We start from the raw sequence: 72,089 nt of genomic DNA on the forward strand, positions 1-72,089 counted from the left end.
AACGAGTCAGCGACCGACCTCATATGCTGCCCCTGATTGAATGTATAGAAATTCTACACTTTAAAGTGATGTTCCCTTTGACAAGTTCAATCAAATGCACTTGCATATAGAATGGAATTTGAGGGAGTGCTGTGAAGATGAAACTTGTGATAACAGTTGACTGAAACATATGGTTAGTAGTGAGCAGACACATATGGTTAGTAGTGAGCAGACACATATGGTTAGTAGTGGTTAGTAATGAGCAGAAACATATGGTTAGTAATGAGCAGAAACATATGGTTAGTAATGAGCAGACACGTATGGTTAGTAATGAGCAGAAACATATGGTTAGTAATGAGCAGAAACATATGGTTAGTAATTAGTAGAACATAAAATAATCATGTCCTTTCAATTGTCAAGGGCATGGTTGTTCTCTTTCTCTCTCTCCATCTCCCCCTCTCTCAGAGAAAATTTGTTAGAGGACCGAGAGGGGGGCAGAGTTATACGATAACAGAAACTGGCTTTATAATTCTTCACTAGCTTATACTGTATGCTCACCCAATGAATAAGTTAACATGCTACCATCCCACTGGGCACACACACGTCATTTCAACATGGACAATTGGGTAATATTTGGTTGAGACGTTGATCAATGAGATTCCAACCTATTATCACCCACTCAAAAAGACAGCCAGAAGTTTGTTGAATTTCCAATGTGTTATCACTATGCTTTCAACCATCTAAAAGCTATATGTTATTACTGCGCTTTATGTAATAGCACAATCAAATGACCCGGATTGCAGTTAGTTGAGATAACTGGGCTCCTGAGTGGCGCAGTGGTCTAAGACACTGCATCTCAGTGCAAGAGGCATCACTGCAGTACCTGGTTCAAATCCAGGCTGCATCACATCTGGCTGTGATTGAGAGTTCCATAGGGTGCCGTGTAATTGGCCGGAGTAGGCCGTCATTGTAAATAATAATTTGTTCTGAACTGACTTGCCTCGGTAAATAAAGGTAAAAACTAAAAAATGTGGTACTCAGAGCTCAGGAATATCACTGTAACCTATAATTACACCTGCAACGCTGTACATGTGACTATTAAACTATCTAATCTGTTACGTTTCATATGGTATGTATTAATTTGGGGATGTCCATCATTCACCTCATGTGATATATTAAAGACTACAATTCGTATGATATGTTACGAACCAAGATGGCGCCGATAGAAATGTCAGCTTCGCCTCAAGTCCTTAGGAAACTGTAGTATTTTAATTTTAAAAATGTTTCTTACATTGTTAGCCCAAAAAACCTTGTGTTTTTTGTATACATACAGCCGGGAAGAACTGTTGGATATCAGAGAGACGTCAATTTACCAGCAATACAACCAGGAATACAACTTTCCCAAAGCGGATCCTTTGTCTGCACCTCCCAGGGCATTTGAACTGATTCCAGAAGCCGACCCAAAACAGCGCCGTCATGGGAGAGGGTGCCGGAGCGGTCTTCTAGTGAGGCTTCGGATGCTCGCACACCACCCAACACTTGAGTGTATTACTCGCTAATATCCAGTCCCTAGTTAACGAAGTCCATGAAATTAGGTCAAGAGTTGCATTCCAAAGAGATATCCGGGAATGTAACATACTCTGTTTCACATAGACATGGCTAGCTGGGGACATGCTGGCTGTACGGACTCCAACAAAGGGCTTTTCAGACAGGAACAAACATCTCTCTGGTAAGAAGAAGGGCGGGGGTGTACGTTTCATGATTAACAACTCATGGTGTAATTGTAACAACATACAATAACTCAAGTCCTTTTGTTCACCTGACCTAGAATTCCTCACAATCAAATGCCGACCTTATTATCTCCCAAGAGAACTCTCCTCCGTTATTGTCACAGCTGTGTATATCCCCCCACAAGCGGATACCAAGATGGCCATCAAGAAACCATATATCCTGAGGCTGCATTTATTGTAGCTGGGAATTTTAACAAAGCTAATCTGATAACAAGGCTACCTAAATTCTATCAGCATGTCAATTGCAGTACTTGAGTGAGTAACACACTCGACCACCACTACTCTAACTTCGGCAATGCATACAAGGCCCTCCCCTGTACCTGAGTCTTAACCCGCCCTGTGCAACTGGGTTCTGGACCTCCTGACGGGCCGCACCCAGGTGGTGAATGTAGGAAACAACATCTCCACTCCACTGATCCTCAACACTGGGGCCCCACAAGATGCGTTCTCAGCCCTCTCCTGTACTCCCTGTTCACCCACGACTGCGTGGCCATGCACGCCTCCAGCTCAATCATCAAGTTTGCAGACGACACGACAGTGGTAGGCTTGATTACCAACAACGACAAGACAGCTTACAGGGAGTAGGTGAGGGTCCTCGGAGTGGTGTGTCAGGAAAATAACCTCTCACTCAATGTCAGCAAAACAAAAGATGATCGACTTCAGGAAACAGAGACGGGAGCACCCCCCTATCCACATCGACGGGACAGCAGAGGAGAAGGTGGAAAGTTAAGTTCCTCGGAGTACATATCACTGACAAACTGAAATGGTCCAGGCACTCACAGTGTGGTGAAGGGGAAACAGCGCCTCTTCAACTTCAGGAGGCTGAAGAAATTTGGCTTGTCACCTAAAACCCTCACTAACTGTTACAGGTGCACAATTGAGAGCATCCTGTTGGGCTGTATCACCACCTGGTACGGCAACTGCACCGCCCACAACTGCAGGGCTCTCCAGAGGGTGGTGTGGTCTGCACAACGCATCACTGGTGGCAAACTACCTGCCCTCCAAGACACCTACAACACCCGTCACAGGAAGGCAAGAAACCCAAGCCATTACCTGTTCACCCCGCTTCCATCCAGAATGAGAGGTCAGTACAGGTGCATCAAAGCTAGGACACAGAAATTGAAAAACAGCTTCTATCTCAAGGCCATCAGATTGTTAAAAAGCCACCACTACCACAGAGAGGCGGCTGCCTACCTACAAACTTAATATCATCGGCCACTTTAATAAATGGAACACTATTCACTTTAATAATGCCACTTTAAGAATGTTTACATATCTCGCATTACTCATCTCATATGTATAGACTGTATCCTTCATTATCTATTCTTTACTATCTATTGCATCTTAGCCGCTCTGTCACTGCTCATCCATATGTTATATTATATATTCTCATCCCATTCCTTTACTAGATTGTGTGTATTAGGTTTTGTTGTGGAATTGTTAGATATTACCTGTTAGATACTGCTGTATTGTCGGATCCAGAAACATAATCATTTCGCTACACTGTCAATAACATCTTAACTATGTGTATGTGAACAATAAAATGTGATTTGAATTGCAATCCGTACAATATATCATGAGAAGCAATTCATAGAATATGTTAAGAATTCGCAAAACGTATGATATGTCACGAATTCCAATTTGTTGTAGCAAGGTGGCTAACATTAATATTAGCTAGGTGGCTAAAGTTAGCTAGGCTAGGGATTAGGAGTTAGGGTTAAGGGGACCTTTGGGGTTGCTACTCTACACCTGTTGTATTCGTCGCATGTGACAAAAACTGATTTTATTTGATTTTTTAGACGTTTGCATTATAAGCATACCCCAACCACCCTACTTTTGTTTTTGTTTTGAGTAACCTTCTGTCTAATGGAACCATACCAAACGTAACATATCACACTAATTTGAGTGTCCTGGATTTACATGAACTATGTTACATTTAGTATATGAGACCAACCTGCAACTATGGGTGATGCATATTTGCATTTATATTGTGTACAGGTTGGCTTGGCAGGCTAAAGCAGGCATTCTGTTTTCTTCATAGCTCTGTGTAAGCTGGTTTGTCAACCTATATACCTGACTCAACCCTGCCATGTTTGACAGCGTCAGCAGTTAGGTAGCGATAAAGATATTTTGATTAGATTCAAATGCCTTTAAATAAGCTGATATTTCATATGTAGCCCAAACGTGTTAACAGGTTTTTCAAAATGAGGGGTTCTGATTTGTGTGTTTTTTATTAAATGTGTTTATTTCAGTGAGGAAATGTTTGCCTAATGACACGTACAAAGACTTAAGTGTGCCAAACACTAACTATGTGATGTGGAAATGGATAAGTTCAACAGAGCAGTAATAATTATATTTTTTCCAGAGAGGAACTCTGGCATTTTAGATTCTCTGTATCAGATCCAAACAAGTACATATGGAAAAACACAGGACACTGAGCAGAAGGAAGACGCTGAAGACAATGAAGACAACAAGAGACTGAAGACACTGAAGAGAAGAAAAAGACACTGAGGAGACTGAAGACACTGAGGAGACTGAAGACACTGAGGAGACTGAAGACAATGAAGACAACAAGAGACCGAAGACACTGAAGAGAAGAAAAAGACACTGAGGAGACTGAAGACACTGAGGAGACTGAAGACAATGAAGACAACAAGAGACCGAAGACACTGAAGAGAAGAAAAAGACACTGAGGAGACTGAAGACACTGAGGAGACTGAAGACAATGAAGACAACAAGAGACCGAAGACAAGAAAAAGACACTGAGGAGACTGAAGACACTTGAGACTGAAGACACTGAGGAGACTGAAGACACTGAGACTGAAGGAGACTGAAGACACTGAGGAGACTGAAGACACAGACTGAAGACAATGAAGAGACTGAGAGACTGAAGAGACTGAGGACACTGAGGAGACTGAAGACACTTGAGACTGAAGACACTGAGGAGACTGAAGACACTGAAGAGACTGAGGAGACTGAAGACACTTGAGACTGAAGACACTGAGGAGACTGAAGACACTGAAGACACTGAGGAGACTGAAGACAATGAAGACAACTATGAAGACACTGAAGAGAAGAAAAAGACACTGAGGAGACTGAAGACTGAGGAGACTGAAGACAATGAAGACAACAAGAGACCGAAGACAAGAAAAAGACACTGAGGAGACTGAAGACACTTGAGACTGAAGACACTGAGGAGACTGAAGACACTGAGGAGACTGAAGACACTGAGACTGAAGACACTGAGGAGACTGAAGACACTGAGGAGACTGAAGACAATGAAGAGACTGAGGAGACTGAAGAGACTGAGGACACTGAGGAGACTGAAGACACTTGAGACTGAAGACACTGAGGAGACTGAAGACACTGAAGAGACTGAGGAGACTGAAGACACTTGAGACTGAAGACACTGAGGAGACTGAAGACACTGAAGACACTGAGGAGACTGAAGACAATGAAGACAACAAGAGACCGAAGACACTGAAGAGAAGAAAAAGACACTGAGGAGACTGAAGACACTTGAGACTGAAGACACTGAGGAGACTGAAGACACTGAGGAGACTGAAGACACTTGAGACTGAAGACACTGAGGAGACTGAAGACACTGAGGAGACTGAAGACACTTGAGACTGAAGACACTGAGGAGACTGAAGACAATGAAGAGACTGAGGAGACTGAAGAGACTGAGGAGACTGAAGAGACTGAGGAGACTGAAGACACTGAGGAGACTGAAGACACTGAGGAGACTGAAGACACTGAAGAGACTGAGGAGACTGAAGACACTTGAGACTGAAGACACTGAGGAGACTGAAGACAATGAAGAGACTGAGGAGACTGAAGACACTGAGGAGACTGAAGACACTGAGGAGACTGAAGACACTGAAGAGACTGAGGAGACTGAAGAGACTGAAGAGACTGAGGAGACTGAAGAGACTGAAGACACTGAGGAGACTGAAGACACTGAGGAGACTGAAGACACTGAGGAGACTGAAGACACTGAGGAGACTGAAGACACTGAGGAGACTGAAGACACTGAGGAGACTGAAGACACTGAGGAGAATGCCAAAGTTAATTACCATTTGTTCAAAACATGAGAATGTGCTTGTTATACACATTCCCAGCAAACATGCCCAATTTGGCACGATGTGGGCCCATTGCGAGCTAAAATATTTGCCCCATGTAAGGTGCCCACAATGTGCCAATGTGGCAGATATGTATTTATTAATTTTTACAATGTATCTTGATGGATAAATTGTATTACTATCAAGCCTTAAAGATATTTAGTGAATCTGTTACATTGTATCAGAAAGACAACCAATTTTTGCTATCATACATATATTTTTATAAAATAAGTTTCTCATATGTCACAGACACTTAAGATAAAGAAAATTTGGCATCAAACAGAACACTTGGAATGTGGAATGACACTCAATAACAGTAGCACAAAAATAACTGTATGCAAACCACGCCCAGAAATATTCTAATAAGCATCCGCCTCTACATTATGCAATAGCTGGGCTTGGCGTGGGCTGGTCCGTGTTGGGCTGGTGTTGGGCTTGGCGTGGGCTGGTCCGTGTTGGGCTGGTGTCGGCTGGTCCGTTTTGGGCTTGGCGTGGGCCGGTCCGCGTTGGGCTTGGCGTGGGCCGGCCCGCGTTGGGCTTGGCGTCGTCTAGCCCATGTTGGGCTGATGTGGGCTTGGTGTAGACTAGCCCATGTTGGGCTGATGTGGGCTTGGTGTAGACTATCCTGTGATGGGCTAGCCTGTGTTGGACTGATGTCGGCTTGGTGTTGGCTAGCCTGTATTGATAGTAGGCATTATTCCCATAGTTGGGCATCTAGTCCCCTCAGCCAGACACCACGGCAGTGTTGTTTAGAGACAGTTAAGCCCGGGCTGGAAATACAAAGCGGTGTTGTTTGTGGATCTCCAAACCCAATGGTATGAATCTAATCATATCTTTTGGATAGCTCTTAAAGTTTTGTTCTGTGTCTCTGCCAACGGACAGGCAATAAGACCAGGAACAGAAGAGATGGGAAAATTGGCTTTCCACTTATTGTATTTACTGCAGTTTTCTGTGTGTGTGTGTGTTTGTGCGCTGCATGCATGTGCGTGTGTGTACTTCTGTGCCAGTGCGTGTGTGTATTTTTCCTCTCAGACAGTTTCCAGGTCATAACTGAGCAAACAAGGTTTTCGATTCAGTCTTTTTGCACTTCTATACTCTTCTACAAACCAGTCTGAATTTATTTTTGTTATATTTTTGTTTAGTGTAGTCTGAATAGGACACAGTACACTATCTCAGGGTGCTACATGAGAGGAAAACACAGGATGTTATTCATTGATATGTATGTATGCCATACACACCAATAAAAACAAAAACATGCAGTCAATTCAGAATTCCCCAGAATTAATTATGCCAAAGTCCTAGATTTGAATCAAAAACACATGACTGAGTAGCAAATGACCCAACAACAAAAAAAATCTCGGGCAAGAACGCAAAATATTTACCCATGAGTTTTCTGTTGAAATGTGAGCCATAGGCCTACTTTAGTGGCTTGGCAAATCTGAAAACATTTCCTGTCTGTGATTTGTGGTCTTCCTTGATACACATTTTAGGATTAGCATAGATGAAGGATTGTATTTTTCCAGTCTAGTAATATTCTTGGCGTGCTTCAAGGACCAGGTTTTTGAGCTCTGTCAAGTGCTGTTAAGCAGCAGGGATTTACATAACGTTTCTCAACTTCACCTAGTTGAAAAATAAAATACAAAAAAAACACAAAAATGTTGTCACATACACCGGATAGGTTCAGTGAAATTAGTTGTAAAAAAATGTTACAGGCTAAGCCATAGTTGTACAGCACCCCTGGAACAAATTAGAGGTAAGTGACCTGCTCAAGGGCACTTCAGATTTCTCACCTTGTGTATTCGAACCAGTGATGTTCTAGCCGTTAGGCTACCTGCCGGTATATTTACACTGTCATGCAGAACCACTCAATACCTCAGGTGTTAATATGAGCTGGCTAATTGATAGTTGCACACAATTCTCCTCTCTTTTCAGTGAACTAGCCTATTCTAATCCTTTTAAACGTTCCTTTTGCTAAGTTTGATGAGGGACTTAAACATTTATTTGGTTTGTTTAGAAATATTAAATATAAAGAAATGAATCAATGCAAAACCTTACAAGTATCTCCAGATTAAAAAGGGTCATACTGATATACAAAACATGAATCTTTATTTTTGCTATTCCAGCACCAACACCAGTCACATGTTAATCAGCTATTTATACAACACCAACCACGTGCGTGCTGAACACTTTGCCAATGTGTTGCCAGTGCTGCTCTAGAAATATCTTTCTTTTATTACAGGATCAAGTGAGTTTAATCCATGAGTCCTTTTCCCCCTACAGCAGCTGACTAATCTTCAGATGAAAGAACAGGATCCGTATCAGTAACACTGAAGTGTTAACAGACACCACAAACAATAATTATACGCTTAGCTTAAAGTCAACTTTCCATTCCTGGTTTATGAGGCTGTAGAAACTCATTAAGCACTTGTTTTGGAGGCTGAGAAAGGAGTTAATTCTCACCGAGCAGGTCATCAGGCTAATTTGTTACACACACACACACACACACACACACACACCACAGTTTTCACATACTTGGAAACAAACTAACCTCAAAGTTTAGAGATGTCATGGCAAGCAATGCATATTGCACCATCACAAGCAGTAGGTAAAACTACATTCAGTTTTCCCTCTCTTAGTCTGAACTTTTGAGAGGAAAACGTCTCTGGCAGGTCTGAAAAAAGGATTACTGTAACGTTTGTGAGCGGAAGGAGACCAAGGTGCAGCGTGGTAAGTGTTCATGATTCTTTATTTACTCAGAACACCAAACAAAATAATCACGACTGTCACGTTCTGCAAGCTTCACAGAGCAAACAAAAAAACAAGATCCCACAAACACCGAAAGGAAAATGACAACTTCTACGTGATCCCCAATCAGAGACAACGATAAACAGCTGCCTGTGATTGGGAACCACACTAGGCAAAAAAACAAAGAAATAGAAAACATAGACATAAAGAAACTAGAATGTCCACCCTAGTCACACCCTGGCCTAACCAAATTAGAGAATAAAAGCCTCTCTATGGCCAGGGCATGACACTTACACTACCAACAGTCATTTACAGTCAACTATTGAGATGCTAAGTACTATGTTGGCTTCAGAGTTCTATAGGCCCCTCAGAACCTACAGTAAGTTATATTTCCAGAGTGGATGGAGGGAAGGAAGGGGAGTAACTACAGTACATTCCGATCCTAAAGAAGTTAAAACACTTCAGAGAATTTTCACCATGGATGAAAGGCAATCCCCTTCCCCTCTCCTCTTTTTGGCTTGAAGTATGGTTTTGATATTTACAGTACATCACAGCTTTACACAGAGTTCAGTAACAGGAAGCATCCTTCCAGGAAACACTTGAGACACATATTGCTGTATTTAAAAACCAATATGGTGGTCAGTGACTGAGTCTCAACTACACTGAACAAAAATATAAACACAACATACAACCATTTAAACGATTTTACAGTTCATATAAGCAAATCGAACAATTGAAATAAATGTATGGGGCCCTAATCTATGGATTTCCCATGACTGGGCAGGGGTGCAGCCATGGGTGGGCCTGGGAGGGCATAAGTCCACCAACTTGGGAGCCAGGCCCAGCCAATCAGAATGAGTTTAGCCCCACAAAAGGGCTTTCTTACAGACAGAAATACTCCTCAGTTTCATCAGCTGTCTGGTTGGCTGGTCTCAGACGATCCCACAGGTGAAGAAGCCGGATGTGGAGGTCCTGGGCTGGCATGGTAACACTTAGTCTGCAGTTGTGAGGCCAGTTGGACGTACTACCAAATTCTCTAAAACTACGTTGGAGGTGGCTTATGGTAGAGAAATTAACATTTAATTATCTGGCAACAGCTCTGGTTGACATTCCTGCAGTTAGCAGGCCAATTGCATGCTCCCTCAAAACTTGAGACAATTGTGGTATTGTGTTGTGTGACAAAACTGCACATTTTAGAGTGGCCTTTTATTGTCCCTAGCACAAGGTGCAACTGTGTAATGATCATGCTGTTTGATCAAATTCTTAATATGCCACACATGTCAGGTGGATGGATTATCCTGGCAAAGGAGAAATGCTCACTAACAGGGATGTAAACAGATTTGTGCACAACATTTGAGAGAAATAAGCTTTTTGTGCATGGGTCACGTTTCTGGGAACATGGGACCAACACTTTACATGTTGCATTATTTTGTTGAGTATAATAAAAGGTTTTTAATACCACCTTGAAGTCAGATGAGTGGGATCCTCTCTCTCCAGGAGGAAGAAGTGGTTTCCTCTCTCTGGAGCTGCTGATTGGCCAGGATCTGGCACGTCCTGTGAGGTCATGGGGACCAAATATTAAAGGAAGGAAGGAAGTGGAGCTTCATCACTTCCTGTCATTACAAAGGTCTTACGTGCGGTGACACACAGCCCATCTGTCGTCGCTCTATAGAAGGAATGTCCTCTCTGTCCCAGAGCACCTTTACTGTCTGATTAAACTGTAATCTAACAATTCCTCTGTGTACAGGAGGAAGCCAGAAAGCATACATTAATTTAAAAAGAGTTTCCATAATAACACTCAGCAGTATCAAAATAGCCTGCAATGAAATTACAATCAATTTTGTCCACCCATAAGCTACATATAAAGGGACTTACATAAGAAGGCATGGGAACCAAAGGAGAGTGTTATAGGATACTGTGATGTGATGACCCGTCACACAGACATACCCTCGCTGTCTCCTTAACTTCAGAACCCTGTGTTTGGCACCGTACAGCGTGGGAGTGAAGCTTTAGAATTACAGAGTGAGCAGAGTGAGCGTGCTCCACAGCGACTGCTGTGACTTTGACCTCTGGGGAGGTCATTCATTTCAACACATCTGACCTGACTGATGATCGCCGCAGGCCCGGGCTGCTGCGAGAACCTCTGCTCTGAAGGCCTGGAGTAAAAATGGAATAGAGCTTTATGAACCATTCTTTAATGTGAGTTTTGGGGGACAATGTATTTTATTTGGAGTTGATTGAAGTGGAACTTTATGAAGGTATGGGATTTACTGGATGTGTCACTTCTGATGCTGTGACTGAAATAGTATGCTGTTATCTATTAGAGTTAGAGGTGCCTCAGAGTTAGTATGGGATCAGATATTTTAACTCTCATTATATCATCCCCCCTGGCATCTCGGTGCTGTGTGTGACACTGTGATGCCTTTATTTTAACAATGGGAAACATTGGGTGTGCAAATATGTTGGCCTTCCACTTAAGACTGTGTGTCTGGACATTTCCACAGTAACTACTGTAAGTCTCCATACATTTCACGTATCTGTAGTAAAAGGGAACCAGGAAAGAGTGACCAGCCCAGGTTGGGGTGAGGAGAGGGACGGAAGTAATGTTGCATGTGGTTGTTTTAGCTGTAGAATGTTTGGACAAGCTGACTCAAAATAACTGCACATAGGGCTGTTGCAGTGACCGTATTACCACCACACTGGTGGTCACGAGTCAAGGAAGCAGTCAAATTCCATGTGACTGTTGAGTCAAGGTAAATGGTAACTGTAGGGAAAACACTAGATCACTACTACTCGTCTTTTTGAGATGCCTACAAGGCCCTCCCCCTTCGGCAAATCTGATCACGACTCCATCTTGCTCCTTCCTAAAGACAGAAAGTCAAACAGGAAGTACCCGTGCAAAGGTCTATTCAACGCTGGTCTGACCAATCAAAATCCATGCTTCAAGATTGTTCTGATCAACCGGACTGGAATATGTTCTGGGCAGCCTCTGAGAGTAACATTGACGCTTACATGGACACGGTGACTGAGTTCTTCAGGAAGTGTATAGCAGATGTTGTTCCAACTGTGACTATTAAAAACTACCCAAACCAGAAACCGTGGATAGATGGCAGCATTCACGCAAAACTGAAAGCGCACGATTGCATTTAGCCATGGCAAGGTGACTTGGAATATGGTTGAATACAAACAGTGTAGTTATTCCCTCCGTAAGGCAATCTAACAGGAAAAAAATATTATGCGGCAGGGTCTACAGACAATCACAGATTACAAAGGGAAAACCAGCAACATTGCAGACACCAAAGTCTTGCTCCCTGGACGAGCTAAACACCTTATTCGCCTGCTTTTTAAAGTTTTACCTTTATTTTACTAGGCAAGTCAGTTAAGAACAAATTCTTATTTTCAATGACAGCCTAGGAACAGTGGGTTAACTGCCTGTTCAGGAGCAGAACGACAGATTTGTACCTTGTCAGCTCAGGGATTTGAACTTGCAACCTTTCGGTTACTAGTCCAACGCTCTAACCACTAGGCTACGCTCTAACCACCACTTTGAGGATAACACAGTGCCACCGATGCGGCCCGCACCCAAGGACTGTGGGCTCTCGTTCTCCGTGGCCGATGTAAGACATTTAAGCGTGTTAACCCTTGAAAGGCTGCAGGCCCAGGCGGCATCCCTAGCAGCGTCCTCAGAACATGCACTGACCAGCTGGCTGGAGTGTTTACGGACATATTCAATATCTCCCTATCGCAGTCTGCTGTCCACACTTGCTTCAAGATGTCCACCATTGTTCCTGTACCCAAGAAAGCAAAGGTAACTGAACTAAATGACTATTGCCCCGTAGCACTCACTTCTGTCACTTCAATTTGCTTACCGCCCCAACAAATCCACAGACGATGCAATCACCATTGCACTGCACACTGCCCTATCCCATCTGGACAAGAGGTATACCTACGTCAGAATGTGGTTCATTGTCTACAACTCAGCCTTTAACACCATAGTACCCTCCAAGTTCATCATTAATCTTGGGGCCCTGGGTCTGAACCCCGCCCTGTGCAATTGGGTCCTGGACTATCTGATGGATTGCCCCCAGGTAGTGAAGGTAGGAAACAACACCCCCACTTCACTAATCCTCAACACAGGGGCCCCACAAGGGTGCGTGCTCAGCCCCCTCCTGTTCACCCACGACTGCGTGGCCACGCATTCCTTCAACTCAATCATCAGGTTTGCAGACGACGCAACAGTAGTAGGCCAGATTACCAACAATGGCGAGACAGCCTACAGGGAGGAGGTGAGAGCCCTGGCAGAGTGGGACCAGGAAAATAACCTCTCTCTCAACGTCAACAAAACAAAGGAGCTGATCGTGGACTTCAGGAAACAGCAGAGGTAACATGCCCCTATTCACATTTAGAGCCTAACTGGCATACATAAGCAGCGTGTGAGTTTCAAGTTTGGGGAAGATAATTTCCAACATAAAAATTCACCTTTATAATAAAAGCATTACATGCATAATCACATTTTTTGGTCACTTTTGATAATGGTGTTTTCTATTAATGGAACGCTTATAGCCTACTACCATGTGCGCATTGCTGTGCTTATAATGTGAAGAAATAGCCTAATAGTTTAATAACATTAAGATAAATGTTCTGGTCTGTTGCGTCAGTGTAAAAAAAATGTTTTGATGCTAGTGGTTGTATTAAATCTATTGCATCCCACAACTGTCCCAGACTATGTTTGGAATATTTATTTCTCGCACATAATAGGTCAACATTTGTATTATGGGGGATAGTAGATTGACATAGGCTAGGGCTTTTGCTGTTCTTTAGGCCTACTCATCTTGTTGGCTGACAAAAAGTAAATTTGGACCTTTATTCCAATATCTTCAATAGGCACCTTGGAATTGGATAAGGACGTTTGCAGTTGCAACCCCGATGTGTCTGTCTTCACTTGTAGCCTGAGAAAAAGACCCGATCACGTGATGGAGAGGTGCATCGGAGTGCACAGCGGTGGAAAAAGTACCCAATTGTCATGCTTGAGTAAAAGTAAAGATAACTTTATTTAACTAGGCAAGTCAGTTAAGAACAAATTCTTATTTTCAATGACGGCCTAGGAACAGTGGGTTAACTGCCTGTTCAGGGGCAGAATGACAGATTTGTACCTTGTCAGCTCGGGGGTTTGAACTTGCAACCTTCCGGTTACTAGTCCTTCCGGTTACTAGTCCAACACTCTAGCCACTAGGCTACCTTGCCACCCCATAGAATATGAAAATGACTCAAGTAAACATGAAAGTCACCCAGTAAAATACAACTTTAGTAAAAGTCAAAGTATTTGGTTTTAAATGTACTTTAGTATCAAAAGTAAATGTAATCACAAAAATATACTTAAGTATCAACATTTTTTTTAAGTATAAATAATTTTAAATTCCTTATATTATGCAAACCAGGCGGAACGATTTTCTTGTTTTTTAAAATTTACTGATAGCCAGGGGCACACTTCAGCACTCAGACATAATTTACAAACTAAGCATGTGTGTTTAGTGAGTCTGCTAGATGAGAGGCAGTAGGGATGACCAGGGATGTTCTCTTGATAAGTGCGAGAATTAGACAATTTTCCTGTCCTGCTAAGCATTAAAAATGTAACAAGTACATTACATTATTTTATAAGTACATTATAAGTAAGTACATTATTTTCTTTAGTAATGTAGTGAAGTGAAAGTTGTCAAAAATATAAATAGTAAAGTACAGATACCCTAAAATACGACTTAAGTACTATGTTCAAGTATTTTTACTTAAGTTCTTTACAATGCTGGGAGCGCATTATAAAGTGCTTGTCAAATTGTGAATGAGAGACTGATGAAGTGTGTACAGACTGCGCAAAAAAACAAAGTAGAGATCATGCCTTTCAAGCAACTTTTTTCAAATCATCATTAGTCTCATCATGCAGCCTTACAATGTATTAAACATCTAAACATATAGCCCAACATTTGTAGAACAACTAAAGTTACATTGCTAACTAACAATATTTGCTTAGAATTCCATGGCATTATTTTATAATATGAAGAATACAAACGATTTGAGGAAGTGCACATATTCTGTGTTGAGCGGTTAACCGTGTAGCCTACAGCCATTTGTCATAGCCAGATCAGGACCTAACATAAGAACAACTCACAGTTTGCTGTTCTGTTCTTCTGAAATAGACTAGATTTTCTTCCTATCATTCTTCTTTAGACCTGTCTAAAATAAATAATGGATTTATTGTGAAGGTGTAGGCTATATTACATGGATTTATTTTACTATTTAAAATGCAGATGTTCCAAAGGTCTGCATCATTGGCTTGTAGGAGTCCAGGAGATGCTAAATGTGTTTATGTTAATTCACAGTCAATTTCCAAGAGACCGACACTTATTTGCTTGACAATCACTGGCTAATGAAATGTTGTGACTGCCACAGCCCTAACTGCACACAACTGTTGTCATTTGAAGTGATATGCAGAGTTACGAAATCCTCTTATAGTTCATCCATGTTGCTATTCTAATGAATAAGTTATTTTAACTGAATAAGAAATCATGGCTCGCTGAAAGCTTACTGGCATGTGATTTAATTGTAATGGTACCTCCTATCTTACAGTAATACATTTTAATCATACTCTTTAATCCATCTCAGTGCATAGTGCAGCAACAGGAACAGACAGTGAATGCCAAAAGATCACTGAGCATACACCAATCCCCTCTTCCTTCACTGTAGAGGAAGGGTTGTACAGTAGCATGGAACGGAACAATACAGTACAGCGCTACTGTAGGTTCGGCCCTAATTTATGTGCTTCCTGGACCTGCATGGCAAATGGTCCAGACACATGAGGAAAGCACAAAGGACAGTGACCAAGGTCTACTCAGCCCTTCCGCCTCTGAGGGGACAAATGTATCTCTTTGTTACAGTATCCAGAGGACTGTCTATTGTGATAGAACAATGCTACAGTTCCATGTTTGGTCTCTATCTGAAACTTGCTCACTGGGGATAACTCTGATCCTGACTATATGGATGTAGGATATCTGTGGTTACTTGTATCTGTACAAGATCAACTCTGAATGAATCTATACAAAGGGCTTTTATTGTCTTCTCGGGAAATCTGCCTTATTTACATTGGTCTCATCCCCCACACACCCCTGTGACACCCTTTGGAGAATGAGCCTGGGAGTGTTTAGGTTACTGTAAACTTGGTATCGTTTGATTGGTCAATGGTGGTTGGTTTAGGGTTGGAAGGTTACACCTTCAGATGTTATAAATAGAAGGAAATTATTTTGTTATCTAGCTTATCCTAGATCCAGTCCATGGAGGAAGGTTGTATGTTATCTCACTTATCCTGGATCCAGTCCATGGAGGAAGGTTGTATGTTATCTCTCTTATCCTGGATCCAGTCCATGGAGGAAGGTTGTATGTTATCTCACTTATCCTGGATCCAGTCCATGGAGGAAGGTTGTATGTTATCTCGCTTATCCTGGATCCAGTCCATGGAGGAAGGTTGTATGTTATCTCTCTTATCCTGGATCTAGTCCATGGAGGAAGGTTGTATGTTATCTCTCTTATCCTGTATCCAGTCCATGGAGGAAGGTTTTATGTTATCTCTCTTATCCTGTATCCAGTCCATGGAGGAAGGTTTTATGTTATCTCTCTTATCCTGTATCCAGTCCATGGAGGAAGGTTTTATGTTATCTCTCTTATCCTGTATCCAGTCCATGGAGGAAGGTTTTATGTTATCTCTCTTATCCTGTATCTAGTCCATGGAGGAAGGTTTTATGTTATCTCTCTTATCCTGTATCCAGTCCATGGAGGAAGGTTTTATGTTATCTCTCTTATCCTGTATCTAGTCCATGGAGGAAGGTTGTATGATCAATTCACATTTCCTAGACTTCTAGGCCTCTGGCCTAGTAGGCATATATTTGATCATACTTTGTCTTGTAAGGGAACCTTAGGATCTACATGCTTGGAATAATGCCTTGTAATGCTTGTAAATAAGGATCGGACACTTTTTTAAACATTTTCACCTAAAATGACATACCCGAATCTAACTGCCTGTAGCTCAGGACCTGAAGCAAGGATATGCATATTCTTGATACCATTTTAAAGGAAACACTTTGAAGTTTGTGGAAATGTGAAAGGAATGTAGGTGAATATAACACAATAGATCTGGTAAAAGATAATACAACCAGAAACAGAAACATCAGGGGTTCAAACTTTAGAACCCAGTTCCTACATTTGAATATAAAACTTATCTCTGGGACCCTCAAGATGACAAATCAGAGCAAGATTACTGAATGTAAGTAGATTATTTACCTTCAGAGGGGAATGTCTCGAAGTGCTGTGATAAAAGGGCAGTGTGCAGTGTGGTTGAGCCAGCGGGTTTCTCCATGCATCGCGCCGACAGAAACAAACATCTTTCTGGTAAGAAGAGGGGCGGGGGCGTATGCCTTATGGCTAACGAGACATGGTGTGATGAAAGAAACATACAGGAACTCAAATCCTTCTGTTCACCTGATTTAGAATTCCTCACAATCAAATGTAGACCGCATTATCTACCAAGAGAATTCTCTTCGATTATAATCACAGCCGTATATATCCCCCCAAGCAGACACATCGATGGCTCTGAACAAACTTTATTTGACTCTTTGCAAACTGGAATCCATTTATCCGGAGGCTGCATTCATTGTAGCTGGGGATTTTAACAAGGCTAATCTGAAAACAAGACTCCCTACATTTTATCAGCATATCGATTGCGCAACCAGGGGTGGAAAAACCTTGGATCATTGTTACTCTAACTTCCGCGACGCATATAAGGCCCTGCCCCGCCCTCCTATCGGAAAAGCTGACCACGACTCCATTTTGTTGATCCCTGCCTACAGACAGAAACTAAAACAAGAGGCTCCCACGCTGAGGTCTGTCCAACGCTGGTCCGACCAAGCTGACTCCACACTCCAAGACTGCTTCCATCACGTGGACTGGGATATGTTTCGTATTGCGTCAAATAACAATATTGACGAATACGCTGATTCGGTGTGCGAGTTCATTAGAACATGCGTTGAAGATGTCGTTCCCATAGCAACGATTAAACCATTCCCTAACCAGAAACCGTGGATTGATGGCAGCATTCGCGTGAAACTGAAAGCGCGAACCACTGCTTTTAATCAGGGCAAGGTGACTGGTAACATGACCGAACACAAACAGTGCAGCTATTCCCTCCGCAAGGCTATCAAACAAGCTAAGCGTCAGTACAGAGACAAAGTAGAATCTCAATTCAACGGCTCAGACACAAGAGGCATGTGGCAGGGTCTACAGTCAATCACGGACTACAAGAAGAAATCCAGCCCAGTCACGGACCAGGATGTCTTGCTCCCAGGCAGACTAAATAACTTTTTGCCCGCTTTGAGGTCAATACAGTGCCACTGACACGGCCTGCAACGAAAACATGCGGACTCTCCTTCACTGCAGCCGAGGTGAGTAAGACATTTAAACGTGTTAACCCTCGCAAGGCTGCAGGCCCAGACGGCATCCCCAGACGCGCCCTCAGAGCATGCGCAGACCAGCTGGCCGGTGTGTTTACGGACATATTCAATCAATCCCTATACCAGTCTGCTGTTCCCACATGCTTCAAGAGGGCCACCATTGTTCCTGTTCCCAAGAAAGCTAAGGTAACTGAGCTAAACGACTACCGCCCCGTAGCACTCACATCCGTCATCATGAAGTGCTTTGAGAGACTAGTCAAGGACCATATCACCTCCACCCTACCTGACACCCTAGACCCACTCCAATTTGCTTACCGCCCAAATAGGTCCACAGACGATGCAATCTCAACCACACTGCACACTGCCCTAACCCATCTGGACAAGAGGAATACCTACGTGAGAATGCTGTTCATCGACTATAGCTCGGCATTCAACACCATAGTACCCTCCAAGCTCGTCATCAAGCTCGAGACCCTGTGCAACTGGGTACTGGACTTCCTGACGGGCCGCCCCCAGGTGGTGAGGGTAGGCAACAACATCTCCACCCCGCTGATCCTCAACACTGGGGCCCCACAAGGGTGCGTTCTGAGCCCTCTCCTGTACTCCCTGTTCACCCACGACTGCTTGGCCACGCACGCCTCCAACTCAATCATCAAGTTTGCGGACGACACAACAGTGGTAGGCTTGATTACCAACAACGACGAGACGGCCTACAGGGAGGAGGTTAGGGCCCTCGGAGTGTGGTGTCAGGAAAATAACCTCACACTCAACGTCAACAAAACTAAGGAGATGATTGTGGACTTCAGGAAACAGCAGAGGGAACACCCCCCTATCCACATCGATGGAACAGTAGTGGAGAGGGTAGCAAGTTTCAAGTTCCTCGGCTTACACATCACAGACAAACTGAATTGGTCCACTCACACAGACAGCATCGTGAAGAAGGCGCAGCAGCGCCTCTTCAACCTCAGGAGGCTGAAGAAATTCGGCTTGTCATCAAAAGCACTCACAAACTTCTACAGATGCACAATCGAGAGCATCCTGGCGGGCTGTATCACCGCCTGGTACGGCAACTGCTCCGCCCACAACCGTAAGGCTCTCCAGAGGGTAGTGAGGTCTGCACAACGCATCACCGGGGGCAAACTACCTGCCCTCCAGGACACCTACACCACCCGATGTTACAGGAAGGCCATAAAGATCATCAAGGACATCAACCACCCGAGCCACTGCCTGTTCACCCCGCTATCATCCAGAAGGCGAGGTCAGTACAGGTGCATCAAAGCTGGGACCGAGAGACTGAAAAACAGCTTCTATCTCAAGGCCATCAGACTGTTAAACAGCCACCACTAACATTGAGTGGCTGCTGCCAACACACTGACACTGACACTGACTCAACTCCAGCCACTTTAATAATGGGAATTGATGGGAAATGATGTAAATATATCACTAGCCACTTTAAACAATGCTACCTTATATAATGTTACTTACCCTACATTATTCATCTCATATGCATACGTATATACTGTACTCTACATCATCGACTGCATCCTTATGTAATACATGTATCACTAGCCACTTTAACTATGCCACTTTGTTTACATACTCATCTCATATGTATATACTGTACTCGATACCATCTACTGTATCTTGCCTATGCTGCTCTGTACCATCACTCATTCATATATCCTTATGTACATATTCTTTATCCCCTTACACTGTGTATAAGACAGTAGTTTTGGAATTGTTAGTTAGATTACTTGTTGGTTATTACTGCAGTGTCGGAACTAGAAGCACAAGCATTTCGCTACCCTCGCATTAACATCTGCTAACCATGTGTATGTGACAAATAAAATTTGATTTGAAAGTTAGTTTTGTGCACTCTCCTCAAACAATAACATGGTATTCTTTCACTGTAATAGCTTCTGTAAATTGGACAGTGCAGTTAGATTAACAAGAATTTAAGCTTTCTGCACATATAAGACATGCCTATGTCATGACAAGTTGGATGTTACTTTACAACATCATTCTAGTCACATTAGCATGTTAGCAACAACCGTCCCGGTACAGGGACACCAATCCCGTTTTGGTTAATGCTTTGCAACTTCAGCTTGTATGCGAATCCATTCGTTTTACAAAGTAATTCAATACACTTATATTTAGAATTCCATTCTCAGACATTTCTTCATTACCTATTACTGTAACTCAACTATAGTGTTCTATTACTGTAACTCAACTATAGTGTTCTATTACTGTAACTCAACTATAGTGTTCTATTACTGTAACTCAACTATAGTGTTCTATTACTGTAACTCAACTATAGTGTTCTATTACTGTAACTCAACTATAGTGTTCTATTACTGTAACTCAACTATAGTGTTCTATTACTGTAACTCACCTTTAGTGTTCTATTACTGTAACTCAACTATAGTGTTCTATTACTGTAACTCAACTATAGTGTTCTATTACTGTAACTCAACTATAGTGTTCTATTACTGTAACTCAACTATAGTGTTCTATTACTGTAACTCAACTATAGTGTTCTATTACTGTAACTCACCTTTAGTGTTCTATTACTGTAACTCAACTATAGTGTTCTATTACTGTAACTCAACTATAGTGTTCTATTACTGTAACTCACCTTTAGTGTTCTATTACTGTAACTCACCTTTAGTGTTCTTGTATATTGCTATTTATCTTATGGAGTCAGATAATTCATTTAATGGGGTAATTGCTTAGTCTTATTACGAGTCACATGTGATGTATATATAATATACTGTATGTACACATATCACATATTACTGCCCATTGAAGTAAATGTTTACCCCGTTTGACATATCATTGTGGATTATATTGATAACTTTGGAGGTATACTTAATGGATTCCCTGATATATAACAAATATGTAGCCTACGCAATGGATAAGGTGCAGGCTACAGACCTTTTTGAGTAAATGGAATCTCGTATGCATGAGTTGGCTCACACGGCTGTTTTTCAGTTTTTTCCACAAGTTGTCATTTAGAAGTAGAAATGGCTTAATGACAGTCCCTGCCTGAAACAGACCTGTTTACGTCGTAGATCCTCTGAAGAGTATCTTCCAGCAACATCACTACATCTCCAACATCATAAGATGGCTGCCAAAAAGCATGTCAGAGTGCTGCGAAAAGAGCACTGGGAGCTCATCCCCTGGGCATTCCATTGCCAGAGAGTCAACGTGTTCAACAACCAGCCGCACGCTCCATTAGTAGCATTGTCTAGGCCCTGGCCTGCCTCTTGTTGTTCGGGCTGTCGTCATGTTGTCACAGATAGAGAGCCCCTCTAGCTATGGTACATATAAGTCCCATTGCCTTGCAGTCTTGTGGTCATTGATTGACTTGATGAACAGGGTCTTGGTAATGGAATTTTGAGCCTCTGGGCAGGCTTCAATGATCTGTTCTGAGTGTTCTCCCAGTCACTTCAAGCTTCAAGTGGATATAAGAGTCTTTATGGGTGGAAAGGTACATTACCTAAAGCACATTTTGGAAGACCTGAGACAAAAGCCTTATACCGGAAGAAAATGTACTTATTGAGTAAAGCCATTCAGATAGCATGTAATGTGTGCTTTTCTTCATGTACTGAAACTATCTGGTCACCACTCAAGTATTTTAACCATTCAATTTGATACAGTTTAGGCCAGACGTGACTGATGTCATTGTTTAAGGGGTGTGGTGTTTGTGGCTCTCACACCATCCGGTGGTTTCAACCTAGGTTAGTGTTTTTCGTCATGAATCTTGTTCTGGAGGCAGAGCCGTGGAGTGGTCACTAGCTAGCACAGCCACAAAGTCATAAAATCATTCAACCTAACCTTAAATTATTGTTTTCATGAATTTCTTACAATTATAGCCACTTTTGACTTTGCAGCTGGCCCATGTAGCGGAAATCAATCAGTTCTACCTCCAGGACAAGATCCATAAATGTCAACCTGTGGTTTCTACTGTTGACATTGTGGGTAGAGCACATGGTTGAACATGTCTACACTGAAAACACAACCAGATGCTCCGCCACTGATAGACAGAGGTTGCATGTCAGAGTTCAAGTCATGTAAGGAGGAGGTCATATTGAGAGTGCAGTCTCTGCTGACCTCAGGTTTCTTTAGCGACAGTCAAGCTCAGTTGTGAAAAGGGTATATAGGCTCTTCTGATTACACCCGGTTGTTATAGTTTCCTTTGGGTTGTTGTCCCTTCTGTGTGCCACCAGCCAGCCAGGGTTCATACTCATACCCCATCTATAATAGATTCTACATAGTTTCAACGTCAGGTATAATACAAATTCAGTAGATTCTCAGGAACGTTCTCTGTACCCCTGCACATTGACTCGGTACCGGTAACCACTGTATATAGCCTTGTTATTGTTATTTTATTTTTGCTCTTTTATTTTTTTATTTTAACTCTTAACTTCTGTTTATTTAGTAAATAGTTTCTTAACTCTTAATTTTTCTTAAAACTGTGTTGTTGGTTAAGAGCTTGTCAGGAAGCATTTCATAGTAAGGTGTTGTATTCGGCACATGTGACAAATAACATTTGATTTGATTGAGGAGAGAGGGTCCCCTAGAGGAAGTATGTCATTTATTACAGCCTCCTGTGTGGTGGGCTTACAGGAAATAAGTGCTCTCACTCACTCACTCACTCACTCACTCACTCACTCACTCACTCACTCACTCACTCACTCACTCACTCACTCACTCACTCACTCACTCACAGACACAGTACTGTAGGTTGTGCTATTGCCACTGGATATCCCTGCCCTATATTGTTGAGAAGAGAGAACAATACACACTCTCTGGGGGTTGGCAGGTTATGGTTTTACATACCCTGCTTCTTTAGGCAGTGGCAACCCCAGTAGGTCAGTGGTGCTACCACTATTGGCAGCCAACAGAGGCCATTAAAAAGCTAGACAGGGATAGTATCAATTGGCATTAACAACTTCCAGACAAAGCAGCAGAGACTGGAAGATGGAATACCAGACACTGGGTGCCAACCAGGAGAGGTGTTGGCATGGTTCCCAACTGGAGGGCCACTATAGAGAGAAAGAGAGAGAGAGCAGAGGACCAGATGGGTCCAGAGATTGGACAGAGCCTGGAGGTTTGAGCACAGCGTAGCCTGAGGACCCAGCATATGGAGAGATGAGAGAAGAGGGACAGAGCGAAGCTACACACACAGCCTGGAGGAGATGTGGACACTGGACAGAAGTGGACGGACAACTGACATTACCCACGGCTCACTGTTTATGTCTCATAGATAAGTGTTAATTGGAAAATCTTGCTAGCAATGGCTCTGAACTCTGGAGACCCACTGTCACACCCTGACCTTAGATATCTCTGATTTCTATATATTTTGGTTAGGTCAGGGTGTGACTAGGGTGGGTACTCTAGGGTTTTGTATCATCTAGGGTTTTTGTATGTCTATGTTGGCGTGATATGGTTCCCAATCAGAGACAGCTGTTTGTCATTGTCTCTGATTGAGGATCATATTTAGGTAGCCATTTCCTCATTTGTGGTTGTGGGATCTTGTTTACGGTTAGTTGCCTGTGTGCACCAGTAGCTTCACGTTTTTGTTTGTGCTTGTTTGTTTTTGTTTTGCTGAGTTTCGATTTATTAAAAATATGTGGAAATCTACTCAAGCTGCGCCTTGGTCTACTCATTACGGCGATCGTGACACCCACTGTATCGTAGGAACTTAGTGAAGTGTCTCCATCACACATCCTGTTTATAAAGTGATGCATGTGCAATCCACTTCAAATTAATGTTTTAACATTTGGATTTCAAGATGAGTGAATGGGCATGAAGAACATCACATTAAAGGCAAATCACACTTATTTGAAACAAACAGACAATCATATCAGTCAAAAGTATCAAATTCCCAGGTTATGCAATAAACTTTAAAAATTCCATGACATAGTGAGTCATTGTTGGCAGAATAGATGGATGCAGTTGAATGCATGATTTCTTGTCATGTTGTGTTGCTACCATGGTGTGTTGTCATGTGTTGCTGCCATGCTATGTTGTCTTAGGTCTCTGTGTATGTTGTGTTGTCTCTCTTGTCGTGATGTGTGTTTTGTCCTGTATTTTATTTAATGTATTTTTAACCCCGCCCCCATCCCCGCAGGAGGCCTTTTGTCTTTTGGTAGGCTGTCATTCTAAATAAGAATTTGATCTTAACTGACTTAAATAAAAGGTTAAATAAAAATAAATCAATTATTGACAGTATATACAGTGCATTTGGAAATTATTCAGACCCCTTGACTTTTTCCACATTTTGTTACGTTACAGCCTTATTATAAAATGTATGAAATACATTTCTTCCTCATCAATCTACACACAATACCCCATAATGACAAAGGGAAAATTTGTTTTTTGAACTTTTTGCACAAAAAAAAGAGAAATACCTTATTTACATACTGTAAGTATACAAAACCCTTTGCTATGAGACTCGAAAGTAAATTCAATTGATTGGACATGATTTGGAAAGGCACCCACCTGTCTATATAAGGTCCCACAATTGACAGTGCATGTCAGAGCAAAAACCAAGCCATGAGGTCGAAGGAATTGTCCGTAGAGCGCAGAGACAGGATTTTGTCGAGTCACAGATCTGGGGAAAGGTACCAAAACATTTATGCAGCATTGAAGGTCCCCACGAACACAGTGGCCTCCATCATTCTTAAATGGAAGACTTTTGGACTCACCATGACTGTTCCTAGATCTGTCCGCTTGGCCAAACTGAGCAATCGGGGGAGAAGGGTTTTGGTCAGGGAGGTGACCAAGAACCCGATGGTCACTCTGACAGAGCTCCAGAGTTCCACTGTGGAGATGGGTGAACCTTCCAGAAAGACAACCATCTCTGCAGCACCCCACCAATCAGGCCTTTATGGTAGTGGCCAGACGGAAGCCACTCCCCTGTAAAAGGCACATGACAGCCCGCTTGGAGTTTGCCAAAAGGTACCTAAAGGACTCTCCGGCCAGGAGAAACAAGATTCTCTGGTCTGATGAAACCAAGATTGAACTCTTTGGCCTGAATGCAAAGCGTCACGTCTAGAAGATACCTGGCACCATTCCTACTGTGAAGCATGGTGGTGGCAGCATCATGCTGTGGGGATGTTTTTCAGCGGCAGGGACTGGGAGACTAGTCAGGATCGAGCGAAAAATGAACGGCGAAAAGTACAGAGGTCCTTGATGAAAACCGGATCCAGAGCGCTCAGAAACTGAAGAAATTTGGCTTGTCACCAAAAGCACTCACAAACTTCTACAGATGCACAATCGAGAGCATCCTGTCGGGCTGTATCACCGCCTGGTACGGCAACTGCTCCGCCCACAACCGTAAGGCTCTCCAGAGGGTAGTGAGGTCTGCACAACGCATCACCGGGGGCAAAATACCTGCCTTCCAGGACACCTACACCACCCGATGTCACAGGAAGGCCATAAAGATCAAGGACAGCAACCACCCGAGCCACTGCCTGTTCAACCCGCTATCGTCCAGAAGGCGAGGTCAGTACAGGTGCATCAAAGCTGGGACCGAGAAGCTGTTTTTCAGTCTCTATCTCAAGGCCATCAGACTGTTAAACAGCCACCACTAACATTGAGTGGCTGCTGCCAACACACTGACTCAACTCCAGCCACTTTAATAATGGGAATTGATGGGAAATGATGTATCACTAGCCACTTTAAACAATGCTACCTAATATAATGTTTACATACCCTACATTATTCATCTCATATGTATATGTATATACTGTACTCTATATCATCTACTGCATCTTTATGTAATACATGTATCACTAGCCACTTTAACTATGCCACTTTGTTTACATACTCATCTCATATGTATATACTGCACTCAATACCATCTACTGTATCTTGCCTATGCTGCTCTGTACCATCACTCATTCATATATCTTTATGTACATATTCTTTATCCCCTTACACTTGTGTCTATAAGGTAGTAGTTTTGGAATTGTTAGCTAGATTACTTGTTGGTTATTACTGCATTGTCGGAACTAGAAGCACAAGCATTTCGCTACACTCGCATTAACATCTGCTAACCATGTGTATGTGACAAATAAAATTTGATTTGATTTGATCTCATCTTACTCTGGCTAACATTAGATGTTGATGTGCATAGGCAACAGAGTCAACTGAGAGATAGCCACCCTGTTCATGGTTGTTTGATAAATAGGACTGTAAAGAGGACTCCCGTGGTATTTACATATGTTTGCAAATGGCTTCTTTGCATACAGGCCTACTGTAGCACTGATTGGCTATGGCGCACCGGTCTGTGTAGAGTCCGGTCCTGGACAAGACTGACACTTATTTATTAGGGTTTATTTACTGCAGTGTCTATTAATTGTCCGAACGAAATGTTCACAAATGGCTTACTCTACGTCATTCCCAAACATTCTATGAAAGTTTTAAAATGTGCAAATGACCGTATCTAAATGCTCACTTTTCAGAGTAAATAGAAAAATATGTCTAGTGGTGAATTTGGATAGTGCAGCAGAACACAACATATTTCCCTCTTGTGAAAGGAAAGGAGAAGGAAAGGGGAATACCTAGTCAGTTGTATAACTGAATGATTTCAACTGAAATGTGTCTTCCACATTTAACCAAACCCCTGTGAATCAGTAAAGCTCTCTCTAAGTACAACCCAAATAAAGCATTCCACAATTCTTGAAATTAACCGTTATTCTTATACCAAGCACAGAATAATAACACTGTTAAAACAAACAGCATAGTAACCATAACGACAGTAACATCAGAATATCACAATGACACTTTAGCAGTCAATTACTGTATTTTCTTGAAGTACTCACAATATTTCAGATTTTACTGAATATAGTCCTTTAGCCAAGCCGGGCTTCTTCTGACTCTTATCTGACTGAGCATCAGTTTGAATAGTCTGTTGGGAGTGCAAGGGCACTTGGGGATGAGCAGCACCATTTGATAGCATTGCCTGCTCAGGACTCAGTGAGAGATGTCTTTCCGTCGTCAAGGACTTGTCCTTCTGTTTGGATAACTTTGCATGGCACACTGTACTTTGCACGGCACACTGTACTTTGCACGGCACACTGTACTTTGCACGGCACACTGTACTTTGCACGGCACACTGTACTTTGCATGGCACACTGTACTTTGCATGGCACACTGTACTTTGCACGGCACACTGTACTTTGCATGGCACACTGTACTTTGCATGGCACACTGTACTTTGCACGGCACACTGTACTTTGCACGGCACACTGTACTTTGCACGGCACACTGTACTTTGCACGGCACACTGTACTTTGCACGGCACACTGTACTTTGCACCATTTTTTGATGATAGTTTTGCTTTTTTAACAGACGGTGGTACGATGAAGGAGGAGGCTATAGCAGTAACTGTATCATGCTGGACATCATGGGAGAGGCAACCTAACACAAGTAAGTCTTGTTTAGAGTAGGTAACCAATTTCACATGTTGTGGTGTCAGGGGGTATTTATTTATTTTATTTATTATTTATTTTTATTTAACTAGGCAAGTCAGTTAAGAACAAATTCTCAGTTACAATGACAGCCTAGGAACAGGGGGTTAACTGCCTTGTTCAGGAGCAGAACGACAGATTTTTACCTTGTCAACTCGGGGATTCGATCTAGCAACCTTTCGTTTCATGGCCCAACGCTCTAACCACTAGGCTACTTTTATCAAAGCGCATATACAAATTATTGGGCAGGACAGAGACCGAGAACCCTGTATTAACAAACAGTTCAATGGGGTGAGGAGCAACCTCAGGGATTCCGACAGTGACTGTGTACTTTCTCTCAGTTTATACCTTGTTCCTGTAAGCATAATACTGTAAGCTCTGGTACTTTGACCTGTGCTTTTTATTATCAACACGGCACAACCGTGCATAATGACCGGTTTCATCACAGGCCTTGTATTTGGCCTTGGTGGCGGGGCAGTCTGTAGCGTTAGCTAAGTGAGTCGTAGAGCCACACCTTTAGCAGCAGAGACCTGACTTTCTTGTATCATCAGGCGGGTTGGAGTCGGCATGGGCCTTATATCTCTGTTTATTCTTCTTTTGGGGATTTTCTCTCACCGCCTGTACTGGCAGTGGATTATTAATGGATGAAATGTGGGCTTGGTCACTTTCCACTTGAGTAGCGAGCACAATAGCAGCACAATAGCTCCACTAGGGGGCGATAAACACCATGGAACACAATGAAAATCCATTTTAACCACTGTAATAAAATAATCTGTTACCTTCTAACAGGATGGCAGCACAATACACCTGCAACAAAGATAGCTCAGATGTGTGTGTACATTTTGAATTTTGAATCTATTATTGACTGAAATCTTGTTAAAACAGACAGTTGTGTGAGATTGTGGAGAGAATCAGAAACAGCTAATAAAAAAGCATTTTGGCTTCTTTCCAGAATTGTGAAATGTATCTCAATAGCAATCCATCATACATACTGTAGTTGTGCATACTGTACATAATGACTACCTTAGTGGATTTCAATAAAGAGGTTGGCATGAGCCTTTAAACAATGTTTTCTTCCTTTCCTAAATAGGAACAAATCTCCTTTAAGGAAGCGCTATTAAGCCTGTTACACCAATTACCTCAGAGGGCTGTTTTTCTTTTGTTAGATTGGGAAATGTTTCTCTCTACATGTTCACAGTATGCTGGCGGAGGTACTCGTTACCATAGGAGAACGAATTCAACCCAATGGAAAACGGCTTCAGGGAAGGTTCTTGAAGCCACAGCAATTCCTCGATGCGTTGTTTCACAAAGGAACAGCTACTGTACAGGTTCATGGGGAATGATTCAATGTTCACATGTGCAAAAACAACAACACATTTCCATGGAGGGGATTGCGTATGTCAACACACTAGCGTCTATTGCTGTGAAACATGGCAAAGAAAAATGTCTCAGAATGTGGTGCTGTGGTAAAACTCATGTAGAAACATGTTTGGGATAAATAACTACTCCGAAAAACATTTTCTATTTGACACATTTTGCGTACTGGACTTACCTGTACCAGGAATGGGGATGGTGCATGCTCTGCCCGAGAGCGCCAGTTATTGCCAGAGGAGGTGATGAGTTAGGGAGAAGTCTTCATCTGAGAAGTGAAAGATAAAGAGGTGAAATGTTGGGCACTGGCAAGTGGAGCAGTCCAATGTTTACAGATCATGTTACATATTAGAGCTCCCTCAACAGGCCAGAGAAAGGAGTACAGGCTGCCAGCAACATGAAGGTTGCTTGAAATTCAAGGTCACTCTGGAATTGAATTGACTTCAATGTATGGAAATTACTCACCGAAAATGCTGTTTCAAATTGCAAATAATCTCAACAGTTTCCACATTTTGTCAAAGCAAACCCAAAAATTGGATGCGTGCCAGATGAAAATGGATTGGAATAGATGCCTATTTTGCTTTTATGATCTTTATTCATTAATCTTATGCAAATGAGACTTATGCATTGTCACATCTTGAGTGTATTGTTTAATGTGTACGCGCTCTGACTCTATCTCCTGATAAATCAGGCCTATTTCCTGTCTTAATTACTTTTACCAATGGAGGAGGTCATCAAATTAAATCTAATCTAGGGCCCATCATATTAGAAATTAAACCCAGGCACAGGCTATTGATTCAGTTAATCCCAACAGAATCTCCAGACACATCACTGAAAATAGAGCTAATATTCTGGGTTTTAGTGTTATCTGATACTGCGATCCTATCAGCCACAGAAAGATTTACTGTGTTATCTGCTTAATTGCCTGTGGCTTTTCCAATTTCCCAGAATAGCAAACCCATTCCAGTGACTAACTGGTATGTGAATAGCTGTTATATGACTAGCTGGTATATGATCAACTGGTATGAGACTAGCAGGTACATGACTAGTTGGTATATGACTAGTTGGTATATGACTAGCTGGTATTTGACTAGCTGGTATATGAATAGCAGGTATGTGACTAGCAGTTATGTGACTAGCAGGTATATGACTATCTGGTAGATAACTAGCTGGTATTTGACTAGCAGGTATGTGACTAGCTCTTAGGTAACTAGCAGTTATGTGACTAGCAGTTATGTGACTAGCTGGTAGATGACTAGCTGGTACATGACTAGCTGGTATTTGACTAGCAGGTATGTGACTAGCTGGTAGATGACTAGCAGGTATGTGACTAGCTGGTAGATGACTAGCAGGTATATGATCAACTGGTATGAGACTAGCAGGTACATGACTAGATGGTATGTGACTAGCTGGTATTTGACTAGCTGGTATATGAATAGCAGGTATGTGACTAGCAGTTATGTGACTAGCAGGTATATGACTATCTGGTAGATAACTAGCTGGTATTTGACTAGCAGGTATGTGACTAGCTGGTAGGTGACTAGCAGGTATGTGACTAGCTGGTAGATGACTAGCAGGTATATGACTATCTGGTAGATAACTAGCTGGTATTTGACTAGCAGTTATGTGACTAGCAGGTATATGACTATCTGGTAGATAACTAGCTGGTATATGACTAGCAGTTATGTGACTAGCAGGTATATGACTAGCTGGTAGATGACTAGCTGGTATTTGACTAGCTGGTAGATGACTAGCAGCTATGTGACTAGCTGGTAGCTGACTGGCTGGTATATGATCAACTGGTATGAGACTAGCAGGTACATGACTAGCTGGTAGGTGACTAGCAGGTATGTGACTAGCTGGTAGATGACTAGCAGGTATATGACTATCTGGTAGATAACTAGCTGGTATTTGACTAGCAGTTATGTGACTAGCAGGTATATGACTATCTGGTAGATAACTAGCTGGTATATGACTAGCAGTTATGTGACTAGCTGGTAGATGACTAGCTGGTAGATGACTAGCTGGTATTTGACTAGCTGGTAGATGACTAGCAGCTATGTGACTAGCTGGTAGCTGACTGGCTGGTATATGATCAACTGGTATGAGACTAGCAGGTACATGACTAGATGGTATGTGACTAGCAGGTATGTGACTAGCTGGTAGATGACTAGCAGGTATGTGACTAGCTGGTATTTGACTAGCAGGTACATGACTAGCTGGTATTTGACTAGCAGGTATGTGACTAGCTGGTAGATGACTAGCTGGTATGTGACTAGCTGGTAGATGACTAGCAGGTGTAAGACTAGCTGGTGGATGACTAGCAGGTAGATGACTGGCAGGTGTGTGACTAGCAGGTATGTGACTAGCTGGTAGATGACTAGCTGGTAGGTGACTAGCAGTTATGTGACTAGCTGGTAGATGACTGGCAGGTGTGTGACTAGCAGGTGTGTGACTAGCTGGTAGATGACTAGCTGGTAGGTGACTAGCAGTTATGTGACTAGCTGGTAGATGACTGGCAGGTATGTGACTAGCTGGTAGGTGACTAGCAGGTGTGTGACTAGCTGGTAGATGACTAGCTGGTATATGACTAGCTGGTAGATGACTGGCAGGTGTGTGACTAGCTGGTAGATGACTAGCAGGTGTGTGACTAGCTGGTAGATGACTGGCAGGTATGTGACTAGCTGGTAGATGACTAGCAGGTGTGTGACTAGCTGGTAGATGACTGGCAGGTATGTGACTAGCTGGTAGGTGACTAGCAGGTGTGTGACTAGCTGGTAGGTGACTGGCAGGTGTGTGACTAGCTGGTAGATGACTAGCAGGTGTGTGACTAGCTGGTAGATGACTAGCAGGTGTGTGACTAGCTGGTAGGTGACTAGCAGGTGTGTGACTAGCTGGTAGATGACTGGCAGGTATTTGACTAGCCGGTATATCAAATCAAATCAAAGTGTATTTGTCACGTGCTCTGAATACAACAGGTAGACCTTAGAGTGAAATGCTTACTTACAGGCTCTAACCAATGGTGCGGGGGAAAAAAGGTGTGTGTGTGTGTGTGTGTGTGTGTGTGTGTGTGTGTGTGTGTGTGTGTGTGTGTGTGTGTGTGTGTGTGTGTGTGTGTGTGTGTGTGTGTGGGTGGGTGGGTGGGTGGGTGGGTGGGTGGGTGGGTGGGTAGGTAGGTAGGTAGGTAGGTAGGTAGGTAAAGAAATAAAACAACAGTAAAAAGACATTTGAAAAAAGAGTAGCAAGGCTACATACAGACACCTGTTAGTCAGGCTTATTGAGGTGGTATGTACATGTAGGTATCGTTAAAGTGACTATGCATATATGATGAACAGAGAGTAGCAGAAGTGTAAAAAGAGGGGGTGGTGGGTGGTGGGACACAATGCAGAGAGCCCGGTTAGCCAATGTGCGGGAGCACTGGTTGGTTGGGCCAATTTAGGTAGTATGTACATGAATGTATAGTTAAAGTGACTATGCATATATGATAAACAGAGAGTAGCAGCAGAGTAAAAGAGGGGTTGGGGGGGCACACAATACAAATAGTCCCGGTAGCCATTTGATTACCTGTTCAGGAGTCTTATGGCTTGGGGGTAAAAACTGTTGAGAAGCCTTTTTGTCCTAGACTTGGCACTCCGGTACCGCTTGCCATGGGGTAGTAGAGAGAACAGTCTATGACTGGGGTGGCTGGAGTCTTTGACAATTTTTAGGGCCTTCCTCTGACACCGCCTGGTATAGAGGTCCTGGATGGCAGGAAGCTTAGCCCCAGTGATGTACTGGGCCATACACATTACCCTCTGAAGTGCCTTGCTATCAGAGGCAGAGCAAATGCTGTACCAGGTAGTGATGCAACCGGTCAGAATGCTCTCGATGTTGCAGCTGTAGAACCTTTTGAGGATCTCAGGACCCATGACAAATCTTTTTAGTTTCCTGAGGGGGAATAGGCTTTGTCGTGCCCTCTTCACGACTGTCTTGGTGTGTTTGGACCAATCTAGTTTGTTGTTGATGTGGACACCAAGGAATTTGAAGCTCTCAACCTGCTCCACTACAGCCCTGTCGATGAGAATGGGGACGTGCTCGGTGCTCCTTTTTCTGTAGTCCACAATCATCTCCTTAGTCTTGGTTACGTTGAGGGATAGGTTGTTATTCTGGCACCACCCGGCCAGGTCTCTGACCTCCTCCCTAAAGGCTATGACTAGCTGAGGATGACTATATGGTGTGTGACTAGCAGGTATGTGACTAGCTGGTATGTGACTAGCTGGTATGTGACTAGCAGGTATGTGACTATCTGGTTTATGACCAACTGATATATGACTAGCAGGATTGTGACTTGCTGGCATTTAACTATCTTATATCTGACTAGCTGGTGTGTGAGTAGCTGATATGTGACTATCTGGTGAGTGGATAGCTGATATTTGACTATCTGGTGAGTGGCTAGCTGATATTTGACTATCTGGTGAGTGGCTATTGGGTATGTGACTAGCTGTTATATGACTATCTGGTATGTGAACCATCTGTTCATCTGAATATATTGGCTTTTGAAAAATGACACGTTAAAGATCTATGTCTTTCATTCACACCTCCCCAAAGACCTTTTTCATTTATTTCATGTTAACACAATTTTTACCCTGTGTGTTTTCTGACCAACCGGTGACAGCCATTCATATCACACTCCTATCTGCTGTTATGGATGACACATGTTCTTCCTTCATGAAAACACCATGTGGGATTCTTTATGCCCCAGCGACAGGCCAGACCAGACATTTCCTCGTAGCGCCTAAAGGATCCCAAATGAGTCCATCGAAACAATTACAACAGGTATGAGCCTAAAGAGAGCTGTTGAGTTAGAGGTTCGATTTTTTTATCACTCAGTCAGACACACATGTGCTGCTCTGAATGTTTTTTCTCCCACAGCATGGAAAAACATTGGACGGATAACATGCCTTTTAAAAGAAATGTCCAGCAGGAAAGTATTTTCAAAAATGTCTTTCAGAACTAGAAATGCTTTTTCAATGTGTGTAATCTCTTTAGATGCAGAGGGGCTGTAGTGGCCTACAGTGCTGTTGTACAGATTCAAACAGTCACTGCAGCAATTGCAATATTACAGTCCTGATCCTCTATTCAAAAGGCTGCAGATGCAGCTGTCATTAAGAAACCAGTGCTTGCCTGGTGTTTAGCATAGAGCTAAAGCTTGCATGTACAGTACTCAGCAACTGGGCTTGTTGTAGAATAGGGCAACCACCTAGTCTTCATGTACAGTACTCAGCAACTGGGCTTATTGTAGAATAGGGCAACCACCTAGTCTTCATGTACAGTACTCAGCAACTGGGCTTATTGTAGAATAGGGCAACCACCTAGTCTTCATGTACAGTACTCAGCAACTGGGCTTATTGTAGAATAGGGCAACCACCTAGTCTTCATATACAGTACTCAGCAACTGGGCTTATTGTAGAATAGGGCAACCACCTAGTCTTCATGTACAGTACTCAGAAACTGGGCTTATTGTAGAATAGGGCAACCACCTAGTCTTCATGTACAGTACTCAGCAACTGGCCTTATTGTAGAATAGGGCAACCACCTAGTCTTCATGTACAGTACTCAGCAACTGGCCTTATTGTAGAATAGGGCAACCACCTAGTCTTCAAAGACATCAGAATGTTCACAGCTCTTTTGGAATCTCTTCTGTCTCTTTACAGGTTCTTCCTCAGTCTAATCCCTAAAAAATACATCATAGCAGAAGCTACTGCTGGGCCTCTCCATCCATTAAGGCCTCCATCATCTGTGTGTTCTGGAGTGTTGACTGTCAGACAGTGTGAAGCCAGCTTAAAAAATGGAATGTGTTGGAATACAGTGAGTTCCAGAAGTATTGGGACAGTGATTTGTGTTGTTGTTTTGGCTCTGTACATCAGCACTTTGGATTTCAAATGATACAAAGACTATGAGGTTAAAGTGCAGACTGACAGCTTTAATGTGGGGGTATTTTCATCCATATCGGGTGAGCCGTTTAGAAATGACATTTTATGGGACCAAATGTATAGGGACAAATTCACTTATACAGTATGTGAATTAAAGTAGTAAAAAGTTAAGTATTTGGTCCCATATTCATAGAAATGACTACATCGAGCTTGTGATTCTACAAGTTGGATGCGTTTGCTGTTTGTTTTCGTTGTGTTTTAGATTATTTTGTGCCCAATATATAAATGAATGGTAAATAATGTATTGTGTCACTTTGGAATCACTTTTATCGTGAATAAGAATAGAATATGTTTCTTAACACTTCTACATTAATGTGGATGCTGCTATGATTACAGATAATCCTGAATGAATCGTGAATAATGATGAATGAGAAAGTTACAGAGGCATAAATATCATACCCCCCCCTAAAAAAAATGCTAACTCCCCTGTTATTGTAATGGTGAGAGGTTAGCATTTCTTTGGGGGTTTGATATGTGTGCGTATGTAACTTTCTCACTCATCACTATTCACGATTCTTTCAGCATTATCCGTAATCATGGTGAAGCTCAACAGTAACATCTCAGCACATTTTATACATTTGTGGATGGAGGAGCCTAACAGTAGCTTCTACTACGATATATCATTTCATATCATGTATTTTATATATAATATCATTTCAAATCCGAAGTGCTGGCATACAGAGCAAAAAAATCTAATGTGTCGTTGTATTTCAAACTACTTCATGACATGCTGCTGTAAGCCCTACTACAATATAAACTGTCAGGGATATGTCTACTATCAAGCGTTTGGATTTGTTTTACCAAAGATCCTTTAACAGTAACAGATTGTAAAGCATCTGTTGAGGTGCAGTGAGTTTCACACCTCCTGCGAAAACACCCATCTTAATGGCAGCCAAATTACAAACACATCTTTTTATCACTCCACTGAGCTGCCTAAAAGGTGGAAAAGCATCTCACTGCTGCGAATCACTCTTTAATGGTGACATTCAGCAAAGGCCAATAAAATATGATAGTCTGAACAGAGAGATCTAATAAGCAGAGCATATTCACTACACACTCACTCTGCATGCAGGTTCTCTGGTGTTCAGCTGATAAGTCTCAAATGGAAGTTATACAGGGCAGACAGAAGCTTGTGAAAGTATTCACCCCTTTGGCATTTATCCTATTTTGTTGCCTAACAACCTGGAATTAAAATGGATTTTGGGGGGGGTTGTATCATTTGATTTACACAACATGCCTACCACTTTGAAGATGCAAAATATTTTTTGGTGTGAAACAAACACGAAATAAGACAATAAAACAGAACTTAACTTGAGTGTGCATAACTACTCAACCCCCCAAAAAAAAAAGCCAATACTTTGTAGAGCCGACTTTTGTAGCAATTACAGCTGCAAGTCTCTTGGGGTGTGTCTCTATAAGCTTGGCACATCTAGCCACTGGGATTTTTGCCCATTCAGCTCCTTCAAGTTGGATGAGTTCCGCTTGTGTACAGCAATCTTTAAGTCATACCACAGATTCTCAATTGGATTGAGGTCTGGGCTTTGACTAGGCCATTCCAAGACATTTACATTTTCCCCCTTAAACCACTGAAGTGTTGCTTTAGCAGTACGCTTAGGGTCATTGTCCTGCTGGAAGGTGACCCTCCATCCCAGTCTCAAATCTCCAGAAGACTGAAACAGGTTTCCCTCAAGAATTTCCCTGTATTTAGCACTATCCATCATTCCTTCAATTCTGACCAGTTTCCCAGTCCCTGCCGATGAAAAACATTCCCACATCATGATACTGCCTCTACCATGCTTCACTGTGGGGATGGTGTTCCCAGGGTGATGAGAGGTGTTGGGTTTGCGCCAGATATAGCGTTTTCCTTGATGGCCAAGAAGCTCAATTTGAGTCTCGTCTGAGTACCTTCTTCCATATGTTTGGGGAGTCTCCCACATGCCTTTGGCGAACACCAATTTTTTTCTTTAAGCAATGGCTTTTTATGGCCACTCTTCCGTAAAGCCCAGCTCTGTGGAGTGTACAACTTAAGGTGGTCCTATAGACAGATACTCCAATCTCCGCTGTGGAGCTTTGCAGCTCCTTCAGGGTTACTTTTGGTATTTTTGTTGCCTCTCTGATTGCCCTCCTTGCCTGGTTTCTAGGTTTTGGTGGGCGGCCCTCTCTTGGCAGGTTTGTTGTGGTGACATGTTCTTTCCATTTTTTAATAATGGATTTAATGGTGCTCAGTGGGATGTTAAAAGTTACTGATATTTTTTTACCACTTTAAAAAAAAAAATTTAACTAGTTATTTTTTTAAATTTCACATCACCAATTTGGACTATTTTGTGTTTGTCCATTACATGAAATCCAAATAAAAATCTATTTAAATTACAGGCTGTAATGCAACAAAATAGGAGAAATGCCAAGTGGATGAATACTTTTGCAAGGCACTGTGCATACACCAACAACAATGTAGCCTACTTTTTATATGTATTCCCATCATAGCATACAAGTATATTTACGCGGTCTCTATGGAAGCACAACAGCATGCACTTTTTTGAAAGACATCTGTTAGTTAATTAACGTGACCAAAAAGGCACAGAACATCCATGTCACTGTGGTCAGTCTCTAGGAGAGCATGGTGAGTGAATACAGGTGAATGACGTCATCTCCTCTCAAGTTCAGAACCTCTGTGAGTCACTCAACGGGTGGAGCAGAACCAGAGACCCGTGGATTGAATTAGTCCAAACTAAATATAACCCAAACCCATATAGACTGATGAAAACAAGCTATAATACATTATACTCACACAGCCCGCATCCTGTGTTTTGGAGGGCTGCTATGTAATATCCTGTTGGCTCAGGGCTGCTGCAGATTGTCCACACCTGGTCTTTTCCAAGACATTGAGAACACTAAAGCCCTCATTCACATATTTCCATTGTATACTGCATATTTGTGTGACATTGTATTCAATTACATAGTGGGAAAGGTTGATTTTATGCACAGGAGCCTTGGGCTGCTATAACGCACAATCAATCTCAATAAAACAAAATGATCACAGAATTGATACAGGATTACGAATAACAAAACACAAGGGTTAATCCCAGCACTAGTTATTTCTTAACCTGCCTCATTATATGGTTAGTAAAATGTGCTGCTGGATGGTTGGCTATTTGGTCTGGAAGTTAACGAGATGGAAAATGCCAATTATGCTTTTGCAAAGTATCAGGTTAACAAAGGCTGTACATTATTATTTTTCATACCTTTTTGAAAGAACATACTGACCGTAACGTGAGTAAATTAAGATAGTTGCTTAGCGAATCTCCATATTTGGTGAGGAACTAACGTATTTTGATATTCTAACGCTTGCAGAGTTTGAATCGGAGGTTCCGGGGCATTAGATACTGGAGGATAAAGATACTGGGGCAGGTTGCCCTAAAATAAAAACATTTGCATAGCAACAACACAGGACAACTTACCTGTATAAACACATGTACCTTCAGGTACCAAGTTCTCATATGAGCTAAAGTTAGAGGGCTAGTGTTATACATTGTAAAGGTAAATCAATAATTAGAGTCCCATATGAAACACTTTGGTTCCTAACCTGTCACATTTATTTTTGTCTGAAAACAACCATTAGAATTGCCACTGGCACCAAGAGTAACAATCTGTAGATAAATGCTGGTACTCATGGATAGGCATATGATGACTTCTAGTGGACAAACATGATTCTGCATGTTGCTCTTATATTTTGTATTTGTTTTCACCGTAGCTATTGATGAAGCAGACAGACATCAAGACGAAGCAGCTGCTTTACAAGTGGGATGATCTGTTGAGCGCTACATCCCGAGGGGTTCGTGTTGAGTGTATGGAGATTGTGACAGCCGGTTAAATGGCGTCCCTTGAGTAGGTAAGAACAAGATGTGTGTCAGGAGAAGTGCAGTATTATCATAAGGAGACGTATACTTGGAATACAGAGGATGAATGGGGGAAAAAGAGAGCGAGAGAGAGAGGGAGAAAGAGGGTGAGTTTGAGTCAGTTAAAAATGGTGGGAAAAGTGATATTAGTGTGCAAAGCTGTCATCAAGGCAAAGGGTGGCTACTTTAAAGAATCTCAAATATAAAATATATATTAATTTGTTTAACACTTTTTTTGTTAGTACATGATTCCATATGTGTTATTTCATAGTGTTAATGTCTTCACTGTTATTCTACAATGTAAATAGTAAAAATAAAGAAAAACCCTGGAATGAGTAGGTGTGTCCAAACTTGACTGGTACTGCATGTTTCAGTAAAATTAGATTTTTGGCAATTATAGCAATGGATATCAACTGTCCTGCAGAGATGGAATGTAAGTCGCAGAAAATAGGTTGGGGTGGCAGCTGCAGAGAGGTGTTTGGGTGAGTGAGACTTGACATCAGGAGAGTTGCAGGATGTGTTAAGTGGTGGTGTCCCATCCTTTCAGGTTGTTGGCCTAAAGTAGGACTTAATAGATTAAATAATGGAGTAGGGTTGTGTTTATGTTTTTTTTTTTTTGTGAAGGATGTGTTTGATGGTATGGTCTATATATTTTTTAAAGCAAAGTATAAGCAGGTGGCGGTAATGCAGTCTAGCAGGTGGCGGTAATGCAACATTTATTGGATGCCAACCGCCGTTAAACTTAATCGAAGAAGAAGAACAGTGTTACGTCAGACTGTTCTTGTCCCTTGTTGGTTCCTGCAGTTAACCCACGTTACGGCACATGTGCGCGTCAAAAGCGATGTGACGCAGGCAATATTGCAGGCCAGCTATAAACACAGATTAAAACGATTGAGTTTACCAACGTATTTTATAGATTTATGCATGCAAGAAGGGGATATTTCTTCAAGGTATATATTTAAGGTAAAACTTCTGAAGTTACGATTGTCAGAGCTAATCAACTAAGGAAAATCCTCCACCTAGAAGCTAGCTAACGTTAGCAGTAGTTGCAGTACCTCTCACTTGTTAGCTAACAAAGTAAACGTTCCGTTCTGTAGCCCGTTATGTAATGAGGCAGACAGCTATATAGTTTGACATTTTTATCATAATTGGGCGTAACAAATGACAGACATACGAACTAATTTATAAGATATTCATAATTGTGTGTTCAAATAATTAGCAAGCTATGCGTTTAGTTAATTTATTCCGTTTTCTTTTGCAGTTTTACAAGTGGACCACAGAAGAGAGAGGCCCAACAGGATGGCCAGTGTAAGTCAACACACACACTTAACATGTTTTTTTTATTTTTTTTAATCGTGTGTGTGAACTAATGGGGACGTCCATTCTCTGTTCCCCAGGTGCTCTGTAGTAGAGCCAGGCTGGTGACATACCTGCCAGGGCTTCACGTACTTGTCCGGCGGATCGCTGGACCCAACCAGAGAACATTCTCTGGTGCTGGATCCTCTGGCTCTGATGAGCCTCGATTAGCCGTCACACCCCCTGACCTTGGTAAGCACAGACCTCTAATCACAATGATGCTACTGTACTTGCCTGAACGTGAACATCATACACCAACTGTCTGTTATTCAGAAGGAAAGTTAATCAGTTCAATATTTGGGTCAACTTCTTGAAAAACATTTATTTTCAGTTCCCAGTGTTTTAGAAAGTGTTATATTATGTCTCATTGTTTTTTGTTTACATCAGGTCACAGGACAGTGTGGCCTGATGAGAACATGGGTCCGTTCGGGCCTCAGGACCAGCGCTTCCAGCTGCCAGGTAACGCAGGCTTCGACTGCCACCTGGAGGGCACAGCAAAACAGAAAATTAAAGGCCCAGTCCACCAGACAGTGCCCGATGTACTGTCTGCCCTCTCCAGCAGCGAGAGGTATGAGTTCCTCCTGGCTCATGTTGTCGGAGAGTTCCAAGTAAGTAAGGTTTGGAATGACAATTGACACACATTTCGTCTATGGCTGTGACAATGCCATTTTCCATGGCAAAAATGAAAACAAGAAGCAAGACAAAAATCTTTGGTCCTATTAAAAACCTGCTGTATGTAAACTATTGTGTGCTATAGCTTGAAAAATAAGTAAATGAGACTCTGGATGACAACATAATGATGTTTGTTTCCAACATCAGGGCTGTTATTCTGAAGAATTTAAATCCACTTCGTGTTTTGTTTCCTTGCCAAAACATGAACATGCATCCAATACTGGTATTGTCCTGGCCCTATTTTGTTCTCGTGTGTGGAAGTAGGCCTAATGGTGATCTGCAATGATTTTTTTTTAAATTGCCTATGCCAGTTTTTTTTAAATTTTTTTTACGTATAATAAATTACTGTGTGTTTATTTAATGAAAATGAAAATAAAATATTGTATCATTGATTTCCCTCAGCCTATTTTGTCCATTGAAATGCTCAGTTTGATCGTGTGGGCGTTAGGACTGGGTGTAATATCGAATTAATTCCAACCTATGTTTTTGCGCAATATTCCATATGGCTGTATCACAGAATAAAGTGTTTTGGTATTTTGTGGTTTTATGAACTTTAATGTCTGCTTGTTTTCATATAGTTTTTTTGGTCTAGTCTAGTTCGCTCCTTCTGTGCTATGTGCACCTTCCCATTTACACCAGAGATCTCTATATAATAAACGAGATGCTCATGTCTCCGCCCTCGCAATGGGAGTCATTGTCCCAAAGGCGGGAAGGCAGACGACCAAGCTTAGGTTCAAAATAAGCACATAGAATAGCGTTGGACTTATTTTGGCGAGAGTGAAGCCTCTTTCTCCCATGCCCCTCCCCTTACCACTCACAACAACAAAGATGAGCGGTCACTTCATCCTCGCTATTTGAGGTTTGGTCCAACAGAATCTTGTCATATAGACACCGAAACACACAGACATTAGTTTAGTGTAATAGAGGAGAAGTTAACCTATCAAACTGTTTCAACTCACATTTTGGAGCAGAGCAGACACTTTTAAAACAGATGTACCAATTAATGTTCATTCTGGAAAAAAGGAATGCTCAGTTTGTTGTGTGCATTACGATACCACGTATCGTTAGCAGCATTTTAGTCAAAGATTTCTCTACTAGCTATTTAGTATTGTGTTTTATAAAAATGCAATAAGCATAAACCCTTTTAAAAATGTGTTAATGTTTTTATTTTTCTTGAGTTGGCAACTCGTTCGGAGACACAAGGTAGGCCAGTTGATTCCAACATCTGAACAAAGTGGACAGGCTACCATGCTGTTCAAACAGTTGGAGATGGACAGAAGGTTGTGTTCATAACAGTTGGTAGCTGAATTCAGAGCTTGTGAAATTATACCTAGGTCTAAGTTGACTAAATATTAGCTGGCTACTCACTAGCACATGGGCTTGTGCTTGAGAGATTGTTTGTGAGACCAGTGTTCATTTTTCTATCATGCCTGCTACGTTATAAGTGATTGTGCATGGTTCTGGTTCTGGTAAAAATGTTAACAAAAGGGGCTTTTTATAGACGGACCTGAAAGCCAGATCAGTGATTATTGTAACAACAAAAAACGGGTACAACTAGTTATGCATTTGACCATTAATTGTACAACGAAGCTTATTTAGAGAGACAAAATATTTTAAATCTAGATATTGTGAATCGCCCCCAAGTTAGAAAATAATTGAGATATTCGTTTTAGGCCATATCGCCCAGCCCTAGTGGGCATTAGGTAATACATTTGAAGATATTTACTGAGACAGCTCTGATTATCTGATAGGATTGTCTAGAGCCCACCCCTTACCCAGATGAACAGTCATCTGTCTATTATAATCAGATCAGATTGATGTCATGATCTGGGAAACAAACTCCATGCCATCTACTGAACAGGCTGAAATTCCAGGCATTTCTTTTCAAATGGCTCTTACGCAAAAAGGGCATTATCGTAATTTTCACAATTTCAGAGTGTTATTTTGACCTCCATAGTGTGGAAATATAAAAAGGAAAGATCACATTTTTAACTGCACTGCCCATTTAAATATATATTTTTGCTACAACTCTGTTTCCTCTGTGCATGTAAAGTCATTGTAAAGTCATTGTATAGTCACTGTATAGTCACTGTATAGTCACTGTATAGTCACTGTATAGTCATTGTAAAGTCATTGTATAGTCATTGTAAAGTCATTGTAAAGTCATTGTATAGTCACTGTATAGTCACTGTATAGTCACTGTATAGTCATTGTAAAGTCATTGTATAGTCATTGTAAAGTCATTGTAAAGTCACTGTATAGTCATTGTATAGTCATTGTAAAGTCACTGTAAAGTCACTGTAAAGTCATTGTAAAGTCATTGTAAAGTCACTGTAAAGTCATTGTAAAGTCATTGTATAGTCATTGTAAAGTCATTGTAAAGTCACTGTATAGTCATTGTATAGTCATTGTAAAGTCATTGTATAGTCATTGTATAGTCATTGTAAAGTCATTGTATAGTCATTGTATAGTCATTGTATAGTCATTGTAAAGTCATTGTATAGTCATTGTATAGTCATTGTATAGTCATTGTATAGTCATTGTAAAGTCATTGTAAAGTTACTGTATAGTCACTGTAAAGTCACTGTATAGTCATTGTATAGTCATTGTAAAGTCACTGTATAGTCATTGTAAAGTCATTGTAAAGTCATTGTATAGTCATTGTATAGTCATTGTAAAGTCACTGTAAAGTCATTGTAAAGTCATTGTAAAGTCATTGTATAGTCACTGTAAAGTCATTGTATAGTCATTGTAAAGTCATTGTAAAGTCATTGTATAGTCATTGTATAGTCATTGTAAAGTCACTGTAAAGTCACTGTAAAGTCATTGTAAAGTCATTGTAAAGTCACTGTAAAGTCATTGTAAAGTCATTGTAAAGTCATTGTAAAGTCATTGTAAAGTCATTGTATAGTCATTGTAAAGTCATTGTAAAGTCACTGTAAAGTCATTGTATAGTCATTGTAAAGTCACTGTAAAGTCATTGTATAGTCATTGTAAAGTCACTGTAAAGTCACTGTAAAGTCATTGTATAGTCATTGTAAAGTCATTGTAAAGTCATTGTAAAGTCATTGTAAAGTCATTGTAAAGTCACTGTAAAGTCATTGTATAGTCATTGTAAAGTCATTGTATAGTCATTGTATAGTCATTGTATAGTCATTGTAAAGTCATTGTAAAGTCATTGTATAGTCATTGTATAGTCATTGTATAGTCATTGTAAAGTCATTGTAAAGTCATTGTATAGTCATTGTAAAGTCATTGTATAGTCATTGTATAGTCATTGTATAGTCATTGTAAAGTCACTGTAAAGTCACTGTAAAGTCATTGTATAGTCATTGTAAAGTCATTGTATAGTCACTGTATAGTCACTGTATAGTCACTGTATAGTCACTGTATAGTCACTGTAAAGTCATTGTATAGTCATTGTAAAGTCACTGTAAAGTCACTGTATAGTCATTGTATAGTCATTGTAAAGTCATTGTATAGTCACTGTATAGTCACTGTATAGTCACTGTATAGTCACTGTAAAGTCACTGTATAGTCACTGTATAGTCATTGTATAGTCATTGTAAAGTCATTGTAAAGTCATTGTATAGTCATTGTATACCTCTTTTGTTCGCATGGATAAGATAATGAGGCATGTGTATATTATCCGGTAAAAAATGTTCAGGGATGTTTTGGTTTTCTGAGCAACATCCCCTGATTGGTTTGTTTGTTCTTAGGGGAAAGAGGCCACTCCCCCAGAACAAACGGTCAACAGAACAGAACAGTACTTTGAGAACTCCAATGTGGAGTGTGCCATACAGCCCTGCCCTGAGCTGCTGAAGAAAGGTACATTTCTGTTTTCCTTAGACCAATCAGAAATAGGCCTACTATTTGAAGCACAAACTCCGAAGATGCTACACACATTTTCTGGCACATGCTTTCCAACTTGTTGTTATACTGTCTCTAGTTTGTGTAAACTGTATTTAAACTTAAAATGGGGAATGTGTAGGGAAAAGAGGTGGAAGTGGTTACTACATGTTGTTGTGAAATTGATATTCTACATGTGTCCAGTAGAGGGGGCTGGAATACTGAAGGAATGTTGATCCATGCTTGTTCTGAACGAACTTTTGATTGTGCTTGTTCTCCCCATGTGTTTACAGAGTTTGAGTCAATGTTCCCTGAGGCCCCTAACAACATCATGACGGTTGTCACAGTGACCCAGAAGACGCAGAATGACATGACAGCGTGGTGTGAGGCAGTGGACAAAGAGAGGGAGTTGATGCTAGATGAAGTAAGTTTGGGTCTCAATCCACACTGGGTAGTTGTACCCAGAGCTATATATATATATATATATATATATATATATATATATATATATATATATCCCCTTCCCCTTTTTCCACATTTTGTTAGGTTACTGCCTTGTTCTAAAATGGATAAGATACAAATGTTTTCTCATCAATCTACACACAATACCCCATAATGACAAAGCGAAAACAGAAATACCTTATTTATATAGGTATTCAGACCCTTTGCTATGAGACTCAAAATTGAGCTGCATCCTGTTTCCATTAATCATCCTTGATCTACAACTTGATTGGAGTCCACCTGTGGTAAATTCAATTGATTGGACATGATTTGGAAAGGCACACACCTGTCTATATAAAGGTCCCACAGTTGACAGTGCATGTCAGAGCAAAAACCAAGCCATGAGGTCAAAGGAATTGTCCATAGAGCTCCGAGACAGGATTGTGTCGAGGCACAGATTTGGGGAGGGTACCAAAAAATGTCTGCAGCATTGAAGGTCCCCAAGAACACAGTGGCCTCCATCCTTCTTAAATGGAAGACGTTTGGAACCACCAAGACTCTTCCTAGAGCTGGCTGCCCGGCCAAACTGAGCTATTGGAGGAGAAGGGCATTTGTCAAGGAGGTGACCAAGATGGTCACTCTGAAAGAGCTCCAGAGTTCCTCTGTGGAGATGGGAGATCCTTCCAGAAGGTCAACCATCTCTGCAGCAAGAAGACTCAATGCTGTAATCGCTGCCAAAGGTGCTTTAACAAAGTACAGAGTAAAGGGTCAGAATAGTTATGTAAAAGTTATATTTCTGTTTGTTTTTTTACTTGTTTTTGCCTTGTCATTATGGAGTATTGTGTGTAGATTAATGAGGGGAAAAAACTACTGAATCCTTTTTAGAATAACGCTGTAACGTAACATTTGGAAAAAGTCAAGGGGTCTGAATACTTAACGTGTGTGTGTGTGCGTGTGTGTGTGTGCGTGTGTGTGTGTGCGAATATAACCAAAAACATTGTATAATATACCTCCTCCGTCTCCTGCAATTTGAAAAAAACTCATTTGAATTGAATAATATCCCAACAATTCTAAACTTGAACTGTTCACTCTTACGGTAATCTCTATCCAACAATGTCACCAAGCAACACATAGAACCCCCATAATGCTCTGTGGCACAATCCCAATACAACACACTAGGTTCATCCTATGATTGGATGGACTACATTTCAGTTCATACTGCAAAACCTTTGATTGGTTGGAGGTCGTCCTCCAGAAGTGGTCATAATTAACATGTATGTCTATGGTAGAGGGTGAGGCCTACCACCCTCCTAGGTTTTATATTAAAGTCAATGTCACCAGAGGAGGACAGAAGCTAGCTGTCCTTCGTTTACACCATGGTGCTACCCCAGACAGTGCTGTAGAAGTTACTGTAGACCTTCATTGCAAAACAGTGTATTTTAATCAATCATTTGGTGACATATGAATATATTTAGTATAGTTTTATCTAAAAAGGATCATTTATTTTTTAATGTTTCACTATTTTTATGAAATTTCACTGGGGAGGATGGTCCTCCACTTTCTCCACTGATACAGTGCCTTGCGAAAGTATTCGGCCCCCTTGAACTTTGCGACCTTTTGCCACATTTCAGGCTTCAAACATAAAGATATAAACTGTATTTTTTTTGTGAAGAATCAACAACAAGTGGGACACAATCATGAAGTGGAACGACATTTATTGGATATTTCAAACTTTTTTAACAAATCAAAAACTGAAAAATTGGGCGTGTAAAATTATTCAGCCCCTTTACTGTCAGTGCAGCAAACTCTCCAGAAGTTCAGTGAGGATCTCTGAATGATCCAATGTTGACCTAAATGACTAATGATGATAAATACAATCCACCTGTGTGTAATCAAGTCTCCGTATAAATGCACCTGCACTGTGATAGTCTCAGAGGTCCGTTAAAAGAGCGGAGAGCATCATGAAGAACAAGGAACACACCAGGCAGGTCCAAGATACTGTTGTGAAGAAGTTTAAAGCCGGATTTGGATACAAAAAGATTTCCCAAGCTTTAAACATCCCAAGGAGCACTGTAGAAGCGATAATATTGAAATGGAAGGAGTATCAGACCACTGCAAATCTACCAAGACCTGGCCGTCCCTCTAAACTTTCAGCTCATACAAGGAGAAGACTGATCAGAGATGCAGCCAAGAGGCCCATGATCACTCTGGATGAACTGCAGAGATCTACAGCTGAGGTGGGAGACTCTGTCCATAGGACAACAATCAGTCGTATATTGCACAAATCTGGCCTTTATGGAAGAGTGGCAAGAAGAAAGCCATTTCTTAAAGATATCCATTTAAAAGTGTCGTTTAAAGTTTGCCACAAGCCACCTGGGAGACACACCAAACATGTGGAAGAAGGTGCTCTGGTCAGATGAAACCAAAATGGAACTTTTTGGCAACAATGCAAAACGTTATGTTTGGCGTAAAAGCAACACAGCTCATCACCATGAACACACCATCCCCACTGTCAAACATGGTGGTGGCAGCATCATGGTTTGGGCCTGCTTTTCTTCAGCAGGGACAGGGAAGATGGTTAAAAGGGAAGATGGATGGAGCCAAATACAGGACCATTCTGGAAGAAAACCTGATGGAGTCTGCAAAAGACCTGAGACTGGGACAGAGATTTGTCTTCCAACAAGACAATGATCCAAAACATAAAGCAAAATCTACAATGGAATGGTTCAAAAATAAACATATCCAGGTGTTAGAATGGCCAAGTCAAAGTCCAGACCTGAATCCAATCGAGAATCTGTGGAAAGAACTGAAAACTGCTGTTCACAAATGCTCTCCATCCAACCTCACTGAGCTCAAGCTGTTTTGCAAGGAGGAATGGGAAAAATTTCAGTCTCTCGATGTGCAAAACTGATAGAGACATACCCCAAGCGACTTACAGCTGTAATCGCAGCAAAAGGTGGCGCTACAAAGTATTAACTTAAGGGGGCTGAATAATTTTGCACGCCCAATTTTTCAGTTTTTGATTTGTTAAAAAAGTTTGAAATATCCAATAAATGTCATTCCACTTCATGATTGTGTCCCACTTGTTGTTGATTCTTCACAAAAAAATATAGTTTTATACCTTTATGTTTGAAGCCTGAAATGTGGCAAAAGGTCGCAAAGTTCAAGGGGGCAGAATACTTTCGCAAGGCACTGTATGTACAGTTCCAGTCAAAAGTTTAGACACACGTACTCATTCAAGGCTTTTTATTTATTTGTACTATTTTCTACATTGTAGAACAATAGTCAAGACATCAAAACTATGAAATTACAGATATGGAATCATGTAGCAACCAAAAAAGTGTTAAACAAATCAAAATGTATTTTAGATTCTTCAAAGTAGCCACCCTTTGCCTTGATGACAGCTTTGCATACTCTTGGCATTCTCTTAACCCGCTTCACCTGGAATGCTTTTCCAACAGTCTTGAAGGAGTTCCCACATATCCTGAGCACTTGTTGGCTGCTTTTCCTTCACTCTGCGGTCCAACTCATCCCAAACCATCTCAATTGGGTTGAGGTTGGGTGATTGTGGAGGCCAGGTCATCTGATGCAGCACATCACTCTCCATGGTCAAATAGCCTTTACACAGCCTGGAAGTGTGTTGGGTCATTGTCCTGTTGAAAAACAAATGATAGTTCCACTAAGCGCAAACCAGATGGGATGGAATATCGCTGCAGAATGCTGTGGTAGCCATGCTGGTTAAGTGTGCCTTGAATTCTAAATAAATCACCGACAGTGTCACCAGCAAAGCATCCCCACACCATGACTCCTCCTCCATGCTTCACGGTGGGAACCACACATGTGGAGATCATCCGTTCACCTACTCTGCGTCTCAAAGACACTGCGGTCTGAAACCAAAATTCCAAATTTGGACTCATCAGACCAAAGGACAGATTTACACTGGTCTAATGTCCATTGCACATTGCTGTTTCTTGGCCCAAGCAAGTCTCTTCTTATTGGTGTCCTTAGTAGTGGTTTCTTTGCAGCAATTTGACCATAAAGGCCTGATTCATGCAGTCTCCTCTGAACAGTTGATGTTGAGATGTATCTCTTACTTGAACTCTGAAGCATTTATTTGGGCTGGTAACTCAAATCAAATCAAATGTATTTATATAGCCCTTCGTACATCAGCTGATATCTCAAAGTGCTGTACAGAAACCCAGCCTAAAACCCCAAACAGCAAGCAATGCAGGTGTAGAAGCACGGTGGCTAGGAAAAACTCCCTAGAAAGGCCAAAACCTAGGAAGAAACCTAGAGAGGAACCAGGCTATGTGGGGTGGCCAGTCCTCTTCTGGCTGTGCCGGGTGGAGATTATAACAGAACATGGCCAAGATGTTCAAATGTTCATAAATGACCAGCATGGTCGAATAATAATAAGGCAGAACAGTTGAAACTGGAGCAGCAGCACAGTCAGGTGGAAGTTGAAACTGGAGCAGCAGCATGGCCAGGTGGACTGGGGACAGCAAGGAGTCATCATGTCAGGTAGTCCTGGGGCATGGTCCTAGGGCTCAGGTCAGTTGAAACTGGAACAGCAGCATGGCCAGCATAACTCTAATGAACTATCTTCTGTATACCGCCCCTACCTTGTAACAACACAACTGATTGGCTCAAATGCATTAAGAAGGAAAGAAAATCCACAAATTAACTTTTAACAAGGCACACCTGTTAATTGAAATTCCAGGTGACTATCTCATGAAGCTGGTTGAGAGAATGCCAAGAATGTGCAAAGCTGTCATCAAGGCAAAGGGTGGCTACTTTGAAGAATCTCAATTATCAAATATATTTGTATTTGTTTAACACTTTTTTGGTTACTACATGATTCCATATGTGTTATTTCATAGTTTTAATGTCTTCACTATTATTCTACAATGTAGAAAATAGTACAAATAAAAACCCTTGAATGAGTAGCATTTTCCAAACTTCTCGAGTGGCGCAGATGTCTAAGACACGGCATTCCAGTGCAAGAGGCGTCACTGCAGTACCTGGTTCGAATCCAGGCTGCATCATTGGGAGTCCAATAGGGCGGCGCACAATTGGCCCAGCGTTGCCCGGGTTTGGCCGGGGTAGGCCGTCATTGTAAATAAGAATTTGTTCTTAACTGACTTGCCTGGTTAAATAAAATTAAAAATGTGTGCGCGTGCTTACACATTGTGCTGTTTTTTTCCTAAACCTATGAAGATGTCCAGTGAACTCCTATATTCCATTTGTTGTCCCTACAACACAGTAAAGACTTGGATTTATATTATCCCGGATGCTAATCAATAAAAATGTCTGTTAAATTCGCTGCTCTGTAATGCTTGTTTACAGAACCACTGAAGACCATTCTGACACTTTTACTGCCTGAAGTAGTATGGAGTTATGATTTGCTAGTCAATGGCTAACATGTATGTTTTAGCACTATCTTTGTTAACCTGTAAGGAATTGAAAGGATTGAACTATACTCTCTAACTCAATGCCTCTTAAAGTATTAGCAAGTACGTAGTTGTTGTAAATTAGCTGCAGAATGAGTGTCAACTTTAATTGTCTCCCCCCCGACTAAGACCAAGACTGCACTGGTAATACGATAATGGGATTGTGCATTACTTATTTCTGATCCCAGCATTAAGTAGTCTGAGTGTGTGAGAGGGTAGAGCATGTAAGAGCAGGACTTGTTTTTGACTGTTATTCACCGTCTGGTTAACATGCCCATGGCTGAGAATCGGTCTAATTGTGCTGCTTACCCCCTTGACTGCACTCATTTATTAGACACTGACACGTACCCCCCCCCCCGTCCCAGCAATTGGCCACATCTCTACAACAGCACTTGTTGCGTGTGTACAGAGTTAAGAGTGTACTGTAAGCTCAGTCCACAGCTAGCTTGAAATGTCGCCGATAGAGCTATCAAATTAGATGTTTCGATAGCTCAAACGGCTGGTACGTTGTCAAGGAGGGTCACGTGTGTTGAGATCAGAGGATAACGGGTTGGAGCCCAGTATGGGGACAGGAAGCTATACTGTTAGCAGCACATCTGTTTCACGTGTGTGTGGGTTTTTTTTTCTCCCCAATTTCGTGGTACAGTCTTGTCTCATCGCTGCAACTCCCGTACGGACTCGGGAGAGGCGAAGTTCGAGAGCCATGCGTCCTCCGAAACACAACAGCCGCTCTGCTTCTTGACACAATGCGTCCAACCCGGAAGCCAGCCGCACCAATGTGTCGGCTGGTGACCTGGTAAGCGTGCACTGCTGGCGACCTGGTCGACATGCACTGCGCCCGGCCCGCCACAGGAGTCGCTAGTGCGCGATGAGACAAGGATATCCCTGCCGGCCAAACCCTCCCTAACCCGGATGACACTGGGCCAAATGTGCGCAGCCCAATTCTATTAGAGACCGTTTGCTCTGTTCTGTGAAGGGAGTAGTACACAGCGTTGTACGAGATCTTCTGTTTCTTGGCAATTTATTGCATGGAATATCCTTCATTTCTCAAAACAAGAATAGACTGACGAGTTTCAGAAGAAAGTTCTTTGTTTCTGGCCATTTTGAGCCTGTAATCGAACCCACAAATTCTGATGCTCCTGATACTCAACTAGTCTAAAGAAGGCCAGTTTTATTGCTTCTTTAATCAGAACAACAGTTTTCAGCTGTGCTAACATAATTTCAAAAGGGTTTTCTAATGATCAATTAGCCTATTAAAATGATAAACTTGGATTAGCTAACACAATGTGGGATTGGAACACAGGAGTGATGGTTGCTGATAATGGGCCTCTGTACGCCTATGTAGATATTCCATTAAAAAATCTGCCGTTTCTAGCTACAATAGTCATTTACAACATTAACAATGTCTACACTGTATTTCTGATAAATTTGATGTTATTTTAATGGACCAAAAAATGTGTTTTTCTTTCAAAAACAAGGACATTTCTAAGTGACCCCAAACTTTTGAACAGTAGTGTACATTCAGACTGTTTGACACTTTCTCACATGTTTGTAACGAACATGAAAATGAAATCAATTGTCTTAAGATAAGTTTTGCATTGTTCTCTTGTTGCAGTTTGTTGCTGGTGCCAAAGAGATCTGTTATGCCCTGAGGACAGAAGGCTTCTGGGCTGACTTCATCGACCCATCGTCAGGCATGGCGGTAAGACAACTCATAGCTGCTCAAGGATTAGCACTATGCTACAGAAATAGCTGTCTCATAACAAACAGTACATACAGTTGTGACACAGTGATGGCAATTGTGTGGTCTTCTTGCCAATTGAAATGGATTATAATTGTTAAACTAAAGTCTTTCAAACATAAACAAGCAGTATTCAGATCTTTCCCTTAATGTCTTCTGTCTCTCTTCCAGTTCTTTGGGTCGTACACCAACAACACACTGTTCGAGACCGACGAGCGGTACTGTAACCTGGGCTTCAGCATCGAGGACCTGGGCTGCTGCAAAGTCATCCGCCACACCTTGTGGGGAACACATGTTTTTGTGGGGACCGTTTTCACCAACGCACCTCCCGATAGCCATATCATGAAGAAGCTGCAAGGGAACTTAACCTGAATGATGGGAGAGTGTCTGGCATGTGGTTGCTATTATACCTTGATGTGTCATGGCTCTACACAGGCCTCAACTACTGTTTGGAGAGTTTGTTGTTCACATTTCTATAGAAACCCTCAAAATAGTACTATGGTGAAATATCCACACACATGGTCCCTGAGGGAATTACCATTAGAGTATATGTATTTTTTTGTGTCTATGTGCCAGACAGTGTTTTTTGCCCTTCGGTGTGTTGTGGTTGAAGGCCTGATTTTGAAAAGGGTCTCTCTTGCAAAATAGATTTTTATCTCAGAGACTTAACTGTAGAAATAAAGGTTATATTGAATGTGAAATAGAAAGTGGTTAAAGGTGGGTTGACTCTGTCCAGTTAGTAGAATAAGTCATGTAGTTAGATATAAAGGTGGGTTGACTCTGTCCAGTTAGTAGAATAAGTCATGTAGTTAGATATAAAGGTGGGTTGACTCTGTCCAGTTAGTAGAATAAGTCATGTAGTTAGATATAAAGGTGAGTTGACTCTGTCCAGTTAGTAGAATAAGTCATGTAGTTAGATATAAAGGTGGGTTGACTCTGTCCAGTTAGTAGAATAAGTCAGTTGAGAATAAGTCATGTAGTTAGATATAAAGGTGGGTTGACTCTGTCCAGTTAGTAGAATAAGTCATGTAGTTAGATATAAAGGTGGGTTGACTCTGTCCAGTTAGTAGAATAAGTCATGTAGTTAGATATAAAGGTGGGTTGACTCTGTCCAGTTAGTAGAATAAGTCATGTAGTTAGATATAAAGGTGGGTTGACTCTGTCCAGTTAGTAGAATAAGTCATGTAGTTAGATATAAAGGTGGGTTGACTCTGTCCAGTTAGTAGAATAAGTCATGTAGTTAGATATAAAGGTGGGTTGACTCTGTCCAGTTAGTAGAATAAGTCATGTAGTTAGATATAAAGGTGGGTTGACTCTGTCCAGTTAGTAGAATAAGTCATGTAGTTAGATATAAAGGTGGGTTGACTCTGTCCAGCTAGTAGAATAAGTCATGTAGTTAGATATAAAGGTGGGTTGACTCTGTCCAGTTAGTAGAATAAGTCATGTAGTTAGATATAAAGCTGGGTTGACTCTGTCCAGCTAGTAGAATAAGTCATGTAGTTAGATATAAAGCTGGTTTGACTCTGTCCAGTTAGTAGAATAAGTCATGTAGTTAGATATAAAGGTGGGTTGACTCTGTCCAGTTAGTAGAATAAGTCATGTAGTTAGATATAAAGGTGGGTTGACTCTGTCCAGTTAGTAGAATAAGTCATGTAGTTAGATATAAAGGTGGGTTGACTCTGTCCAGTTAGTAGAATAAGTCATGTGGTTAGATATAAAGACAATAAGTCATGTAGTTAGATATAAAGACAGTAAGTCATGTAGTTAGATATAAAGACAACATGGGGGATCTGCTGCTGCACCTGACTTGGGTTGATCACCTGCCATTTTTTATCAGAAGATAAAGGTTTACTTTTCTGATGTCATGAGATGAATCTCAAGAGCTCTTATTTGATCTATGTTACCTTCAGAATAGAGACCTCGTGTCTTGTTCACAGGTCCTGAGATCCAGTTAACCCTCAAATCCTTGAATATTGTGCTCGTGACAGTAATCAGTGCACTTGGGTCTGAAAGAGACAGGTATTGTCTCGCTCTACAAAATCAGCTGTTTTAGAAATGGGTCTGTGATTCTTGAGGCTGCTTTTATCCAGAAGTTCACACGTGAAATGCAATAAACGGAATAATCTTGTCAATGTGGTCAAGGAAAGAGGTTATTGTTGATTAACTAACCTTCATAGTACTAATACATTGATATATACTGAACAAAAATATAAACGCAACATGTAAAGTGTTGGTTTCATGAGCTGAAATAAAAGCACACAAAAAATGTATTCTATATGCACAAAAAGCTTATGTGTTGTGAAGGGAGGGATATAAAACAAAAATTATAAAATTTAGATTGTAATTATTTGTCATCATGACCCACAGCTCTCATTCACTGTAAGAGGCACGTGTTGAATTTGATAAGCTGAAATGAGCACCTGTCGGTTCAGGCTGTTTTCCTGGAAGGTGTCAGTAGTAGGGAGTGTATGTGGTACCATTAACATTCATTGACCTCTACTGTTCCAACAATCACACAGCAGATGGGACATAATCTCCTTTTAGACCCACACCAGGATTATTCACTGCATCATTTAGATGGGTCTGAATCGATCTGAAATGAATTGCCGTTGTTGTCTTTTGTACCTAGTGGAAATAATGCGTTCAAATTCACTATCCTTGTTCTTGCAGTCTGAACTTTGTAAGTACGTTATTGATATGAGCCCAAAATCTAACTCTAACAAACACCCAACAACATAGCATAGGCCAGTAAACTATCCCACAATATTAACTTGGTATTTTTTGTTTGTATTTTATTAGGATCAACCATTAGCTGTTGTGAAAGTAGCAGCTACTCTTCCTGGAGTCCAACACAGAACATGAAACAATACATAATACAGAACATTAATAGACAAGAACAGCTCAAGGACAGAACTACATCCCTTTTTTTTTTAAATGGCACTCGTAGCCTACATATCAATACATACACACAAACTATCTAGGTTAAATAGGGGAGAGGTGTTGTGTCGTGAGGTGTTGCTTTATCTGTTTTTTGAAACCAGGTTTGCTGTTTATTTGAGCAATATTAAATGGAACCAAGTTCCATGCAATAATGGCTCTATATAATACTGTACGCTTTCTTGAATTTGTTCTTGATTAAGGGACTGTGAAAAGACCCATGGTGGCATGTCTGGTGGGGTAAATGTGTGTGTCAGAGCTGTGTGTAAATTGACTATGCAAACAATTTGGGATTTTCAACACATTGTTTCTTATAAAAAGAAGGGATGCGGTCAGTCTCTCCTCAACTCTTAGCCAAGAGAGACTGGCATGCATAGTATTTATATCAGCCCTCTGATTACAATGAAGAGCAAGACGTGGCTCTCTGTTCTGGGCCAGCTGCAGCTTAACTAGGTCTTTCCTTGCAGCTGACAAAACTAGCAGAACTTGTTTTTTTGGAGTGTTGTGTCAAAAAAAGCATGGGCTACTGTGTGGTGCAGTGGTCTAAGGCACTACATCTCAGTGCTCGAGGCATCAATACAAACCCTGGTTCGATTCCAGGGTGTATCACAACCGGCTGTGATTGGGAGTCCCGTAGAGCGGGGCACAATTGGCCCAGCGTTGTCTGGGTTAGGGTTTGACCGGGGTAGGCCATCATTGTAAATAAAAATGTGTTCTTAACTGACTTGCCTACAGTAGTTAAATAAAGGTTAAATAACATTCTAATTATTAATCTAACAATCCTTATTATTTTCTAAGGTAAGATCTTTTTAAATGTTTTGTTTGTAAGAAATGTCACTTGGTTATGTGTAATAAGTAATTATATAGATGATGCTCACAGGTAACTATAAAGTTACACCACTCTAAATAGCTAGATCATGGGTAACAACTAGCTACAACCTTGTATATATGCAGATATTACAGATATGTCGTCTGTGGTGTATTAGTGTGTATATTTTCTCACTTGGTGCTTTCAGAAGCTGACAATTTAGATTGTCAGAATGGGTATCATACTTTGTAGGTACACATTAATTACAAGTAAGTACCCCTTAAGATACACTTCATTTTAACTGGCTAAATCCTGTGTAACACCTAGTAATTATATTGTACTTATGCAGATATTGCATGTACTTTGTGGTGTACTAGTGTGTTTATCCTCCCACTTGGATGGCAAGGAGGATCAGGTTGTCATAATGGGTAACATTAAATATCAGCAATTTTTTTATTATAATCTGAAATGCCACCCGTATGGTAGACCCCAGTCAGTGAGGTTTAATTTATATCTGATCTGTTTTTGTAAACTCAACCGAGTTAACCCAGATGGTACACTTTTTGGGGGCAAGAGCTAGCAACAACATTGAGTGGAGATTTAGTAGCGTTTGCGTTCACAGGTAAGTATTAAGAGCCTATTGAGCCTATTGAGCTATCCTTGTGACAGTTATTACTGAATCGGATGCAGTTGAGAAGAAATGTAACACTAAATTGGTGAATTTAGTGGAAACATGTATTTGTAATGGATATCAATCCAAGATGGCGTAGCAGTCAGACGTCTTTGTCTTGTCTCGTCCCATGTGTATATATCTTTTTCTTTGCGTTCTTTTTAATATTTTTCCTAAACCTCAACTTCAAAATACTCTCCTGCAACCCGCCTCAACCAATGTGGTGTGGATCTGGTTTGTTTTTCCTAAAGTATTTCTATTTACCTCCGAACTGGAATACCTCAACTGAAGCTAGCTATCTAACTAGCTACCAGCTATCAGTCAGCTAACCACTGCTCGCGGTTATCAGCTAACCTTTAGCCCGGGAAGCTCTTGCTAGTTCGTACCAACGCGTTTCAAACCAGATAATACCGGACCTTTTTTTCTCTCAATATCCGCAAATTCCTACCACAAACTGAACCTTTTCATCTGGATCATCACAGCTAGCTAACCGCAACCATGGTTGACTAATCCTGGCTAACGCTTCCGTCCCGGAGCTAGCACCAACTCACTCCTGAGCTACAATATCCAGACCCCTTCTACTGCCGGTACGGGGCACGGAACCCCGCCGATCCTCTACAACTCGAATAACGACATAATCTGCCCGAGGATTCCAACAGGCCCCTCACGTGTGACGTCCGCTGAAGGCCCATTCTGCTAACCTGCTAGGCCTGCTAGCTACCTAGAGCTACTTGCTCCACTCCCACTCCCCAGGTGCTCTCATTTGTTGACTTCTGTAACCGTAGAAGCCTTGGTTTCATGCATGTTAACATTAGAAGCCCACTCCCTAAATTTGTTTTACTCACTGCTTTAGCTTACTCTGCCAACCCGGATGTCTTAGCCGTGTCTGAATCCTGGCCATTGCTAACTATAACATTTTACACCAAGATAGAACTGCCAAAGGGGGGCGGTGTTGCAATCTACTGCAAAGATAGCCTGCAGAGTTCTGTATTACTATCCAAGTCTGTACCCAAACAATTCGAGCTTCTACTTCTAAAAACTCCCCTTTCCAGAAACAAGTCTCTCACTGTTGCCGCTTGCTATAGACCCACCTCTGCCCCCATCTGTGCCCTCGATACCATATGTGAATTGATTGCCCACCATCTATCTTCTGAGCTCGTGCTACTAGGTGACCTAAACTGGGACATGCTTTAACACCCCGGCCATCCTACAATCCAAGCTTGATGCCCTCAATCTCACACAAATTATCAATGAACCTACCAGGTACAACTCCAAATCCGTAAACACGGGCACCCTCACAGATGTCATCCTAACTAACTCGCCCTCCAAATACACCTCTGCTGTTTTCAATCAAGATCTCAGCGATCACTGCCTCATTGCCTGCATCCGTAATTGGTCTGCGACCAAACGACCACCCCTCATCACTGTCAAATGCTCCCTAAAACACTTCTGCGAGCAGGCCTTTCTAATCGAAATGGCCGGGATATCCTGGAATGACATTGACCTCATCCCGTCAGTAGATGATGCCTGTCTATTCTTTAAAAGTGCCTTCCTCACCATCTTAAATAAGCATGCCCCATTCAAAAAATCTCAAACTAGGAATAGATATAGTCCTTGGTTCACTCCAGACCTGTCTGCCCTTGACCAGCACAAAAACATCCTGTGGCGTTCTGCATTAGCATCAAATAGCCCCCGAGATATGTAACTTTTCAGGGAAGTTAGGAACAAATATACACAGGCAGTTAGGAAAGCTAAGGCTAGCTTTTTCAAACAGAAAAGTGCATCCTGTAGTACTAACTCAAAAAAGTTCTGTGACACTGTAAGGTCCATGGAGAATAAGAGTACCTCCTCCCAGCTGCCCACTGCTCTGAGGCTAGGAAACACTGTCACCACCGATAAATGCACTATAATTGAGAATTTCAATAAGCATTTCTCTATGGCTGGCCATGCTTTCGACCTGGCTACCCCTACCCCGGTCAACTGCCCGGCACCCTCCACAGCAATCCGCCAAAGCCCCCACCATTTCTCCTTCACCCATATCCAGATAGCTGATGTTCTGAAAGAGCTGCAAAATCTGGTCCCCTAGAAATCACCCGGGCTAGACAATCTGGACCCTCTCTTTCTAAAATTATCTGCCGAAATTGTTGCAACCCCTATTACTAGCCTGTTCAACCTCTCTGTCGTATCGTCTGAGATTCCCAAAGATTGGAAAGCTGCCGCGGTCATCCCCCTCTTCAAAGGGGGTGACACTCTAGACCCAAACTGCTACAGACCTATATCTATCCTACCCTGTCTTTCTAAGGTCTTCGAAAGCCAAGTTAACAAACAGATTACCGACCATTTCAAATCCCACCATACCTTCTCCGCTATGCAATCTGGTTTCAGAGCTGGTCATGGGTGCACCTCAGCCACGCTCATGGTTCTAAACGACATCATAACGCCATCGATAAGAGACATTACTGTGTAGCCGTATTCATCGACCTGGCCAAGGCTTTCAACTCTGTCAATCACCACATTCTTATTGGCAGACTCGACAGCCTTGGTTTCTCAAATTATTGCCTCGCCTGGTTTACTAACTACTTCTCAGACAGAGTTTAGTGTGTCAAATCGTAGGGCCTGTTGTCCAGACCTATGGCAGTCTCTATGGGGGTGCCACAGGGTTCAATTCTCGGGCCTTCTCTGTATACATCAATGATGTTGCTCTTGCTGCTGGTGATTCTCTGATACACCAAAGCCCCATACACTACCCACCATTGCGACCTGTACGCTCTCGTTGGCTGGCCCTCGCTTCATACTCGTCGCCAAACCTACTGGCTACAGGTTAACTACAAGTCTCTGCTAGGTAAAGCCCCGCCTTATCTCAGCTCACTGGTCACCATAGCAGCACCCACTCGTAGCATGCGCTCCAGCAGGTATATCTCACTGGTCACCCCCAAAGCCAATTTCTCCTTTGGTCGTCTTTCCTTCCAGTTCTCTGCTGCCAATGACTGGAACGAACTGCAAAAATCTCTGGAGCTGGAGACTCATATCTCCCTCACTAGCTTTAAGTGCCAGCTGTCAGAGCAGCTCACAGATCACTGCACCTGTACATAGCCCATCTGTAAACAGCCGATCTATCTACCTACCTCATCCCCATACTGTATTTATTTATTTGTCTTGCACCTTTGCACCCCAGTATCTACTTACACATTCATCTTCTGCACATCTACCATTCCAGTGTTTAATTGCTATATTGTAATTACTTCGCCACCATGGCCTATTTATTGCCTTAACTCCCTTATCTTACCTCATTTGCACTCACTGTATATATACTTTTTGTTTTCTTTTTTTCTACTGTATTATTGACTGTATGTTTGTTTATTCCATGTGTAACTCTGTGTTATTGTATGTGTCGAATTGCTATTCTTTATCTTGGCCAGGTCGCAGTTGCAAATGAGAACTTGTTCTCAACTAGCCTACCTGGTTAAATAAAGGTGAGATAAAATAAATAAAAATGAACTCTGTTGTAACCGGCCGCGACCGGGAGGTCCGTGGTGGCGACGCACAATTGGCCTAGCGTCGTCCGGGTTAGGGAGGGGTTGGCCGGTAGGGATATCCTTGTCTCATCGCGCACCAGCGACTCCTGTGGCGGGCTGGGCGCAGTGCACGGTAACCAAGGTTGCCAGGTGCACGGTGTTTCCTCCGACACATTGGTGCTGCTGGCTTCCGGGTTGGATGGCGCTGTGTTAAGAAGCAGTGCGGCTTGGTTGGGTTGTGTATCGGAGGACGCATGACTTTCAACCTTCGTCTCTCCCGAGCCCGTACGGGAGTTGTAGCGATGAGACGAGATAGTAGCTACTAAACAATTGGATACCATGAAATTGGGGAGAAAAATGGGTAAAATTCAAACAAAAAAAGAATAAATGTGATTTGATATGATTTGACAGAGAAGAGCTTGGACTGGGCTGAGCTGGAGCTGCCCTCCCGTAGGGGTGGGAGGGACAAAGACCTGAGGTGGCAGAATGGAGTGCTCAGTTGGGGTGTAGAGTTTGAGCATAGCCTGTAGGTAGGAAGGGGCAGTTCCTCTTGCTGTTCTGTAGGTAAGCACCATGGTTTTGTAGTGGATGCACGCTTCGACTGGAAGCCAGTGGAGTGTGTGGAGGAGCGGGGTGATTGAAAACCAGGCAGGCTGCAGCATTCTGGATAAGTTGCAGGGGTTTGATGGCACAAGCGGGGAGCCCAGGGACATCTAGTTCCGGAGTATAGAACTAATCATGGGGGCCTGGAACTAATCATGGGGGCCTAGAACTCTGGAACTCTAGTGTGTTTAGTTGTATGCTAATTATGGGCCTAGAACTCTGGAACTCTAGTCTGTTTAGTTGTATGCTAATTATGGGCCTAGAACTCTGGAACTCTAGTCTGTTTAGTTGTATGCTAATTATGGGCCTAGAACTCTGGAACTCTAGTCTGTTTAGTTGTATGCTAATTATGGGCCTAGAACTCTGGAACTCTAGTCTGTTTAGTTGTATGCTAATTATGGGCCTAGAACTCTGGAACTCTAGAAGTCTGTTTAGTTGTATGCTAATTATGGGCCTGGGCCTAGAACTAATTATGGGCCTAGAACTCTGGAACTCTAGTCTGTTTAGTTGTATGCTAATTATGGGCCTAGAACTCTGGAACTCTAGTCTGTTTAGTTGTGTGCTAATCATGGGCCTAGAACTCTGGAACTCTAGTCTGTTTAGTTGTGTTCTAATAGTTGTGTTCTAATCATGGGCCTAGAACTCTGGAACTCTAGTCTGTTTAGTTGTATGCTAATTATGGGCCTAGAACTCTGGAACTCTAGTCTGTTTAGTTGTATGCTAATTATGGGCCTAGAACTCTGGAACTCTAGTCTGTTTGTTTAATTGTGTAGAACTCTAATCAGTCTGTTTAGTTGGCCTAGAACTCTGGAACTCTAGTCTGTTTAGTTGTGTTCTAATCATGGGCCTAGAACTCTGGAACTCTAGTCTGTTTAGTTGTATGCTAATTATGGGCCTAGAACTCTGGAACTCTAGTCTGTTTAGTTGTATGCTAATTATGGGCCTAGAACTCTGGAACTCTAGTCTGTTTAGTTGTATGCTAATTATGGGCCTAGAACTCTGGAACTCTAGTCTGTTTAGTTGTGTGCTAATCATGGGCCTAGAACTCTGGAACTCTAGTCTGTTTAGTTGTATGCTAATTATGGGCCTAGAACTCTGGAACTCTAGTCTGTTTAGTTGTATGCTAATTATGGGCCTAGAACTCTGGAACTCTAGTCTGTTTAGTTGTATGCTAATTATGGGCCTAGAACTCTGGAACTCTAGTCTGTTTAGTTGTATGCTAATTATGGGCCTAGAACTCTGGAACTCTAGTCTGTTTAGTTGTGTGCTAATCATGGGCCTAGAACTCTGGAACTCTAGTCTGTTTAGTTGTATGCTAATTATGGGCCTAGAACTCTGGAACTCTAGTCTGTTTGTTTAGTTGGGCCTAGAACTCTGGAACTCTAGTCTGTTTAGTTGTATGCTAATTATGGGCCTAGAAGAACTAGTCTGGGCCTAGAACTCTAGTCTGTTTAGTTGTGTGCTAATCATGGGCCTAGGACTCTGGAACTCTAGTCTGTTTAGTTGTGTTCTAATCATGGGCCTAGAACTCTGGAACTCTAGTCTGTTTAGTTGTATGCTAATTATGGGCCTAGAACTCTGGAACTCTAGTCTGTTTAGTTGTATGCTAATTATGGGCCTAGAACTCTGGAACTCTAGTCTGTTTAGTTCTATGCTAATTATGGGCCTAGAACTCTGGAACTCTAGTCTGTTTAGTTGTGTGCTAATCATGGGCCTAGAACTCTGGAACTCTAGTCTGTTTAGTTGTATGCTAATTATGGGCCTAGAACTCTGGAACTCTAGTCTGTTTAGTTGTATGCTAATTATGGGCCTAGAACTCTGGGACTCTAGTCTGTTTAGTTGTGTGCTAATCATGGGCCTAGGACTCTGGAACTCTAGTCTGTTTAGTTGTGTTCTAATCATGGGCCTAGAACTCTGGAACTCTAGTCTGTTTAGTTGTATGCTAATTATGGGCCTAGAACTCTGGAACTCTAGTCTGTTTAGTTGTGTGATTTCTCTCCCATCAGGCAGTGAAGGGTTAATGGGTGAAGCAAGGCCCCATGCTGCTGACAGATCAGGCCATGAGGCACACAACAATTAGCCCAAATTCCAGCCAGGTTGCGAGACAGAGACGTGATGGTTGGCGAGCACCAGGGAGCAAACAAGTTAATCTGGTTGTACTATCTCTGAATCCCGCAACTCTTCAGAAGTCTGGTACTATCGGGCATCTCAAACCATGGCCTCCGAGGTTTTAGTCTCAAGTTCTCATCACTACATACAGCAGGCCTACCGACTGTGGTTGACTGGGTCTGTCAGTCTCACAGATCAGTCTCGGTTCAAACACGAAGTACTTCTTATTTCTGCTCACAACTCAATGTTGACACTGGCTTTGTATACCAGTGTCAACACTTGTTTTTTTCTGTCATTGTGATTTCTGCTATTGTGTTGATGGAATATTACATGAAAGTAAAGTGTTTAATGTACGATTAGTCAATCAGTGTGTGTTTCCATTTATCGTCCCCACAACTGTAACTAAGGGGTTAGTGTAAATATTATACATACTGTACAGTATGTGGATGAAAACTCTATGGTCTCCGTTTCCTGTCTAAAGAATAGAGGTCGAGGAGGTTGTTCTGTTAGTGATGAGAGGGGTTCTTATCATTTCCTAAAGTCTGACTCCCTCCTTGGAATTACTTTCTTAAGGAAATGGCAATGGCCGCCAGACAAGAAAAAGCTGTCTGTCGGTCTTGATATGAGCTGATTATGGATTGATCCTGTCAGCAATACAAAAAATATCCGATACTGTTACTGTGGGGTTTCACACATGCTGGCAGAATTTATCACATTAATTCATCTTTATTCATATTTAGTCAAGGTTGATAGCTAGGTCAGACTAGTTGCTTGTTAGTTTGCATTAAAAAAAAGAGTAATTAACATCAAACCTGACTCCCAAAGACAAATAATTTCCGACATTCAATTGAAATAGGATAAAAACATGTTTAGCCTGTATTTATTAAAAGACCCCATTAATCAACTGTATCACGCACACACTTCTTGTGATAAACAGGCTCCAAGGACCACGTGCAAAAACATTAAGCATACAGTCATGAGAAATCAGCGCTTTTTAAGTTTATTGTTTCAAGTTTACTGAGTCAGGGCCAGTGTTCAGCCAGTCCAGGAGGATGTACCTTATTGTAGGGAGTGGGAAAGAACAATGGAGAAACAAAACTATCTATAATTCATTATTTCCTGTTTAATTAACTGTCTGAACTATACTGCATTCCTTCAAATTGACATGAATCTATTTCAAAACATATGCCAGGACCTCGTCTGCATTACATTCAGGTACAGAACATCTCTGTGGCAGAGCTTTCATTCAGATCCCCAGAACCAGTTTTCATGATCCACGTTCCAAACGTTACAGACCTGCTGCTGGCCCCAGTCAGTCAGAGGCAGTGTAGTCAGTTAGAGACCTTCTCTGGCCCCAGTCAGTCAGAGACAGTGTAGTCAGTGAGAGACCTGCTCTGGCCCCAGTCAGTCAGAGACAGTGTAGTCAGTTAGAGACCTGCTCTGGCTCCAGTCAGTCAGAGACAGTGTAGTCAGTTAGAGACCTGCTCTGGCCCCAGTCAGTCAGAGACAGTGTAGTCAGTTAGAGACCTGCTCTGACCCAGTCAGTCAGAGACAGTGTAGTCAGTTAGAGACCTGCTCTGACCCCAGTCAGTCAGAGACCTGCTGCTGACCCCAGTTAGTCAGAGACAGTGTAGTCTGTTAGAGACCTGCTCTGGCCCCAGTCAGTCAGAGACAGTGTAGTCAGTTAGAGACCTGCTCTGCCCCCAGTCAGTCAGAGACAGTGTAGTCAGTTAGAGACCTGCTCTGGCCCCAGTCATTCAGAGACAGTGTAGTCAGTTAGAGACCTGCTCTGGCTCCAGTCAGTCAGAGACAGTGTAGTCAGTTAGAGACCTGCTCTGGCCCCAGTCAGTCAGAGACAGTGTAGTCAGTTAGAGACCTGCTCTGACCCCAGTCAGTCAGAGACAGTGTAGTCAGTTAGAGACCTGCTCTGGCCCCAGTCAGTCAGAGACAGTGTAGTCAGTTAGAGACCTGCTCTGGCCCCAGTCAGATACTGTAGCCAGTGTAATTATATATACAGATGAAGTCGTAAGTTTACATACACCTTAGCCAAATACATTTAAACTCAGTTTTTCCTGACATTTAATCCTAGAAAAATTCCCTGTTTTAGGTCAGTTAGGATCAACACTTTCTTTTGAGAATGTGAAATGTCAGAATAATAGTAGAGAGAATGATTTATTTCAGCTTTTATTTATTTCATCACATTCCCAGTGGGTCAGAAGTTTACATACACTCAATTAGTATTTGGTAGCATTGCCTTTAAATTGTTTAACTTGGGTCAAACATTTCGGGTAGCCTTCCACATGCTTCCCACAATAAGTTGGGTGAATTTTGTCCCATCCCTCCTGACAGAGCTGGTGTAACTGAGTCAGGTTTGTAGGCCTCCTTGCTCGCACATTCTTTTTCAGTTCTGCCCACAAATTGTCTATAGGATTGAGGTCAGGGCTTTGTGATGGCCACTCTAATACCTTGACTTTGTTGCAAGCCTCACCCTTTTTCCTCCAAACATAACAATGGTCATTATGGCCAAACAGTTCTATTTTTGTTTCATCAGACCAGAGGACATTTCTCCAAAAGTATGAGCTTTGTCCCCATGTGCAGTTGCAAACCGTAGTCTGGCTTGTTGTGGCGGTTTTGGAGCAGTGGCTTCTTCCTTGCTGAGCGGACTTTCAGGTTATGTCGATATAGGACTTGTTTTACTGTGGATAGAGATCCTTTTGTACCTGTTTCCTCCAGCATCTTCACAAGGTCCTTTGCTGTTGTTCTGGGATTGATTTGCACTTTTCACACCAAAGTACGTTCATCTCTAGGAGACAGAACGTGTCTCCTTCCTAAGCGGTATTACGGCTGCGTGGCCCATGGTGTTCATACTTGTGTACTATTGTTTGTACAGATGAATGTGGTACCTTCAGGCATGTGGAAATTGTTCCCAAGGATGAACCAGACTTGTGGAGGTCTACCATTTTTTTTCTGAGGTCTTGGCTGATTTATTTTGATTTTCCCAGGATGTCAAGCAAAGAGGCACTGAGTTTGAAGGTAGGCCTTGAAATACACCCACAGATACACCTCCAATTGACTCAAATTATGTAAATTAGCCTAATAAAAGCTTCTAAAGCCATGACATCATTTTCTGGAATTTTCCAAGCTGTTTAAAGGCACAGTCAATTTAGTGTATGTAAACCTCTGACCCACTGGAGTTGTGATACAGTGAGTTATAAGTTAAATAATCTGTCTGTAAACAATTGTTGGAAAAATTACTTGGCTCATGCACAAAGTAGATGTCCTAACCGACTTGCCAGAACTATAGTTTGTTAACAAGAAATTTGTGGAGTTGTTGAAAAACAAGTTTTAATGACTCCAACCTAAGTGTATGTAAACTTCCAACTTTATTTAAAAAAATGTTAACTAGGCAAGTCAGTTTAGAACAAACTCTTATTTACAATGATGGCCTACAATAATCCCAGGGTTGTCCAGGGCCAGGACGGGTGCTCTGTCTTTTCATTCTCATACCCAGAACCACTTAATCCTGTCAGACCTTCACGCCAGGGAATTAATTAAATTAAGACACAGATTAGCACAGGGGTTTGCAATGAACTACAGGACTGGGTTTTGGGCAGACAAAAGCAAACACAGCTTACCTGACATAGAGAGAGGGTGCTTCTGGGAAAGCTGCGGTGTGGGAGTGCTGGGCACAGAGAGCTTTGCAGCATGGGACATAGTTGGATCAGTAGAGCACAAATGTGTGTTGCCAAATTGGAGGTTAGTGATTTCCTTCCATACCAACTTTCATAACAAGCAAGCAATTTTCTATTTTTTTACACTTATAATCAGGTGTTGAAAGTTGGTCCTGTTCTTCTGTTTTACTGTAAAGGGGTCAGAGAACCCCCTCCATCTATCCATCCGTTACGCTCTCCCTAACAAGTTGCCATGACGCAAACTTCCATAATGCATCTAAAACAGTTACACTTCCTGGATCACTTCCAAAACCAGAAACAACACCCATAAATATGTTGGGGGTTCTCACAACATGCTTCCTTACTGTCAATGTCTTACTTCAATATCCACTTTATTGTTTCGTCGGTTACACCTAGAGACAATATAGCTGTGCCATTTTACCACGTTCCCACAGTAATGTCTTCATTTATAGAAATCCCTCTCAGCAAGGCTGACATTTTCACCTCATATCATTTCCTACACTAATACTTCCTATATGCTAGAAGCATTAACAATGACAAATCAGGGTGTTTGATCTTTAGGGCCAGGGCCCGGTTTCCCAAAAGTATCTTAAGGCTAAGTTCATGTTGGAACCTTGTGGGAAACCGGGCCCTGGGCTGATAATTCTAACATGCACCAAAGCCTTTCATCAATTTAAACATTTTATTAGCCAGACTCTTGAAAAAATAACTGTTTTCCTTTTACCTTTTTCTGTTCCTTTTATCAGTGGTTTGATCTGGAAAAAGTGACACATTGAAATGATTAAGCAGTCTGAGTGAGCTGGTGATTACGGCAATTAAATAAATATGGGAAAGAGTTGGAGGAGAACTTGTGTTGGTCTCCTAGGTGGGCATGGACTCTACAAAGTGGTGGGCATGGACTCTACAAAGTGGAGGGCATGGACTACAAAGTGGTGGGCATGGACTCTACAAAGTGGTGGGCATGGACTCTACAAAGTGGTGGGCATGGACTCTACAAAGTGGTGGGCATGGACTCTACAAAGTGGTGGGCATGGACTCTACAAAGTGGTGGGCATGGACTCTACAAAGTGGTGGGCATGGACTCTACAAAGTGGAGGGCATGGACTCTACAAAGTGGAGGGCATGGACTCTACAAAGTGGAGGGCATAGACTCTACAAAGTGGAGGGCATAGACTCTACAAAGTGGAGGGCATAGACTCTACAAAGTGGAGGGCATGGACTCTACAAGGTGTCAAAACTGTTCCACATGGATGCTGGTCCATGTTGATTCCAATGCTTGCCGCAATTGTGTCAAGTGGGCTGGATGTCCATTGGATGGTGGATCGTTCTTGATACACACGGGAAAATGTTGAGCATGAAAAACCCAGCAGCGTTGCAGTTCTTGACTCACTCAAACCGGTGCACCTGGCACCTACTACTGTACCATACCCTGTTCAAAGGCACTTCAATATTTTGTCTTGCCCATTCAGCCTCTGAATGGCACACATACACAATCCATGTCTCAATTTTCTCAAGGCTTAAAAATCCTTCTTTAACCTGTCTCCTCCTGTTCATCTACATTGATTGAAGGGGATTTAACAGGTGACTTCAATAAGGGTTCATAGCGTTCACCTGGATTCACCTGGTCAGTCTGTGTCTTGGAAAGATTTCCTAATGTTTTGCACATTCATTGTATAAAACAATATCTCCAGAGTTCTTTACACACACAACCTGGGTTCAAATACATGTGAATTTTAGTATTTTTTATTTAAAAAAATATTTTCAATGTGTTTGAGTATCTTCAAATAATGTGGCACAAATCAACTACTTCTATTGGAAGTGTTTGAAAGTATTTTCAAATACTATTTTCAAATACCTGGATGAAATGCATGGGAGTGTGTATGAGTCAGTGTATTTTAGTCATTTTGAGCCAGTGTGTATGAGTCAGTTTATTTGAGTCATTTTGAGCCAGTGTATATGAGTCAGTGTATATGAGTCAGTGTATATGAGCCAGTGTATATGAGTCCGTGTATATGAGTCAGTGTATATGAGCCAGTGTATATGAGTCCGTGTATATGAGTCCGTGTATATGAGTCAGTGTATTTGAGTCAGTGTATTTGAGTCAGTGTATTTGAGTCAATGTATTTGAGTCAGTGTATTTGAGTCAGTTTATTTTAAGTCAGTTAATTTTAGTCATTTTGAGCCAGTGTATATGAGTCAGTGTATTTGAGTCAGTGTATTTGAGTCAGTGTATTTGAGTCAGTGTATTTGAGTCAGTTTATTTTAAGTCAGTTAATTTTAGTCATTTTGAGCCAGTGTATATGAGTCAGTGTATTTGAGTCAGTTTATTTTAAATCAGTTTATTTGAGTCCTTTTGAATATTTTCAATTTTCGAAATACTTACTTCCAAATGTCTTTGAAAGTAACTGAAATACTCCCAAATGGTATTTTAACCCAGGTCTGACACACACACACACACACACACACACACACACACACACACACACACACACACACACACACACACACACACACACACACACACACACACACACACACACACACACACACACACACACACACACACACACACACACACACACACACACACACACACACACACACACACACACACACACACACACACAAACACTGTAATCTCATCTGGCCTGTGCTCCAGATACACTTTTAATCCCCTTCCCTGACATTCCAGGGGGATTGTGGTTCACAGCTGACCAACCCAGTCACCAGGGCACCCATATGCCCCTGTAATTATACCCCTCCATCCACCCCACGTACCCCCATCCACCCCCCGTACCACCCCTGTACCCCCTGTACTTATGTCCCCTTCCTCTCTTTCCTGTCTCATCCTTTCCATGGATCAGCAACCATCCATAAAATCTCTGTCATGGTTGTTCACGCTCCATTCTCTGCTTCTCTACAGTTCACAACACCCCTACCAGTCCAGGTGCAACGGCTTCATCAGTCCTATCACTGTTTCATTACATCAATGTAAGAACATTAAAGATAGGATCAAATTAACATTCGTACAAGGTAGTGTTCCTAATCTCTGGCCATTTTCAGAATCACAAGCACTTCGACCTAGCTACACTGTCACCCTCTTATTTAAAAAAATATATTAACCCCTCCCCAATCCACCCCCCCCCCCTTCAGAGGACAAATATTTTCCTCTCACTGTCAACTGTGTTTATTTTCAGCAAACTTAACGTGTGTAAATATTTGTATGAACATAACAAGATTCAAGAACTGAGACATAAACTGAACAAGTTCCACAGACATGTGACTAACAGAAATGGAATAATATGTCCCTGAACAAAGGGGGAGGGGTCAAAAGTAACAGTCAGTATTTGGTGTGGCCACCAGCTGCATTAAGTACTGCAGTGCATCTCCTCCTCATGGGCTGCACCAGATTTGCCAGTTCTTGCTGTGAGATGTTACCCCAGTCTTCCACCAAGGCACCTGCAAGTTCCCGGACATTTCTTGGGGAAATGGCCCTAGTCCTCACTCTCCAATCCAACAGGTCCCAGACGTGCTCAATGGGATTGAGATCTGGGCTCTTCGCTGGCCATGGCAGAACACGGATATTCCTGTCTTGCAGGAAATCACGCACAGACGAGCAGTATGGCTGGTGGCATTGTCATGCTGGAGGGTCATGTCAGGATGAGCCTGCAGGAAGGCAACCACATGAGGGAAGAGGATGTCTTCCCTGTGATGCACAGCATTGAGATTGCCTACAATGGCAACAAGCTCAGTCCGATGATGCTGTGACACACCGCCCTAGACCATGACAGACCCTCCACCTCCAAATCGATTCCACTCCAGAGTACAGGCCTCGGTGTAATGCTCATTCCTTCAACGATAAACGCGAATCAGACCATCACCCTTGGAGAGACATAACTGCCTTACAACAGGCCTACAAGGCCCCAGTCCAGCCTATTGTGGACAGTCTGAGCATTGATGGAGAGATTGTGCGTTCCTGGTGTAACTCAGCAGTTGTTGTTGCCATCCTGTACCTGTCCCGCAGGTGTGATGTTCGGATGTACTGATCCTGTGCAGGTGTTGTTACACATGGTCTGCCACTGCGAGGACGATCAGCTGTCCATCCTGTCTCCCTGTAGCGCTGTCTTAGGCGTCTCACAGTATGGGCATTACAATTTATTGCCCTGGCCACATCTGCTGTCCTCATGCCTCCTTGCAGCATGCCTAAGGCACGTTCACGCAGATGACCAGCGACCCTGGGCATCTTTCTTTTAGTGTTTTTCAGAGTCAGTAGAAAGGCTTCTTTAGTGTCCTAAGTTTTCATAACTGTGACCTTAATTGCCTACTGTCTGTAAGCTGTTAGTGTCTTAACGGCCATTCCACAGGTGCATGTTCATTAATTGTTTATGGTTCATTGAACAAGCATGAGAAACAGTGTTTAAACCCTTTACAATGAAGATCTGTGAAGTTGGAGTTTTACAAATGATCTTTGAAAGACAGGGTCCTGAAAAAGGGATGTTTCTTTTTTTTGCTGAGTTTAGATATGGAGACAATGGACAGCCTTGTTTTACTCCACTTAAAATCTATGTCAGGTAACCGTGTGTACTGTAGCCTACTTTATGTCAGGTGACCATGTGTACTGTAGCCTACTTTATGTCAGGTGAACATGTGTACTGTAGCCTACTTTATGTCAGGTGATCATGTGTACTGTAGCCTACTTTATGTCAGGTGACCATGTGTACTTTAGCCTACTTTATGTCAGGTGACCATGTGTACTGTAGCCTACTTTATGTCAGGTGACCATGTGTACTGTAGCCTACTTTATGTCAGGTGATCATGTGTACTGTAGCCTACTTTATGTCAGGTGACCATGTGTACTGTAGCCTACTTTATGTCAGGTGACCATGTGTACTGTAGCCTACTTTATGTCAGGTGATCATGTGTACTGTAGCCTACTTTATGTCAGGTGACCATGTGTACTGTAGCCTACTTTATGTCAGGTGACCATGTATACTGTAGCCTACTTTATGTCAGGTGATCATGTGTACTGTAGCCTACTTTATGTCAGGTGACCATGTATACTGTAGCCTACTTTATGTCAGGTGACCATGTATACTGTAGCCTACTTTATGTCAGGTGATCATGTGTACTGTAGCCTACTTTATGTCAGGTGACCATGTGTACTTTAGCCAACTTTATGTCAGGTGATCATGTGTACTGTAGCCTACTTTATGTCAGGTGATCATGTGTACTGTAGCCTACTTCATGTCAGGTGACCATGTGTACTGTAGCCTACTTTATGTCAGGTGATCATGTGTACTGTAGCCTACTTTATGTCAGGTGATCATGTGTACTGTAGCCTACTTTATGTCAGGTGACCATGTGTACTGTAGCCTACTTTATGTCAGGTGACCATGTAT

The 72,089-nt window shown here is 41.9% G+C and overlaps 1 protein-coding gene across 4 annotated transcripts; it reads left to right on the forward strand.

Annotated features, from left to right (window-relative positions):
- The first annotated feature begins 39,639 nt into the window (after window positions 1–39,639).
- LOC112225632 (cobalamin trafficking protein CblD) lies at window positions 39,640–54,488 on the forward strand. Of its 4 annotated transcripts, none has more exons than XM_042306658.1 (9): window positions 39,640–39,810; window positions 40,109–40,155; window positions 40,245–40,395; window positions 40,591–40,811; window positions 44,595–44,703; window positions 45,018–45,148; window positions 52,231–52,317; window positions 52,528–53,281; window positions 53,349–54,488. In XM_042306658.1, exons 2-8 carry the CDS (start codon window positions 40,147–40,149, stop codon window positions 52,726–52,728), a joined length of 909 nt encoding a protein of 302 aa, XP_042162592.1. In that variant the 5' UTR covers window positions 39,640–39,810; window positions 40,109–40,146; the 3' UTR covers window positions 52,729–53,281; window positions 53,349–54,488. The 4 variants fall into 4 exon arrangements, with proteins under 4 accessions (XP_042162592.1, XP_042162593.1, XP_024245521.1 ...); XM_042306659.1 differs by having other exon boundaries at window positions 52,528–53,229; XM_024389753.2 differs by having other exon boundaries at window positions 52,528–53,177.
- Window positions 54,489–72,089: the final 17,601 nt, after the last annotated feature.

The sequence above is a fragment of the Oncorhynchus tshawytscha genome, linkage group LG26 (genome assembly GCF_018296145.1).
Source record: "Oncorhynchus tshawytscha isolate Ot180627B linkage group LG26, Otsh_v2.0, whole genome shotgun sequence".
In the NCBI taxonomy this organism is placed as follows: Eukaryota; Metazoa; Chordata; class Actinopteri; order Salmoniformes; family Salmonidae; genus Oncorhynchus; species Oncorhynchus tshawytscha.

Coding starts and splice junctions, on each gene's coding strand:
- LOC112225632 (XM_042306658.1), top strand. Junction 40,812..44,594: donor ATGTTGTCGGAGAGTTCCAA/GTAAGTAAGGTT, acceptor GTTTGTTCTTAG/GGGAAAGAGGCCACTCCCCC. Junction 45,149..52,230: donor GGGAGTTGATGCTAGATGAA/GTAAGTTTGGGT, acceptor CTCTTGTTGCAG/TTTGTTGCTGGTGCCAAAGA.